A 71,578-nucleotide genomic window follows, 5' to 3' on the forward strand; every position below is an offset into this window, starting at 1 on the left:
CTCCCTGACAATATCTCTAGTAAGGCAAGAATATATGCTGGCCTATAAACTCTGTATAACTCACAGTACAATAAAACACGTGAGATATCTTCAACTACTCCTTTACCACATATATATACCTGCTCTGCTATTGGTGTTATAGAAAAGAATTACTTGGAATTATGTCCAAGTACTACATATTATACATATAAGAGATCAATAAAGGGTTCCCCTAGCATATATGTGCTAGTCATTCCTGACTCTATGGGGTGGTGGTGCTCATCTCCGTTTCAAAGCTGAGGAGCCAGCGCTGTCCAAAGATGTCTCCATGGTCATGTGGCTGGCATGACTAAACTGTGCTGAAGGCACATGGAGCACTGTTACTTTCCACCAAAGGTGGTACCTATTTTTCTACTTGCATGTTTACATGTTTTTGAACTGCTAGATTGGCAGAAGCTGGGATAAGGGAGTTCACTCTTTTACGCGGCACTACAGATTCAAACACCCGAATGCTGACCTTGCTGATCGACAACCTCAGAGTCTTAGCCACTGAGCCACCACATCCCTATAAGAGATTAATACATTCAAATAGTATACTTCACTCAACTATGGAAGGACTCTGGATACCCTGTGTTTGGCATTGTAGTTTCAGAAAAAAAATGCTAAGTAATAGACCTGACAATACCTTAGCACAAATCCAACCCTATTATTTGATGCTCATTAAATATTTCATAACAATAAAATATATACTTTTTTCCCACAATCCCATCACATTACTTGTGGAATCCTGAAGAATCCTATAATTTCAGCTATGTGAGATGATGTGTCAAAATCCAATCCCCCAATGATAGCCATGAGATTCTTCTGGTTTTCACATTTGTAGTTAGGGACAAATTCTTGGGATTTGAAAAGTAGGTCCAGAGTGGTGCGATAGGTCATCCTTGCATCGAGGTAACTGTCATAGATGTGGAACCCAAGAGTGATGTTAGATAAGATCTGGGAGTCCTCATTGATCTCCTTCACAGCAAAAGCCAAGGCGAGGACATGTTGATGAAATTTGGTGGTTGCACTGCAAATAATTAAATTATTCCAGTTGAAAATATAAGATGACAATTCTCATAAGGTGGCATCTTCTCTATATCAATAAAAAAACATTTCTTTCTCTGATGGTAATAGAAAGTTAGTAGCTTTTCTGAAATTTCTACAGAGGTGTTCTTGATATTCTCTGAGCTTGTTTCCTTTCTTGCAGGCATTTCATCACCCAAAGTAGGTAACCTCATTCCAACTTAACACCAGGTGATGTTATCTAGTTTGAATAATGAAATGTCTTGAAATGAAAAACAACCAATGTCACCAAAGACCCTGAACTAAAATATTGTCCTTTATTGGTAATTTGTACACTATGTTTCCATGATGTGCAACAAACATATGCTGCAACAAATGCAAGTGGTACTATGTTTATTTTCTATTGGATTTTCACAAGGTTTTATAGGAATACTTTCAGCATGTGTACTACTCATTTACTCTATGTATATTTTCTATATTTGATAATGCCAACCCTTTTTAAAAAATCACTTTAACCTCAATCAGTGGTGGGATTCAGCCAGTTCGCACCTATTTGGGAAAACCGGTTTATAACTTTCTAAGCAGTTCAGAGAACCAATTGTTGGAAGTAATCTCCTTTTGTTTTTTCCCACTTTACGGGGTTAATCCTGTAAAGAAGGCAGGAAGGAAACATTCTAGTGTTGTTTCTAGCCTCATCTTTGTTGCCCTTCTTACAAAAATTGTCTCTCCAGTTAACCCTTGTTACATTGTAACAGCTAAGGCGAAGCGCCCATCGACCTAAGTGACCTTGAGTTGGACAATCCCACTCAGTCACAGGGCCACTGAACCAAACCTCCCCAGATAGTCATTAGGGCAGAGAACCGGTTGTTAAATTATTTGAATCCCACCACTGACCTCAATATATGTCCAACAAGAGACTTCTTGATCTGAAGCTTTGTACATTTCATGCAAAAGTCTTCAAAATAACATAAAGAAGAGTCTTTCTTCTGCCACAACCAGATGCATTTGAAAGACACAGAAAACATAAAAGGTAACGGTAAATGTTCCCCTCTCATATATGTGCTAGTCATTCCTGACTCTAGGGGGTGGTGCTCATCTCTGTTTCAAAGCCAAAGAGCCAGCACTGTCCGAAGACGTCTCTGTGGTCATGTGGCCGGCATGACTAAACACCAAAGGTGCACAAAACACTGTTACCTTCCCACCAAAAGTGGTTCCTGTTTTTCTACTTGCATTTTGTACATGCTTTCGAACTGCTAGGTTGGCAGAAGCTGGGACAAGTAACGGGAGCTCATTCCATTATGGGGCGCTAGGGATTTGAACAGCCAAACTGCCGACCTTTCAGATCAACCAGCTCAGTGTCTTAGCCACTGAGCCACCACATCCCCACAGAAAGCATAGATTACATCAAAAGAATTATATGCAGTATTTATGCACAAACAGGGTTTATTTATATAAGGGGCTTTTGGAGATCTGGTTAATATCAGATAGCAAAAAAAAATCTTACACTGGTATTCCATAAGGTATTATCGCAGGGTTTTCGTTAAATTTACTTTCAACAAAGTGGTAAAGGAGATGAGATGCCATCCCACCAATGATGAGGTCTCCAGGCTGATACCACTCATGTGGAACAAGGAAAGCATCACTTGCAGGGCAGCTCAAAGTACCTACTTTATGCACCAAAAACATCAGGAGAAACATCTTGATGCTTTTGTTATTGTGCAGATGTTTTGACTTCCATCGTACCAGTCGGAAAGTACAGATAATCCAATACTTCATCTAACGATTGTATTTGAGAATGCAATTGATTACAAAATCTATCATTTTCTATTTGAAGTTCCAAGTGGGTGCAAATTTGTTTCTTGGATACTGCCAGGATTTGCACAGATATTCTGGCAGAAGAGAACAGAGCGTAGAATCTTGAAGGAATTAATCTGACAGGTTATCATACCTTGGGCCAATCTCCCAGTGGTTCAAGACTTACTTTATAGCCAAACAACTACCTTGATTGTTATTGAATTTAAGTACCCTTTTCTGCAGCCTTATTTTTATATTCAGGCTTAGATAAGAAAATAGGGTGATTCCCCTAGGAGATAATTATTTTTGTTTTGATCAGCTATTTTATTTTAAATGAGCAATGCTATTAAACGTAGCCTATGGAACACTTGCAATAGAATATATATTTAATTGTTGAAAACATAGAAATAAAAATAATGTTTTTTTTCAAGATACCAGATTTATTTTCAACCAATTTTTTACAAGATAAAATATGTATAGATCTGTCATGCTCCCATTGGAGCCTGAACAGAGGTGGGTTTCAAAAAATTTTAGAACCTCTTCTGTAGGCGTGGCCTGCTTTGTGGGAATTGCTTGCCAGCCATGTGACCGGGTGGGAGTAGCTTGCCAGCCTTGTGACTTGAGTGGGCTTGGTAGTCATGTGACTTGGTGGGTGTGGCCAACTTGTAAAATGTGATGAAACTCACTTAACAACTCTCTTGCTTAACACCCAAAATGTTGGCTCAGAAACTCTGGCATTTGAAGCACACAAGTCTTAAAGCTGTCAAGTTACAAGACCCTTCCACCCCTAACCCTTTAGGGGAAAAACTCCAGGGGTGTTCAAACTCGACAGTTTTAAGGCTTGTGGACTTCAACTCTCAGAATTCCTCCTCTCGCTCTTCATCTTGATGATGTGCGGATGGACAGGGGAAGGGAGCTGGAACTGGTTCTAAATGGCACTGTAGATTTGTGGAACCTCTTCTATAGAAGAGGTTGGAATTGGCATGAACCCACCCCTGAGCCTGAATCTGTGGAAGAAGATGAGCCAGAACTGAAGCTGATGGAGATGCTTCAAATGAAAATGTGGAGGAGGAGTCTGAGTCAGGCCAGGGACATTCAAGTTTGGAGGAAGAGCGACAGGATGACCAAGGGAGGCTAAGCAGTGAACAAAAGAGACAGAGCTCGGGCGATGAGCAAGGACCACCCCCTCCTGATCCTCAAGCATGGAGAGTGGAGAGAAGGCAAAAAAAGTGCAAACTGATGCAACTACTTGGGAGGAGAGTACCCCAATACTTGTGCTAATAGCCTCGGGCTGGACTACTTTCTGGAACCCACCCCTGCACCACAGGTGCCTCTGACATACATCAATGTCAAATTGGCCATGTTGGCCATACCCATCCCATCCCCCAAAAGTCAAACTCAACCCTGATGCGGCCCTAAATGACATTGAGTTTGATATTCCTGCTCTATCAGATTTGATTACCTTGACAAAAGGCAGACTTGTAATTGCTAGTCAAATCAAGTCACTCTTTATTATGGTTGTTTTGAATAAAGGATGAGACAGAAGAGAGAATACAAAGAGCATAAAATAATAGAATTGGAAAGGTGCTCTGACTGCCTCCTCCGTCCAGTAACGAATGCCGAGACAAGCTTAACTGGAATTTCACAGCACTTTATTAGCAAGAAACCAAACAAATCCATTAACAAACAGATAAGAACCTTGGCAGCAACTCAGACTTCGACAGATAATAGCTTCTTCAGCCTTAGGAATGACATTGCATCCTGCAAAACCAGGCTCCTCCCGTCTGTCTTTAAATAAAATCTTGAGAGAAGCCTAATTACAATCACCTGGGTCCAATTATCTTTTGTAACTGGATAGCTGCTCTCTATGTCAATCTGCCCAGTGTTGCTGGGCATCCAGGATCACCTCCCTTGTCTCCTCATCAATACTCCAAGGCATGACGTCAGGAGCACACTCCCTTTGGCTCTCACCGCTACTCCATGCCTCAGGAGCCTCCTGGTGGCCAACCAGCCTCTCTGTACCCTGCTCAGTCAGAACCCTGTCCAGGGTCCTCCACCTCTTCTAGAGCCGACTCATAAGGCCCCTCGCTGTCGGAGTCTGTTTGCAGCTCCAAGGGCTCCTTCTGGTCCACAACAGAAAGGTCTTCTAGTCCAACTCCCTGCACCCTCTCAAGCAGGAGCTCCCATACCATTTCAAACAAATAGTTGTCCAGTCTCCTTTTCAAAGCTTCCAGTGATGAAGCATACCAAGCTTCTGAAAGCAAGCTATTCCATTAGCTGATTGCTCTCACCGTTAGGAAATTTCTCTTTAGTTCTATTTTGCTTCTTTTGTTGATTAATTTTCATCCATTATTTTTTTTTTCCTCTTGTGTTGCCTTCTGGTGTTTTGGAGAATAGGTTGAATTCTTTATGGCAGCCCTTCAAATATTAGAACATTGTTAACATGTCACCCCTAGTCCTTCTTTTTACTAGACCAGACATACCCATTTCCTGCAACCATTCTTCATATGTTTTAGCCTCCAGCGCCCTAATCTTCTTAGTTGCTCTTCTGTGAAGTCATTCTAGAGTCTCAACACCTTTTTTATAGTGTGGTGACCCGAACTATATATCATTTTCCAAGTGTGGTTTTCCTAAGGTTTTGTAGGGTGATACTAGAACTTGATGTAATATTGATTCTAACCCTCTATTAATGCAGTTTAGGATTGTATTGTGATTTTACTTTGCCTGCAAAAGTTTCATTTCAATACATTTTCCATATTATTAAAAACAGAAAGTATCAGTTTACAGTAAAAAGAGATTTATGGATAAAGAGTGAATGGTTGGGACCCAGTATGAAAACCTTTTTTAAAAAAATACAGTTAAATATACAGGATTCAATAACTCTGTGTATAAACTCAGTGCACCCTAACAAATCCAAACTAATAACTTTATAATACTATATGTAATTTATATTAATAAAATGGCAGTCAGCTTTTTACTACATTTATATAACAGTGCTTTAGGAATTGAAAGTATAAAACTCAGAAAAATGTCACTGGACATCATTGGAGTCAATATATTAAATACCCTAAGCAGCAACTAAGAAAACTAGATCAATGTCAAGTTCAACAGGAGTGTTGAAAGGGTTAAACAATCTTGGAAAATGATGGAAATGCAGCAAAATGACTACTTATTTTGGAAAACCTTAAATAGGAATGAATCTTAAATATTCTACATCAAAGGTGGTATTCAGGAGGTTCTGACCAGTTCTGGAGAATTGGTAGTGGAAATTTTGAGTAGTTCAGAGAACTGGTAAATACCACCGCTGACTGGCCCTCACCCCCAAGGTGGCGCAGTGGTTAAATGCAGCACTGCAGGCTACTGCTAGATCAGCAGGTCAGCGGTTCAAATCTCACCGGCTCAGGGTTGACTCAGCCTTCCATCCTTCCGAGGTGGGTAAAATGAGGACCCAGATTGTTGGGGGCAATATGCTGACTCTCTGTAAACCGCTTAGAGAGGCCTGAAAGGCCTATGAAGCGGTATATAAGTCTACTGCTATTGCTATTGCTATTGCTATTCTCCGCCTCCCAAGTTCCAGCTGTTAAGTAGGAAATGGGTATTTTGCAGTATACTTCCCCTGCCACACCCACCAAGCCACAGCCACCAAGTCACGCCCACAGAACCGGTAGTATAATTTTTTTTAAATATAAACAACACATACACACAACAATGAAAAAACAAAAAGAGAAAAGAAAAAAAAATCATCATCACATACAGCATGTCGTATGGTTTCAGGTGTTTTAACATTTATCATTATTCTACATTTATTATCTGTACTAATCTATCCTACCCCCACACACACACTTTGTATCTCTCTGTTATATATATATACTTATATATTTAATACACACAAAAAAAAAACACAAAAAGGAAAAAAAACATCATCACATACAGCATGTTGTTTGGTTACAGGTGTTTTAACATCCACATTCTCGAATAATATTTACCATCTCAGACTTTTCATCTAGTATAACTAAATACCTCACTTTCATTCTACAATATATATTCAGTTACCATTAATATTATTTTTTCCCAGAAAATATGCTTATATTCATTATTATCCTTTTACATCGTAGTTTCAAACAGAGGTCTTATTCCTTCATTTTTCAACAAAATATTCTATGAATATATAAATATATAAATATAAATATATAAAAATTTTGAATCCCACCACTGCCCTACATTCCTTGACAGAAAAACATTTATGTTCCTATAGGTTTTATAAATACTTCTTGAGACAGCAAACAGTTTTTCTATTCTTTCTTTCAGCAATTTTTTTACACAAATTCCTCTTTGACAAAACTAAAAAAAGTGTTCCTACAACTTCATATGTGTTTCTTACAGCCTGCATTCTGTCTATTCCATTTTTCAAGAAGTTCTATAAGCAAGAAAGATTGCACCATGTGCTAACTCCTCTTAATGAGTTGCTCCCTGTGGTTGAGGTCAGGCCTCAAAACAATGATGTAGCACTTTGGCAGGAATATGCATCCCAATAATGCAGCGCTGGAGGCCAAGATGGAGAAGACCTCCACAGCTACCATGGCCTTTCCTTTTGTGCTCAGATAGGCTGGAAAGAAGGAGATCCACACACTGCAGAAGGCCAACATGCTGAAGGTGATGAACTTCGCTTCGTTAAAGCTGTTAGGTAATTTACGGGCAAGGAAAGCCACAATAAAGCTGGCAATGGCCAAGATACCCATGTAGCCCAAGACACAATAGAAGAAGAAAGGTGACCCCTCATTGCATTGTAAAATCATTTCTTGGAGCTCTGACTGCATGTCCAACTCAGGAAATGGAGGAGATGTTGATAACCAAAGGATACAAATACATAATTGTAGGAGAGAGCATGAGAGGACAATAGAAAAGGCCAAATTTTTCCCCACCCATTTCCTCATCTGAGATCCTGGTTTAGTGGCCATGAAAGCCACAACCACAGTGATGGTTTTGGCCAGTACACTAGAAATGGCCACTGAAAAAGTGATGCCAAACATTGATTGTCGGAGAAGGCAGGTCACTTTGCTAGGTTGGCTGAGGAAGAGCAAAGAGGAGAGAAAACAGAGCAGAAGAGAGACAAGCAGGGTGTAGGTGAGGGACCGGTTGTTGGCTTTGACAATGGGAGTATCCTTGTGCTTAATAAAGGTTCCAAGTACCCAAAAGGTCAAGAAGAAGAAACCAAGAGCTGCTGAGGCTAAACCAATTCCTAAGTTTTCTTCAAAAGTTAGAAAGACCAGCAGTTTCAGGATACATCCATTCTTTCCTTTATTTGGATAATGACTTTCTGGACATTTAAAACAGTCATCCATATCTGGGAGGAAAATCAAGAAATTTGTCATCTGGGCATTCTAAATTATTGAAATTCATTTTATTAATGTTATGCATCCTAAAGTTGTATCTTAAAATTTGCTTAAGTTTAATGAAAATTGGTAGAATTCCTTCCCTACCATTTTGATTTGAAATCTTCCCTTCTGTGCATGGAACACAGTCATAGCAGCAGAACTGATTTCCTTCAATCCCCTTTTTCCAGGATCCTGGGACACAAGGGCCATTGCATCGAGAAAATGGAAGAACCTGAATTGATGATAAACATAAAAATGTTTGAAAAGGGGTTTTTCTAAAACAGTTCCTGAATGTTATCCTTAATGGGGCAACATGATTATTGACTTCCCAAAAAGATACAGCTTTGAACAACTTCATCAACAACTGAAAATAATGTAGAAATTATAATGAAGTACTGAAGCTCCTGTCTGAAAAGCAGGAAAAATAAACAATTATTACATAGTAACGATCTCATGGAAACCTGGCCACTCTTGTGATTTCAAGTGAAAATCCCCCTCAAATATGCAATCCTGGTTTTTACATTTTAATATCATATTTCTCAATTTGTGGAATCTTTGATCATCCACCACATTTGAAAGAATATGCCATTGTTTATTAAAAAGACTAGAAATTATATTTCTATGAAAAAGACGATGTTCAATATGGGTTCATAATGGGTTAAGAAATGGATCATAATAGATTAAGGTGGAATCACTAATTCGATACCTGGTTAAAAGCTGGACTCCAAACAATCACATCATCATCAATCCATAATTCCTTCCCTTTTAGAGCCTGTAGATCCATCTTTCCAACTCTAACTTTCTGAAAGGATCTGTTTGGAAAAGTGATCAAGTTGATGATATCAAATCCACCTGTTGCTTCCCCTTTCTCACTTAGGAACACTCTTTCCCCAGCTGAATTGTTAAAAGAAATGCCTTGAAGAAATGGATGGAGCTACTTGAAAAGGAATGAAAGAGAGGGAATTAAAAACAATATATCAGAGAAGAGAAAATCATATTTAAGTTTCATTCCCTCATTCTTCCTATTCCTATAACTATTATTATGAACACTTAAAAAATTGACAATCAATATTGCCTGATAATGTACATGTCCTATCTATCTATCTATCTATCTATCTATCTATCTATCTATCTATCTATCTATCTATCTATCTATCTACCATCCATCCATCCATCCATCCATCCATACATCTATCTAACTATCAATCTTTCTATCTTTCTATCTATCTTATTGATATTAATATAAGGATGAGTAAGAATGAACTGAAGCAGAATGAATAAAAGGTTCTGGACTTATGTACATTTCTTAAATTATGATTTAGATCAGGCATGTCAAACTCACACCATCATGCCATCATATGACATGTCACAACTTTTTCCCCCTTCACTAAACCAGGGCTGAGCATGGACAGCGTGTGATCCAGTGGTGGGATTCAAATAATTTACCAACCAGTTCTCTTCCCTAATGACCAGCTGGGTAGCTGGGGCTCGGTGATCATGTGGGTATGGCCAAGTCAATGTCACTCAAGTCAATGGGCACTTTGCCTTAATTGTTACAAGGGTAATAAGGGTTAACTGGAGAGGCAGTTTCTGTAAGCAGGGCGATAAAGATTAGGCTAAAAACAACACCAGAATGTTTCCTTCCTGCCTTCCTTACAGGACTAGCCCTGTAAAGTGGGAAAAAACAAAAGATTTCTTCCAACAACCGGTCCTCCGAACTGCTTAGAAAGTTACGAACCAGTTCTCCCGAATTGGTGCAAACTGGATGAATCCCACCACTGGTGTGATCCATCCGGCCCTTGGGCCATGAGTTTGACAAAAATGATTTAAATTGACTATATAAACAATTCATTCCACCTAGATCATATCTAATCTTTCCTCATTGTCTGTTACTCAAATTTTAGATTCTGAGACTACAGCATTCCTCCATAGAGAGATGCAAGATAGAGCTTATTGCAAACGTGTTTCATGTTTCATCTATGGATTTCACAACTACGGATTCATCTATGAATTTCACAACTAAGAAGACCCACTTTTATTTCACTCCTCTAAAACTCTGATAGAGAAAGAAAGCTCAGCTTCTTACCCATGACAAATCCATGAGCACCATAGAAAATTCTTGGAAAATTTATTATTTTGGAGGAGGCAATGAAAAGTAATCTAAATTATAATTTTAACTATCTCATATTATACAATGTATAGTAATTTACTAAATAACCTCTACTGACAACTAAGCCATAATTTATGCAGTAGCTTCAGAATAACAACACAAATTATTTTTTTTCAATATCTATTTAAGACAGAACAGCATTTCAGAGTCAGAAGACTTGGAAATCTTCTAATCCAATATCCTACTCAAGTAGGAGAAGGTATGCTATTTCAGATAAGTGGCTGTCCTTCTCTTCATACAAATCTTCAGAGTTGGAGCATTCAAAACTTTTGAAGACAAGCTGTTGCACCAATTAATGGTTAATTGTTCTCACCATCAAAAAATTCCTCCTTATTTCTAGGTTGTTTCTCAGGCTTGATTTCACATGCAGAAAATATTAAGACTTTCCACAATGGTTCCAAAAAGTAATTCTATGTCAAACTGCTTATTGAAATAACAGAAGTTTCCAAAGCAAAGGGAATACCTGCCAAGCTTGGAGATGTGGAAGGTCAGGATTTTTACTCATCATTGTTTTTCTTCTATTGTACCCCAAAGTGTACAGAGCCTGCAAAGCATGAGCCACAGCATAAACAGCATTGTAGACGCTGTAGCTATGGCCAGTCATTTCCATTTCAAAGGCAGGTCCAGGAAGATCCTCTAGCTTCATCTCCTCAGTGCATATTCTACCTTCCTTCTGTATTTTTTGTAACTCTTGTTTTGGAAATGAACAATCAAATGCTTGTTCCCAAACTTCCTGCAGAAACTGATCTCTGTAGTCTGAAAGAGGATTCATGGTCTGAAGAAATTCCTTGAAATTTGCAACGGCTGTTGAATGAACGGTGAAGGAAATAGCCCCATGGAACATGGTGAGATCCAATGTGATTTGAAATCCTGATACTATGAAATCAATCTGGGCAGTCATGATCCACACCCTTCTAAAAAATGTCATTTCCTTGCTTTCAGGATCTATCAAAAATATGACAACTCTCAGCCACATAATTGTCAATGATTCTCCATAGACGAGAAAGGCATTGGCTTGGCTGTTTATCCAATTCACAGATATAATTAAGATTCTGTTAAGTACTTCTACAGCATCTTCCAAGTGGATTAGCTGTTCAAGTCTTTCTATGAACGCAGAGCAAACTCCATTCTCTGCAAGCAAGGGCTGCATTTTCTGTACGAAATTTTCTCCATTGTTGTTATCAACAGCAAATATCCCAATCCATGTCCACCTGAAATGATGAAGCAGTTGGATAATCCCACTGTACTGATGGTCTTCTTTGGGGACCATGAAATAAACTGAAGAGAGTTTATTGGTCTCAAATTGCTCTTGGGGTAATGAGCCATAGGTTAGCTGAAAGAAAGTGGAGTAGTATTCTTTTAAGTTGTAAGATTAAATGCAATTGTTCTGATCTATTTTTCTTATAAAATATATGCAAGGAAGGAATTGTTTCCCTAAAACTCTTCCAAGTATAAGTTTGAAAGGAATTTATTGGAATTATTTCAAAAAAATAGAATTGATCAATTCTTTTGATAGAAATAAAGAATACTGTTCTCAATTTTTCCTCAGGTGTGGACTGTCTATGGACACTCAATTCTTGTATTCGGCATTGTAGTTTTAAAAGTATGCCAACTAATGGACCTTAAGCCAAGCAGAACATCTTAATAAAAACATAATAAAATGCCAGCGATAAAAATGAATGTACTACCCAGACTATTATACCTATTTCAAACAATCCCCATAAAATTAGGATTTCTTTTTTACTGAATTGAATAAGATTATATTAAAATTTATATGGCAAGTGAAGAAAGCCAGGATAAAGTTGAAAGCTCTACAGGATGAAAGAAGCAGAGGTGGTATGGGACTCCCGGACGGGGAGCTTTATTACAAAGCAGCACACTAACATGAATCAGGGATTGGATAAATTTAAAAAAATAAAAGAATACTAACATTAGAGGGCCACAATTTGCAAATGGGATGGCATTTTTTCCTATGGGAAGAGAGTAAAAAGAAACAAAAATACTTCCACAGACACTATATTAGAGATGCACTGATACAGGTCTGGAATAAAATTAGAGAAAAAACATTACATGAAAAACCGACATGGCTTTCCACTATGGAAGCCATGAAACATCCCAATACACTAGATATATCGAAAATAGTTAGATATAGTGAAATTTTAGATAGCCAAGGGAATTTGAAAACAAATCCAGAATTAAAGGAGCAAAATATAAATATAGATTGGTGGCCATATCTCCAACTACAATCAAGATAAAAAAATACATAAAAGAATATGGAATATACACAGAATTACAACAAATAGATAAAATTTTAATTTCCCCTGAAAATAAATTCACAACAAAAATTTACAAATATTTATTAGAAGTAATATTAGAAGAAGAAAAAGTTAAAGGTTGCATGATAGCATGGGCCAAAAACTTTGGTTACAACATAGACCTAGTGGATTGGGAAAGAATTTGGAACACAAATTATAAACTAACACGATCAGCAGCACTTAAACAAAATATATACAAAATGTTTTATCAATGGCACTTATCACCAACAGGATTGGCTAAAATGTACCCAAATATGAAGCTGACCTGCTGGAAGTGTAAAAAAGTACAAGGGACTTATGGTGGACCTGCCCAGAAAAACAAAAAAATTGGACAAAAATTTGGAAATGGGTGCAAGAAATTACAGGAGAACAGACAAACTACAAACTGAAATCTTTCTACTGGGAATAATCAAAGGGAAATATACAAAGAAAATTAAGTACATATTAATACATCTGCTAACTACAGCTAGAATAGCATTTGCCCAATGCTGGAAACAAAATAATACCCCCTCTGATGAATTAGTGATTAAAAAAAAACTTTGGATTGTGCAGAGATGGACAAATTAACACTGAAATGAAAAGATAAAGAAGAGTCGGAATATTATGAAATTTGGAACAATTGGTACAAATGGCTGCAAAACAAGAATAAAATTAATTAAGCCAAAAAACTATATATAAATAAGGTGACCAGACGTCCCAGTTTTGGCGGGACAGGCCCGATTTTTCATCGTTTTTCCCGCGTCCCGCCCGCTTCTCAAAAACCCCCGCTTTATTTCGGCGCTCGCTGGCTCTCCCGCCCATCATCAGCTGCCGCTAGCTCGCTCATTCCTTTCCCCCATCTATTCTATTCTGCACTAAAAATCTAAGCCAGCCCAGCCTGCCGCTCACTGATTGGCCTGGACTCCAGCCAATCAGTGAGCTGGCTGGGATGGAAAACTTTAAGCACGCGGCATCCTAGCCAGCTCACTGATTGGCTGGAGTCCGCTTAAGCACGCCGCACGAGTCTCCATTTCATTTCACCTTCGCTGTTTGCTGCTTCACTGGTGAGTAACCGGTGGGAATCGGGAGGCTTTGCCGCTTAGAGTGGGTGGCGGCAGCCTTTAGAAGGGGGAAGCCTTCCCTAGGGAGTCTGGATTCCCCCCCCCACCTCCTCCTCCACTAGCCTTTGTCCCTCCACAGGGCGGCTGGGGGGAGGAGACGGCCCTTCTCTCCTTCTCCCCTTTTGCGGAGTTGGGCAGGCGGGCTGTCTCCTCCCCCCAGCCACCCTATTGTGGAGGGACAAAGGCTAGTGGAGGAGGCGAGGTGAGGCGGGGCGGGGGGGGGAAAGCCAGCCCGCGGCGGCTACTGCCAGCCTGCAGCCTCCCTACCCTGAGAGAGAAACCTTGGAGAAGATGCGGGGGGGGAATTCGCATGGGGCGGGCTGCAAGAGGGAGGGAGGGAGTCTGGGGCAGGCGGATGGCAGTGGGATCGCCGCCCAGGAGCCACCAGAAGCCTCCCCCCCCTTTCCTTCCCTCGGCTGCGAAAAAGATGAGTGGGGGGGCGGAGCCGTGGAGGGTCTGGAGCGAGACGGGCCACGCTGAGGTGGGGAGACAGATAAGGCAGAGCTCCGAGCTGGGAGACACCCACCCACAGGCCAGGGGGGGGCTGCAGGTGGGGGAAGGGCGGGGGGGTGGAGGAGCCACCGCAAGGGCACCGCATTTACCCCTGCACTGAGGCTGGAAACGGCAAAGGCGGCCAGGAAGGTCTGATCGGCCGAGACTATCACTCCGTGCTTCCTTCTCTAAAAATTTACATTTCTGTCAGAGGAAAGGTCACAGTGTTGTGTGGTAGGCGGAGCTCGGAGCACAATGGAGAGAGAAGGAAAGCGGGCGACAGTACTGGCTCCCGCGAAGCGGAGCCTTTAGGGATTTAGGGAAGGGAGCCAGCCGTGGAAGGGAAGGGAGTGTGCGGGGCCGTGTGTGTGTGCACGCGCGCAGGCAAGCCGCCGGGGAATTGTGTCTGCCTTTGCCAAGGGAATATGTTGCTGCTGCGGTAGTTGCTGGCCTCCCGTTGCCAAATGGCACCTGGAAGCCATGAGCAGTGGACGCAGCCCTTGGCGGCTTCTAGCAGGGAACCGTAGCGAGCATCTCCCCCTTCAGCTGCAGCTTCCTTTCCTCTCTCCACCCGCCGATGCTGTGGCTGCTTTTCGCTTCTCTGCCTCTTCCTGGGGATCGTGGAGGAATCTTGGTCTGGCATCATTGTGTATACCCATCCCAGCCGGCTGGTATTTTGTCCCTTCTGTCTCCCCGTTGCTCAGAAAAGCAATTCTGGGAAGGTCCTTTGCTAGCAGGCAGGTTCTAGGACGCCTGCCGCCACCAAAGGACCTTCCCAGAGTTGCTTTTCTGAGCAACGGGGAGACAGAAGGGACGCAATCTCCTTTCATTCTCCCTCTGCCTCATTCACTGGTTCGGGCAGCAGAGAATGAAAGAAAATTGCATAGCCAAGGACAAAGGAGCCTGCAGCCTCCTTCATTCAAATGTTCAGGCAGCGGGGATGGGGGGGGGGCTTTCTCGCATGCCTTCTTTCTCTGAAGCCGCGCTGGATTTAGCAAACCTTGGGATTGTGCAGCAGCCGAAGATCGCCTGGTTAAAAAGGAGGAAGAGGAGGCTCCACTAGTCCAGAGCCCATCCGCGGTGGCAGGGATCCCCCACACACATACACACAAACACAGGGAGGGAGGAGAGACAGAGAGAGAGACAGACACACACAGAGAATGACAGAGAGAGGGAGGGAGGGAGATAGAGGTAAAGAGCCACACAGAGAGTGAGAGACAAACAGATACAGAGAGAGGGAGAGGGAGAGGGAGGGAGTGTTTATGCACAGAAGGGAGATTTAAAACTTCGGAGTGAATCCGGGAAGAGGGAAGAGGGAAGAGATGGAGGACTGGCTTTTCACTCCGATTTCTGAGCCCCCAGCTGTTAGTGACAGAAGAGAAGGACGAAGGAAGAGGTTGCATTTTTGTTAGGCTGAAAGAGCTGTGGCGTTTTAAAGAAGTCCCGTTCTTTTTATTTAAGCACGAAAGGAAAAATCTGCAAAAAGCCCGGGGAAATGTTCCTTGCAAAGCATCATGGTCTCAGAGAATGCAAATGAAGGTGCTTATCTCCCTGCCCGGCTCGGAGTCATGCTGAGTCCCATTCAGAGGGCGGAGGGACGCTGTGCTTTTTTTTGTTTTGTTTATGTTCTCACAACCATGCAAAGGTGGGTTTTGTGCTACAAGGATCTTTCTTTCTTTCTTTCCCTGTCTGCGGTTCCGATTGCAGTTGCTTCGGTTTAAAGCACTGTTTCTCATTCCTTGCAAAACTGGGGCAGGACTGCCTCTCCTTGCAGCACGCTGGGTTGCAAAATGTTCCCCTGATTTGGTTTATAAGTTCGAAGCAAGGCAATCCAACAAATAGGAAAGTTTTAATAAGATTTTCTGACTTTATTTGGTCTCTGCTGCCACCCCACCCCCAACCCCTCCCAAGGAGAGAGTGGGAAGGAGAGGAAGGAAGGAGGGAGGGGGAAGGAAAAGAAGAAGGGAGGGGGGAAAGATGGAAGGAGAAAAGATGGAAGGAAGGAGGAAGGAGGAAGATGGAAGAAGAAAGGAAGAAAAATAAGAAGGGAGGGAGAAAAGAGGGAAGGAGGTGGGAAGAAAAGGGGAAGAAAGGGAAAGAGCAGAAAGACAAGGAGGATGAAGTTGATAGGCAAGAGGAAGGAGGAAGGAAGGGAGAAAGAAAAAGGGAGGGAGAGAGGAAAGAAGAAAAGATGGAACTAGAAAGGAAAGAAGGGAGGGAGGAAAGAGGAAGACAGGGAAAGAGCAGAAAGACAGAAGGTGAAGGTAGATAGGCAGAAGGAAGGAAGAAATAGGAAGGAGGGAAGGTGAAAGGATGGAAGGAGGAAGGAACAGAAGCGAAGAGGAAGAGAGAAATGGAAAGAGCAGAAAGACAGAGAAGGTAGATAGGCAAAAGAAAGGAAGTTGAAAGAATGGAAGGAGGAAGGAAGAGAAAAGGAGGAAGGGAGTGAGTGAGGAAAGAAGAAGGATGGAAGGAGAAAGGAAGGAAGAGAAGAAAAGAGCAGAAGATGGATAAGGTGAAGGTAGATAAGCAAGAGGAATGAAGGAAGAAGTGAGGTGTCTTGAGGAGGGGAAAAACATTTAGTGACCAAAGTTACAATGGCATTGAAAAAAGTGACTGATTACCATTTTTCACACTTAACAACCATTTTCACACTTAGCGACCGTTGCAGCATCCTCATGGTCACACGATGAAAATTTTGATGTTTGGCAACAGATTCGTATTTATGATGGTTTCAGTGTCCTGGGGTCATGTAATTGCCTTTTGACAAAGTCAAATGGGGAAACCAGATTCACTTATGTTACTAAATTATCAGCTGCATTTATTCACTTAAAAACTGTGGCAAGAAAGGTGATATAGTGACCAAAGTTACAATGGCATTGAAAAAAGTGACTGATGACCATTTTTCACACTTAGTGACCATTTTCACACTTAGCGACTGTTGCAGCATCCTCATGGTCACGTGATCAAAATTTGGATGTTTGGCAACAGTTACAATTTATATTTGTAAATTGTAGTTATGTTGAAATTAAAAAAAACATTAAAATACTATTTTTGCGTTGTATGAAAATTTTTGTTGCTCTGTATAACATTTTTAATCCCCCCCCCCCCGGTCAAAGGTGTCCCTCTTTACCAATCTGAAAATCTGGTCACCTTATATATAAATATATATAGAACTGTGTATAAAGGTGTGTAAATATAGAAGTGAAATATTATATACATGTACAGGTATGATGACATAACAAAGTGGATGTAATGACAGTAAGGTGTTGTAGAAGGGAAAAAATAATAAAAAATCTGCAAAAAAAAGACTATAGAATTGTTCTCCTTTAGCCTTTTCATAACTTACCTGAGGAATTTTGAAGAATTCTGAAATTTTAGCAATATGAGATGATGTGACAAAATCCAGTCCCCCAATGATAGCCATGAGATTTTTCTGGCTGTCACACTTGTAGTTAGGGACAAATTCCTGGGATTTGAATAGCAGATCCAGAGTGGTGCGATAGGTCATCCTTGCATTGTAGTAACTGTCAAAGATGTGGAACCCAAGAGTAATGTTAGGTAAGATCTGTGAGTCTTCATTGATCTCCTTCACAGCAAAAGCCAACGCAAGGATATGTTGATGAAATTTGGTGAATATACTGCAAAAATTTAAATACCACACTTGAAAGAGAAAATTGACAATTCTCATAACAACATTTCTGTATAAATAACAAAGATTTTTTCTATGACAGTAATAGAAAGAAAATATTAAAATACAATACAATAGCAGAGTTGGAAGGGACCTTGGAGGTCTTCTAGTCCAACCCCCTGCCTAGGCAAGATATCCTACACCACTTCAGACAAATGGTTTATCCAACATCTTTTTAAAGACTTCCAGGGGCATTCACAACTTCTGGAGGCAAGCTGTTCCACTGATTAATTGTTCCAACTGTCAGGAAATTTCTCCTCAGTTCTAACTTGCTTCCATCCTTGATTAGTTTCCACCCATTGTTGCTTCTTCTTCCCTCAGGTGCTTTGGAGAACAGTTTGACTCCCTCTTCTTTGTGGCAACCCCTGAGATACTGGAATACTGCTATCATGTCTCCACTAGTCCTTTTCATTAAACTAGACATACCCAGTTCCTGCAACCATTGTTCATATGTTTTAGCCTCCACTCCCCTAATCATGTTTGTTGCTGCACATTGCTCATATTTAAATGGTTGCCCACTAGGATTCCAAGATCCCTCTCACAGTTCACTATTGAGCAAGGTACTACCTATACTGTACCTGTGCATTTTGGTTTTCTTGCCTAAATGTAGAAACTTACTTTTTTCACCATTGAATTTCATTTTATTAGATAGTGACCAATGTTCAAATTTGTCAAGATCCTTCTGTATCTTAAGCCTATCTTCTGGAGTGTTGGCTATTCCTGTCAACTTGGTGTCATCTGCAAATTTGATGAGTTCCCCATTTATCCTCTCATCTAGGTCATTGATGAAGATGTTGAAGAGTAGTGGGCCCAAAACAGAGCCTTGGGGTACTCCACTGCATACCTCCCTCCATGCAGATGCAGTTCCATTGAGGACTACACGTTGAGTGCGGTTGGTCAGCCAGTTATGAATCCATCTGGTGGTGATGCTGTCTAGCCTACATTTTTGTACTTTATCTAGTAGTAGGTTATGGTCTACTTTATCAAATGCCTTTCTGAAATCCAAGTAAATTATATCGATGGCATTCCTCTGGTCCACTAATTTTGTCACTTTGTCGAAGAATGCAATAAGATTAGTCTGACATGATTTGTTTTTGACAAACCCATGTTGGCTTTTGGCGATTACTTTGTTTACTTCTAGGTATTCGCTAATTCATTGCTTGATTATCTTTTCCAGAATTTTCCCTGGTATTGAGGTTGGGCTGATAGGTCTGTAGTTTCCTGGATCTATTTTTTCCCTTTTTTGAAGATGGGAACCACATCAGCTCTTTTCCAGTCCTCTGTCAGTTTCCCGGTGCTCCAGGATCTCTGAAAGATATAATTCAGTGGTTCTGAGATCTCATCTGCCAGTTCCTTCAGAACCTTGGAGTGTAATCCATCCCATCCTGGTGATTTTAACTCGTCTAGGGTAGACAGGTGCTGATTTACCATTTTCTTCCCTATTCCAACTTGTGTTCCTAATCTGATCTTTGTTGTGTTGTTTTTGGTAGGTTGTTTTTTCCCTTTGTGTAAAGACGGATGCAAAAAATGAGTTAAATAGTCCTGCTTTCTCCCTGTTGCTTGTCACCTTCTTGTCACCATTTTCGCCCAGCAATGTACCAATTGTTCCTTAAGTTTTTTCTTATTTTTAACATGTTGGAAGAAGCTTTTCTTGTTAATTTTTACTTTGTGGCAAGCCTTTCTTCATTGTGAGCCTTAGCTTTCCTCACTTCATCTTTATAGGCTGAGGCTATTTGCTGATATTCTGCCTTAATTATGTCCTCCTCTTTCCACTTTTTATATTTATCCTTTTTGTCTTTCAATTTGTCAGAGAGCTATGCTGGTTTCTTTAGGGAGGTGTTATTTTTCTTCTTCATTGGTATTCTTCTAGACTGGGCTTTTATAATCTCATTCTTCAAAATTTCCCAAGCTTCTTGAGTTGTTTTCCCCTTGAGGATTCTCACCCATGGAATTTTTCCCAAGCTCTTTCTAAGTTTATTGAAATTAGCTCTCTTAAAGTCCAATACTCTAGTTTGTCTTTGTTCTACTAATTGTGTTTGCATAACATTGAATTGCAGTATTGCATGATCACTTCCCTCAAGTTCCTGTAGCTTCAACACCTTCTATCATTTCCTCTCTGTTAGTGAGAATTAAGTCCAATATGGCCGATCCCCTTGTTCCCTTCTCTACCTTTTGGGAAACAAGTTGTCTGCTAGGTTTGTTAGGCCTGTAGTGTAGACTTATGGCAATGTCGTTTCCCCCCACTTTAATGTTGACCAAAATGCATTCAAGATAGTTCTCATCATTGTTGTGTTCTATTTCTGTGGAGATGTAGTTATTTCTTATATATAGTGAAACTCCACCTCCTCTTTTATTTGGTCTATTTCTTTTTAATAATTTAAATCCTTCTAGCTGTATGTTCCAATTGTGAATTTCATACCACCAAGTTTCTGTAATGGTAACAATATCATATCTGCCCTCATTTACTTGAATTTCTAATTCACTCTGTTTATTACTCATATTCTGTGCATTGGTGTATAGACATTTGAGTCCATTTTGATTGACCTTGTGTTTACTGTCTACATAACCTGGGTTATCCCTAAGTGCCCCTTGTATGATTTGTGCAGATGGTACAGCTGTCACTATTAAATGCTTGGTTATGTTTCAGAGCAGGACTGATAATCTTACTTGCACAAACATCTATGTTACATGCACTCATAACCCTATTAATTTTTGATTGCTGGGGACAGAAATATTCTGTATCAATTAATTCTCTGTCCCCGGTTTTCAGTTTAAATGTTTATCCAGAAAACCTGTGAATTTAATTCCAAATAACTCAGTCCCTTTCTTGGATGGGTGCAAACCATCTCTTTTGTGCAGTTTTTCATTGGACTAGCTGCAGGCATCATGACCAATAAAACCAAAACCTTCCCTTTTACACTACTCCTTTAGCCACACATTAAATTCTGATACACCCTGGCCCTTCCCTTTTTGTTCCTTATATACTGGTATAACCACTGAGAAGATAAGCCTACAGCCTATATTACTAAGTTCATACCCCAAGCTCTGGAAATCATTCTGCACAGAAAGTACACCTTTTTAGTCTTTCTAAAATTTCTACAGAGGGGCTTGGTTGTTCTCTGAGCTTGGTTGTTTTCTTGCAGACATTTCATTACCCAAAGTAATGTAGGTAACATCATCACAACCCAGCACTGATGATGTTATGTATTTTGACTGATGAAATGTCTTCACAAAAGCAATCAATGTGAGAAAGACCCCTCGTTTCCACCCTGAACTAAAATATTCTCTTATATTGGTAATTTCTACGTAGCTCAATTTTATTTGACACAGAATCTCCCTGACTTCCAAGAAATATGTTTGGCAATTATGCAAGTGGTCACTTTTTTCTAAATACTATATTTTCTATCACATTTAAAAAAAACAGTTTATGAACAGATTTAGGAGGTATCGCTGTAAATTTTGTGAAGAGAAATAATGCCAAATCTTTCTAAAAATTATTTTTATCCCAGTAAATCTTCACTTAGAGATTTCTTGATCTGAACTTTTATACATTTCATGTGAAATACTTTAAGATAATGTAAAGTAGGTTATTTCTCCTTTCTTAACCAGATACAATTGAAGGAAACAGAAGGCATAGATGATATTAAAAATCCTGCATTTATGGGCAAATCATTTTAGTCATATAAAGGATTTTTGAAAATCTGGGTAAGATTAGATAGAGAGAGAAAAAATCTTACACTGGTATGTCATAAGGTTTCTTAGAAGGGTTTTCATTAAATTTAATTCCATAAAGGTGGTAAGTGAAGTGAGATGCCACCCCACCAATGATGAGGTCTCCAGGCTGGTACCACTCATGTGGAACTAGGAAAGAATCACTTGCAGGGCATTTAAGAGTCATTACTTTGTACACCAAAAACATCACAAGAAACATCTTCATGCTTTTGTTATTGTGAAAATGTTTTCCCTTCAATCCTCCTGATCAGAAAGTACCTAGAGTTCGGTATTTCATCTAAAGATTGATCCAAGGGTTATATCTGATAATGCACCTCATGAGAAAATTTATTCTTTTCTATTTGAAGATCTGTATAAGCACAAAGTTGTATCCTGAATTCCACCTGTAATTGAACAGATACTATGGCAGAAGAGGACAGAGGGTAGAAACTTGAAGCAATGAGTCCTTGGGTTCAAATGTTTTTTTTTATATATATATATCCAAGCTGATACTTTGCCTGTTATGGAATATCATTCCCTTCTGTGCAGCCTTTGGTGTTTTGGCTAGCTAAGAAAATATGGTGGATCCTGTAGGAGATAATTATTTTGTTTTGATGAAATAATAATTGGATACTGGTTCAACTATTTTTTTTTATACGAGCAAATGCCAATGCAATCATATAAGGGAGATTTGTAATAAAATATATGCCCAGTTGTTGAAACTGTTGACAGTGTTTTTTGAATCTACAATTTTTCACAAAATAAAATATGAACAGGTGTGTCATGCTCCCATTGGAGCCTGACTCTGTTGAGCAATTTGAGCCAGAACTGGAGCCAACAGAGATCAACTTCATTGACTTCAAAGGAAAATAGGGAGGGGCAGTCTACACTCAGGCCAGGGTCTTTCAGGATTGTGGTTTTTGTGACAGCAGGCATCTGTGGCCGAACCACTACACTGGCTATTAGGAAAAAAGGTGTCGTGGGTTCAGGGAATCAGAAAAGCGGCCACATTTTGGGGGTGAAAAAATTAATTTCTTCGGACAGTGTCCTAGTCCAATATAATGAATGCCTGCCATTAGTCCTGACATGCTATGCATCCCCATTTGGAGTTGGAGGAGTTTTAAGTCATCACCTTCCAGACAATCATGAAACTCCAATAGCGTTTTTTCCAGGACATTATCATCAGCTGAGAGGAACCATAGCCAACATGATAAAGAGGCATTAACTGCAGTTGCCAGTATTAAGAAATTCCATGAATATGCTTATGGAAGGAAATTTGATTTAGTAACAGATCATAAGCCACTGCTGGGATTAATTGCCTAAAGAGATAGGAAGTGTAGAGTTTAATCCATTCCCTGTGTGGCAATATGAACTTTCTGTGCAAAAGTGTTGCCTGTTGTCAGGAAAATGGTTAGTGATATACTCAAGGCTAAGGAAATCACTGCTAGAGAGGCTACATGAAGGCCACCCCAGGATCGTAAGAGTGAAGGTGTTGGCTCATAGCTATCTGTGGTGGCTGAATATAGATAGAGAGTGGGAAGCATTGTGCCAAGCATGCCAGGAAAATTGAGACCGGCACCTCCTTCAGGGCCACCACAGGACTGTGAAACACCAAAACCCCTGGTCTAGAATTCACATCGATTTTGTGGAGCCAATAATGTCTTTTCTAATTCTCCTTGATTTGTATTCCAATGGCTGGAAGTGACCATGATGAGGTCAACTACAACAGATGGTGTTACCAGGGTACTAAACAAAATGTTTACAACACATGAACTGCTGGATGTGTTGGTATTGGACAATGGGCCTCAATTTACGACAACTGCATTTTTATCCATTGTTTTTTTTTAATAAGTTTTTATTGTTATTCTCTTATATACAGTTACAGGTATACATTCACATATTTTTCTTATTTATCTTTATCACATTTACGTATTTGTTTTTCCATATCAAAGGTTAACATATATATTCTGGGTTGCTTTGCTTACCATACCGTACACCTATTTTGGATTATGACCACCCTATTTTTTTCTTTTTTCTTTCACCCTCCCTTCCTTTACTACTTCCTTCCTTCCTTCCTTCCTTCCTTCCTTCCTTCCTTCCTTCCTTCCTTCCTTCTCTCCATACCCTTTTCTTTGTTCCCTTTCCTTCTCTTCCTATTGCTTCTACTCCTTTTCCCTTTCTTCCTTTGCTCCCCTTTCCTCTCTTCTCCTCTCCTCCTCTCTTCCTTTCCTTTTCTGTTATTGTGGTTATTTCTTTTCAACTCTGAACTGGTGTATATTCAGGATGGTATTCCCTCAAACCCTGTTATAATGTTATAATTTCCTTTTCTTTATTATCATGTCTCATTTTTTTCCTATATCTCAATCATGAATATATATATTAATACTTTCTCCCCCCCCCTCTTTCCCCGTTCTTTTTAAGAGTATCTCGTTCGGGTTCTGTATCTCTCTCTTGCTTTCTTTTATAGATTCCTTCCTCTGTTTTTTTTTCTTGTGTTGCCTTCTTTGTCCTTTGGAGGTTGAATCCCTATTCTTTGTGGAACCCCCCCCCCCCAACAAGAAAATATTGGAACATTGTTAACATGTTACTCCTACTCCTAGACGTTCCCAGTTCCTGCAACCATTTTTCATATGTTTTAGCCTCCAGCCCTCTAATCTTCTTAGTTGGTCTTCTGTGAACTCCTTCTAGAATCTCAACAACTCTTTTGTAGTGTGGTGACTAGAACTGGATACCATTTTCCCAGTGTGATTTTACTAAGGTTTTGTAAAGTGATACTAGAACTTCGTGTGATCTTGATTCTAACCCTCTGTTAATGAAGCTGAGTATTGTATTGTGGTTTTACTTTTCCTGTGGAAATTTCATTTCAATATTTTTTCCATACTATTAATAACACAAAGTATCAGATTACAGTGAAAAGAGATTTATGGATAGAGAGTGAATTGTTGGGACCTAGTATGAAAGCCTTTATTTAAAAAAAATACAGTTAAATATACAGGATTCAATAACTCAGAGTATAAAACTCAGTGCACCCTAACAAGTCCAAACTTATATCTTTATAACACTGTATTTAATATATATTGATAAAATGGTAGTCAGCTTTTTACCATATTCATATAATAGTACTTTAGAAATTGAAAGTATAAAACCCATGAAAACGTTGCTGGACACCATTTTAATCAATATCCGAAATATCCTAATCAGCAACTAAGAAAACTAGATCAAAGTCAAGTTCAACAGGAGTGTTGAAAGGGTTAAACAATCTTGGAAAATGATGGAAATGCAGCAACATGAGCACTTATTTTGGAAAAAGCTTAAATAGGAATGAATCTTAAATATCCTACAACAAAGGTGGTATTCAGCGGGTTCTGACCTGTCCTGGAGAAACAGTAGCAGAAATTTTGAGTAATTTGGAGAACTGGTAAATACCACCTCTGACTGGTCCCACCCCCTTCTCTTCACTGCCTCCCAAGTCCAAGCCGATTGGGAAGGAATGGGGATTTTCCAGGATTCTTCCCCTGAAGTCGGGAAGTAATGGAGATTTTAGAGTATCATTCACCTGCCATGCACACCCAGCTATGCCCACCAAGCTATGCCCACAGAACCAGTAGTAAAAAAAAATTGAATCCCACCACTGGCCTACATAAATCCCTCTTGGACTGAAAAAAATCTATGTTCCTATAGGTTTTATAAATACTTCCTGAGACAGCAAACAGTTTTTCTATACTTTTTTTTCAGCATTTTTTTACACAAATTCCTCTTTGACAAAAAAAAAAATGTTCCTACAACTTTATATATGTTTCTCACAGCCTGCTTTCTGTATATTCCTCTTTTCAAGAAGTTCCAAAAGCAAGAAAGATTGCACCATGTGCTAATTCCTCTTAATGAGTTGCTCCCTGTGGTTGAGGTCAGGCCGCAAAACAATGATGTAGCATTTTGGGAGGAATATGCATCCCAGTAATGCAGCACTGGAGGACAGGATGGAGAAGATCTCCACAGCTACCATGGCTTTTCCTTTTGTGCTCAGATAGGCTGGAAAGAAGGAGATCCATACACTGCAGAAGGCCAACATGCTGAAGGTGATGAACTTGGCTTCGTTAAAGCTGTTAGGTAATTTACGGGCAAGGAAAGCCACAATAAAACTGGCGATGGCCAAGATACCCATGTAGCCCAAGACACAATAGAAAAAGAAAGGTGACCCCTCATTGCACTGTAATATCATTTCTTGGAGCTCTAAGTGCATGTCCAACTCAGGGAATGGGGGAGATGTTGACAACCAAAGGATACAAATACATACTTGAAAGAGGGAGCAGGAAAGGACTGTAGAAAGAGCCAATCTTTTCCCCACCCATCTCCTCATCTGAGATCCAGGTTTAGTGGCCATGAAAGCCACAACCACAGTGATGGTTTTGGCCAGTACACTAGAAATGGCCACTGAAAAAGTGATACCAAACATTGATTGTCGGAGAAGGCAGGCCACTTTGCCAGGTTGGCTGAGGAAGAGCAAAGAGGAAAGAAAACAGAGCAGAAGAGAGACAAGCAGGGTGTAGGTGAGGAACCGGTTGTTGGCTTTGACAATGGGAGTATCCTTGTGCTTAATAAAGATTCCAAGTACCCAAAAGGTCAAGAAGAAGAAACCAAGAGCTGCTGAGGCTAAACCAATTCCTAAGTTTTCTTCAAAAGTTAGAAAGGCCAGCAGTTTCAGGATACATCCATTCTTTCTTTTATTTGGATAATGATTTTCTGGACATTTAAAACAGTCATCCATATCTGGGAGGAAAGTCAAGATATTTGTCATCTGGGCATTCCAAATTAATGAAATTCATTTTATTAATTTTATGCATACAGTTGTATGTAAAAATGTGCTTAAGTTTAATGAAAATTGGTAGAATTCCTTCCCTACCATTTTGATTTGAAATCTTCCCTTCTGTGCATGGAACACAGTCATAGCAGCAGAACTGATTTCCTTCAATCCCCTTTTTCCAGGATCCTGGGACACAAGGGCCATTGCATCGAGAAAATGGAAGAACCTGAATTGATGATAAACATAAAAATGTTTGAAAAGGGGTTTTTCTAAAACAGTTCCTGAATGTTCTCCTTAATGGGGCAACATGATTATTGACTTCCCAAAAAGATACAGCTTTGAACAATTTCATCAACAACTGAAAATAATGTAGAAATTATAATGAAGTACAGAAGCTCCTGTCTGAAAAGCAGGAAAAATAAACAATTATTACATAGTAACGATCTCATGGAAACCTGGCCACTCTTGTGATTTCAAGTGAAAATCCCCCCCAAATATGCAATCCTGGTTTTTACATTTTAATATCATATTTCTCAATTTGTGGAATCTTTGATCATCCACCACATTTGAAAGAATATGCCATTGTTTAATAAAAAGATTAGAAATTGTATCTCTATGAAAAGAATATGTTCAATATGGGTTCATAATGGGTTAAGAAATGGATCATAATAGATTAAGGTGGAATCACTAATTCAATACCTGGTTAAAAGCTGGACTCCAAACAATCACATCATCATCAATCCATAATTCCTTCTCTTTTAGAGCCTGTAGATCCATCATTCCAACTCTAACTTTCTGAAAGGATCTGTTTGGAAAAGTGATCAAGTTGATGATATCGAATCCACCTGTTGCTTCCCCTTTCTCACTCAGGAACACTCTTTCCCCTGCTGAATTGTTAAAAGAAATGCCTTGAAGAAATGGATGGAGCTACTTGAAAAGGAATGAAAGAGAGGGAATTAAAAACAATATATCAGAGAAGAGAAAATCATATTTAAGTTTCATTCCCTCATTCTTCCTATTCCTATAACTATTATTATGAACACTTAAAAAATTGACAATCAATATTGCCTGATAATGTACATGTCCTATCTATCTATCTATCTATCTATCTATCTATCTATCTATCTATCTATCTATCTACCATCCATCCATCCATCCATCCATCCATCCATCTATCTATCTAACTATCTATCTTTCTATCTTTCTATCTATCTTATTGATATTAATATAAGGATGAGTAAGAATGAACTGAAGCAGAATGAATAAAAGGTTCTGGACTTATGTACATTTCTTAAATTATGATTTAGATCAGGCATGTCAAACTCACACCATCATGCCATCATATGACATGTCACAACTTTTTCCCCCTTCACTAAACCAGGGCTGAGCATGGACAGCGTGTGATCCAGTGGTGGGATTCAAATAATTTACCAACCAGTTCTCTGCCCTAAGGACCAGCTGGGTAGCCGGGGCTCGGTGATCATGTGGGCATGGCCAAGTCAATGTCACTCAAGTCAATGGGCACTTTGCCTTAATTGTTACAAGGGTAATAAGGGTTAACTGGAGAGGCAGTTTCTGTAAGCAGGGCGATAAAGATTAGGCTAAAAACAACACCAGAATGTTTCCTTCCTGCCTTCCTTACAGGACTAGCCCTGTAAAGTGGGAAAAAACAAAAGATTTCTTCCAACAACCGGTCCTCCGAACTGCTTAGAAAGTTACGAACCAGTTCTCCCGAATTGGTGCAAACTGGATGAATCCCACCACTGGTGTGATCCATCCGGCCCTTGGGCCATGAGTTTGACAAAAATGATTTAAATTGACTATATAAACAATTCATTCCACCTAGATCATATCTAATCTTTCCTCATTGTCTGTTACTCAGATTTTAGATTCTGAGACTACAGCATTCCTCCATAGAGAGATGCAAGATAGAGCTTATTGCAAACGTGTTTCATGTTTCATCTATGGATTTCACAACTACGGATTCATCTATGAATTTCACAACTAAGAAGACCCACTTTTATTTCACTCCTCTAAAACTCTGATAGAGAAAGAAAGCTCAGCTTCTTACCCATGACAAATCCATGAGCACCATAGAAAATTCTTGGAAAATTTATTATTTTGGAGGAGGCAATGAAAAGTAATCTAAATTATAATTTTAACTATCTCATATTATACAATGTATAGTAATTTACTAAATAACCTCTACTGACAACTAAGCCATAATTTATGCAGTAGCTTCAGAATAACAACACAAATTATTTTTTTTCAATATCTATTTAAGACAGAACAGCATTTCAGAGTCAGAAGACTTGGAAATCTTCTAATCCAATATCCTACTCAAGTAGGAGAAGGTATGCTATTTCAGATAAGTGGCTGTCCTTCTCTTCATACAAATCTTCAGAGTTGGAGCATTCAAAACTTTTGAAGACAAGCTGTTGCACCAATTAATGGTTAATTGTTCTCACCATCAAAAAATTCCTCCTTATTTCTAGGTTGTTTCTCAGGCTTGATTTCACATGCAGAAAATATTAAGACTTTCCACAATGGTTCCAAAAAGTAATTCTATGTCAAACTGCTTATTGAAATAACAGAAGTTTTCCAAAGCAAAGGGAATACCTGCCAAGCTTGGAGATGTGGAAGGTCAGGATTTTTACTCATCATTGTTTTTCTTCTATTGTACCCCAAAGTGTACAGAGCCTGCAAAGCATGAGCCACAGCATAAACAGCATTGTAGACGCTGTAGCTATGGCCAGTCATTTCCATTTCAAAGGCAGGTCCAGGAAGATCCTCTAGCTTCATCTCCTCAGTGCATATTCTACCTTCCTTTGGGAAAATGTCTTGTATTTCTTGTAACTCTTGTTTTGGAAATGAACAATCAAATGCTTGTTCCCAAACTTCCTGCAGAAACTGATCTCTGTAGTCTGAAAGAGGATTCATGGTCTGAAGAAATTCCTTGAAATTTGCAACGGCTGTTGAATGAACGGTGAAGGAAATAGCCCCATGGAACATGGTGAGATCCAATGTGGTTTGAAATCCTGATAATATGAAATCAATCTGGGCAGTCATGATCCACACCCTTCCAAGCAATGTAATTTCCTTGCTTTCAGGATCTACCATAAATATGACAGCTCTCAACCACATAATTGTCAATGATTCTCCATAGACGAGAAATGCTTTGGCTTGGCTGTTTTTCCATTTCACAGATATAATTAAGATTCTGTTAAATACTTCTACAATGTCTTCCAAGTGGATTAGCTGTTCAAGTCTTTCTATGAATGCTGAGCAAACTCCATTCTCTGCAAGCAAGGGCTGCATTTTCTGTAAGAAATTTTCTCCATGGTTGTTATCAACAGCAAATATCCCAATCCATGTCCACCTGAAATGATGAAGCAGTTGGATAATCCCACTGTACTGATGGTCTTCTTTGGGGACCATGAAATAAACTGAAGAGAGTTTATTGGTCTCAAATTGCTCTTGGGGTAATGAGCCATAGGTTAGCTGAAAGAAAGTGGAATAGTATTCTTTTAAGTTGTAAGATTAAATGCAATTGTTCTGATCTATTTTTCTTATAAAATATATGCAAGGAAGGAATTGTTTCCCTAAAACTCTTCCAAGTATAAGTTTGAAAGGAATTTATTGGAATTATTTCAAAAAAATAGAATTGATCAATTCTTTTGATAGAAATAAAGAATACTGTTCTCAATTTTTCCTCAGGTGTGGACTGTCTATGGACACTCAATTCTTGTATTCGGCATTGTAGTTTTAAAAGTATGCCAACTAATGGACCTTAAGCCAAGCAGAACATCTTAATAAAAACATAATAAAATGCCAGCGATAAAAATGAATGTACTACCCAGACTATTATGCCTATTTCAAACTATCCCCATAAAATTAGGATTTCTTTTTTACTGAATTGAATAAGATTATATTAAAATTTATATGGCAAGTGAAGAAAGCCAGGATAAAGTTGAAAGCTCTACAGGATGAAAGAAGCAGAGGTGGTATGGGACTCCCGGACGGGGAGCTTTATTACAAAGCAGCACACTAACATGGATCAGGGATTGGATAAATTTAAAAAAATAAAAGAATACTAACATTAGAGGGCCACGATTTGCAAATGGGATGGCATTTTTTCCTATGGGAAGAGAGTAAAAAGAAACAAAAATACTTCCACAGACACTATATTAGAGATGCACTGATACAGGTCTGGAATAAAATTAGAGAAAAAACATTACATGAAAATACCGACATGGCTTTCCACTATGGAAGCCATGAAACATCCCAATACACTAGATTTATCGAAAATAGTTAGATATAGTGAAATTTTAGATAGCCAAGGGAATTTGAAAACAAATCCACAATAAAAAGAGCAAAATATAAATATAGATTGGTGGCCACATCTCCAACTACAATTGAGATAAAAAATACTTAAAAGAATATGAAATATACAAAGAATTATAACAAATAGATAAAATTTTAATTTCCCCAGAAAATAAATTCATAACAAAAATTTACAAATATTTATTAGAAGTAATATTAGAAGAAGAAAAAGTTAAAGGTTGCATGATAGCATGGGCCAAAAACTTTGGTTACAACATAGACTTAGTGGATTGGGAAAGAATTTGGAACACAAATTATAAACTAACATGATCAGCAGCACTTAAACAAAATATATACAAAATGTTTTATCGATGGCACTTATCACCAACAGGATTGGCTAAAATGTACCCAGATATGAAGCTGACCTGCTGGAAGTGTAAAAAAGTACAAGGGACTTATGGTGGACCTGCCCAGAAACACAAAAATATTGGACAAAAATTTGGAAATGGGTGCAAGAAATTACAGGAGAACAGACAAACTACAAACCCGAAATCTTTCTACTGGGAATAATCAAAGGGAAATATACAAAGAAAATTAAGTACATATTAATACATCTGCTAACTACAGCTAGAATAGCATTTGCCCAATGCTGGAAACAAAATAATACCCCCTCGGATGAATTAAAATTAATTAAGCCAAAAAACTATATATAAATATATATAGAACTGTGTATAAAGGTGTGTAAATATAGTGAAATATTATATACATGTACAGGTACGATGACATAACAAAGTGGATGTAATGACTGTAAGGTGTTGTAGAAGGGAAAAAAATAATAAAAAATCTGCAAAAAAAGACTATAGAATTGTTCTCCTTTAGCCTTTTCACAACTTACCTGAGGAATTTTGAAGAATTCTGTAATTTTAGCAATATGAGATGATGTGACAAAATCCAGTCCCCCAATGATAGCCATGAGATTTTTCTGGCTGTCACACTTGTAGTTAGGGACAAATTCCTGGGATTTGAAAAGCAGGTCCAGAGTAGTGCAATAGGTCATCCTTGCATTGTAGTAACTGTCACAGATGTGGAACCCAAGAGTAATGTTAGGTAAGATCTGTGAGTCTTCATTGATCTCATTCACAGCAAAAGCCAACGCAAGGATATGTTGATGAAATTTGGTGAATATACTGCAAAAATTTAAATACCACACTTGAAAGAGAAAATTGACAATTCTCATAACAACATTTCTGTATAAATAACAAAGATTTCTTTCTATGACAGTAATAGAAAGAAAATATTAAAATACAATACAATAGCAGAGTTGGAAGGGACCTTGGAGGTCTTCTAGTCCAACCCCCTGCCTAGGCAAGATATCCTACACCACTTCAGACAAATGGTTTATCCAATATCTTCTTAAAGACTTCCAGGGGCATTCACAACTTCTGGAGGCAAGCTGTTCCACTGATTAATTGTTCCAACTGTCAGGAAATTTCTCCTCAGTTCTAACTTGCTTCTATCCTTGATTAGTTTCCACCCATTGCTGCTTCTTCTTCCCTCAGGTGCTTTGGAGAACAGTTTGACTCCCTCTTCTTTGTGGCAACCCCTGAGATACTGGAATACTGCTATCATGTCTCCACTAGTCCTTTTCATTAAACTAGACATACCCAGTTCCTGCAACCATTGTTCATATGTTTTAGCCTCCACTCCCCTAATCATGTTTGTTGCTCTTCTCTGTACTCTTTCTAGATTCTCCACATCTTTTTACAACATGGTGACCAAAATTGAATGCAGTATTCCAAGTGTGGCCTTACCAAGACATTATGAAGTGGTATTAACACTTCACGTGATCTTGATTCTATCCCTCTGTTTATGCAGCCAAGAACTGTGTTGACTTTTTTGGCAGCTGCTGCACATTGCTCATATTTAAATGGTTGCCCACTAGGATTCCAATATCCCTCTCACAGTTCACTATTGAGCAAGGTACTACCTATACTGTACCTGTGCAATTTGTTTTTCTTGCTTTTCTATGTTGAAATAAAAAAAATATTACAATTACTATTTTTGCGTTATATGAAAATTTTGGTTGCTCCGTATAAAATTTTTAATCAACCCCCCCCCCCCCCCAGGTCAAAGGTGTCCCTCTTTACTAATCTGAAAATCTGATTCCAGGATCCCTCTCACAGTTATTACTATTGAGCAAGGTACCACCTCTGCTATACCTGTGCATTTTGGTTTTCTTGCCTCAATGTAGAACCTTACTTTTTTCACCATTGAATTTCATTTTATTAGATAGTGCCCAATGTTCAAATTTGTCAAGATCCTTCTGTATCTTAAGCCTATCTTCTGGAGTGTTGGCTATTCCTGTCAACTTGGTGTCATCTGCAAATTTGATGAGTTCCCCATTTATCCTCTCATCTAGGTCATTGATGAAGATGTTGAAGAGTACTGGGCCCAAAACAGAGCCTTGGGGTACTCCACTGCATACCTCCCTCCATGCAAATGCAGTTCCATTGAGGACTACACGTTGAGTGCGATTGGTCAGCCAGTTATGAATCCATCTGGTGGTGATGCTGTCTAGCCCACATTTTTGTACTTTATCTAGTAGTAGGTTATGGTCTACTTTATCAAATGCCTTTCTGAAGTCCAAGTAAATTATATCGATGGCATTCCTCTGGTCCACTAATTTTGTCACTTTGTCGAAGAATGCAATAAGATTAGTCTGACATGATCTGTTTTTGACAAACCCATGTTGGCTTTTGGCGATTACTTTGTTTACTTCTAGGTATTCGCTAATTCATTGCTTGATTATCTTTTCCAGAATCTTCCCTGGTATTGAGGTTGGGCTGATAGGTCTATAGTTTCCTGGATCTATTTTTTCCCTTTTTTGAAGATGGGAACCACATCAGCTCTTTTCCAGTCCTCTGTCAGTTTTCCGGTGCTCCAGGATCTCTGAAAGATATAATTCAGTGGTTCTGAGATCTCATCTGCCAGTTCCTTCAGAACCCTGGAGTGTAATCCATCCCCTCCTGGTGATTTTAACTCGTCTAGGGTAGACAGGTGCTGATTTACCATTTTCTTCCCTATTTCAACTTCTGTTCCTAATCTGATCTTTGTTGTGTTGTTTTTGGTAGATTGTTTTTTCCCTTTGTGTAAAGACGGATCCAAAACATGAGTTAAATAGTCCTGCTTTCTCCCTGTTGCTTGTCACCTTCTTGTCACCATTTTCACCCAGCAATGTACCAATTGTTCCTTAATTTTTTTCTTATTTTTAACATGTTGGAAGAAGCTTTTCTTGTTAATTTTTACTTTGTGGCAAGCCTTTCTTCATTGTGAGCCTTAGCTTTCCTCACTTCATCTTTACAGGCTGAGGCTATTTGCTGATATTCTGCCTTAATTATGTCCTCCTCTTTCCACTTTTTATATTTATCCTTTTTGTCTTTCAATTTGTCAGAGAGCTATGCTGGTTTCTTTAGGGAGCTGTTATTTTTCTTCTTCATTGGTATTCTTCTAGACTGGGCTTTTATAATCTCATTCTTCAAAATTTCCCAAGCTTCTTGAGTTGTTTTCCCCTTGAGGATTCTCACCCATGGAATTCTTCCCAAGCTCTTTCTAAATTTATTGAAATTAGCTCTCTTAAAGTCCAATACTCTAGTTTGTCATTGTTGTACTAATTGTGTTTGCATAACATTGAATTGCAGTATTGCATGATCACTTCCCCCAAGGTTCCTGTAGCTTCAACACCTTCTATCATTTCCTCTCTGTTAGTGAGAATTAAGTCCAATATGGCCGATCCCCTTGTTCCCTTCTCTACCTTTTGGGAAACAAAGTTGTCCGCTAGGTTTGTTAGGCCTGTAGTGTAGACCTATGGCAATGTTGTTTCCCCCCACTTTAATGTTGACCCAAATGCATTCAAGATAGTTCTCATCATTGTTGTGTTCTATTTCTGTAGAGATGTAGTTATTTCTTATATATAGTGAAACTCCACCTCCTCTTTTATTTGGTCTATTTCTTTTTAATAATTTAAATCCGTCTAGCTGTATGTTACAATTGTGAATTTCATACCACCAAGTTTCTGTAATGGTAACAATATCATATCTGCCCTCATTTACTTGAATTTCTAATTCACTCTGTTTATTACTCATATTCTGTGCATTGGTGTATAGACATTTGAGTCCATTTTGATTGACCCTGTGTTTACTGTCTACATAACCTGGGTTATCCCTAAGTGCCCCTTGTATGATTTGTGCAGATGGTACAGCTGTCACTATTAAATGCTTGGTTATGTTTGAGAGCAGGACTGATAATCTTACTCGCACAAACATCTATGTTACATGCACTCATAACCCTATTAATTTTTGATTGCTGGGGACAGAAATATTCTGTATCAATTAATTCTCTGTCCCCGGTTTTCAGTTTAAATGTTTATCCAGAAAACCTGTGAATTTAATTCCAAATAACTCAGTCCCTTTCTTGGATGGGTGCAAAACATCTCTTTTGTGCAGTTTTTCATTGGACTAGCTGCAGGCATCATGACCAATAAAACCAAAACCTTCCCTTTTACACTACTCCTTTAGCCACACATTAAATTCTGATACACCCTGGCCCTTCCCTTTTTGTTCCTTATATACTGGTATAACCACTGAAAATAAGCCTACAGCCTATATTACTAAGTTCATACCCCAAGCTCTGGAAATCATTCTGCACAGAAAGTACACCTTTTTAGTCTTTCTAAAATTTCTATAGAGGGGCTTGCTTGTTCTCTGAGCTTGGTTGTTTTCTTGCAGACATTTCATTACCCAAAGTAATGTAGGTAACATCATCACAACCCAGCACTGATGATGTTATCTATTTTGACTGATGAAATGTCTCACAAAAGCTATCAATGTGAGAAAGACCCCTTGTTTCCACCCTGAACTAAAATAATCTCTTATATTGGTAATTTCTACGTAGCTCAATTTTATTTGACACAGAATTTCCCTGACTTCCAAGAAATATGTTTGGCAATAATGTAAGTGGTCACTTTTTTCTAAATACTATATTTTCTATCACATTTAAAAAAACAGTTTATGAACAGATTCAGGAGGTATCGCTTATTTACCAAATGTATAATTTGTGAAGAGAGAGAATTCCAAATCTTTCTAAAAATTATTTTTATCCCAGTAAATCTTCACTTAGAGATTTCTTGATCTGAACTTTTATACATTTCATGTGAAATACTTTAAGATAATGTAAAGTAGGTTATTTCTCCTTTCTTAACCAGATACAATTGAAGGAAACAGAAGGCATAGATGATATTAAAAATCCTGCATTTATGGGCAAATCATTTTAGTCATATAAAGGATTTTTGAAAATCTGGGTAAGATTAGATAGAGAGAGAAAAAATCTTACACTGGTATGTCATAAGGTTTCTTAGAAGGGTTTTCATTAAATTTAATTCCATAAAGGTGGTAAGTGAAGTGAGATGCCACCCCACCAATGATGAGGTCTCCAGGCTGGTACCATTCATGTGGAACTAGGAAAGAATCACTTGCAGGGCATTTCAGAGTCATTACTTTGTGCACCAAAAACATCACAAGAAACATCTTCATGCTTTTGTTATTGTGAAAATGTTTCCCTTCAATCCTCCTGATCAGAAAGTACCTAGAGTTTGGTACTTCATCTAAAGATTGATCCAAGGGTTATATCTGATAATGCACCTCATGAGAAAAATTATTCTTTTCTATTTGAAGATCTGTATAAGCACAAAGTTGTATCCTGAATTCCACCTGTAATTGAACAGATACTCTGGCAGAAGAGGACAGAGGGTAGAAACTTGAAGCAATGAGTCCTGGGGTTCAAATGTTTCTTTATATCCAAGCGGATACTTTGCCTGTTATGGAATATCATTCCCTTCTGTGCATCCTTTGGTGTTTTTGCTAGCTAAGAAAATATGGTGGATCCTGTAGGAGATAATTATTTTGTTTTGATGAAATAATAATTGGCTACTGGTTCAACTATTTTTTTTATATGAGCAAATGCCAATGAAATCATATAAGGGAGGTTTGCAATAAAATATATGCCTAGTTGTTGAAACTGTTGACAGTGTTTTTTGAATCTACAATTTTTCACAAAAGAAAATATGAACAGATCTGTTCATGCTCCCATTGGTGCCTGACTCTGTGGAGGAAGTTGAGTCAGAACTGGAGCCAACAGAAATCAGGGGTCCAACTTAGTTGACTTCCAAGGAAAATGGGGAGAGGCAGTCTACACTCAGGCCAGGGTCTTTCAGGATTGGGATGAGAGAGACAGTCAGAGACAAACAGAGACAGTGACAGGGGGGGTCACTTTGCTCTGGGATCTATCAAGAATGTGGAAGTGTTTGGGGAAATTTAGAGCAACAAAGCGGCCCTTTGAACTGCCAGTTGCCTATGTTGCCTCTGTGCCATGCTCCGGGTCATCACAAGATCCACTAGGTATCAGTCATTTATTTACGTAATTTTTTTCAAGGAGTAAAAATGTAGAACTTCAAACATTACCTTTAGGTCATGAAAAATCTTCAAAAGGTTCCCTGCACTGAAGTTTTATGCATTCTATTGCAAACACTTTAACATTACCTAAAGCAGGGGTCGCCAACACCTGGTCCATGGACTGGAATTAGTTCATGCTATGCGAGAAACTGGGCTGAATAAACAAGGGAATTCCCATCCATGGGATGTGGGCAGCATGGGAAACCATGCCCCACCAGTTCACCACAGGTGCCCCGACATACATCCATGTTGAGTTTGCCATGTTGGCCACACCCATCCCATCCCCCCAAGGTCAAACACCACCTTGATGTGGCCCTCAATGACATCGAGATTGATACCCCTCCTCTATCGGATTTTATTTTCTTGAAAAATGCCAGAGTTCTAATTGGAAGCCAAATCAAGTCGCTCTTTATTATGGTTTACTATTTATTATAGTCAGCATACATTTTGAGTAAAGGATGAGACAGAAAGGAGAGTACAAAGAACATGAAATAATAGAGTTGGAAAGGTCTTCTTGTCCAACTCCCTCACGCCCGCACAAGCAGGAGATCCTATATCATTTCAAACAAATAGTTGTTCACTCTCCTTTTCAAAGCTTCCAGTGATGAAGCACCTCCATCTTCTGAGGGCAAGCTATTCCATTACTTGATTGTTAGTGTTATGTCCATGAAGGCACAATCAGAGGCTTTTCCTACTATCGTGCAAGTACAGGATGTATTTTAAAGTTATTGATTAATTGGCTGAGAGCTTCCTTTAAAAAAGAGCTGTTGGCCAGAAACTGGATGTTGGTTTATAGTAGGCTCTTATCTTGTATTGTTGGAATGTGGCTCCTCATCTGTTCCCCACGCACAACATTGCATTTGGTGATGAAGGAGGGATTTCTGGGCTCGGAGCTAATACTGAGAATTGCTAATTGGGGGACTGCAGAGATTAAGAGGCATGTGTGAGTGGCAACTGTTTTGTTTTGGAAAGATAATGACTTACCCTATCACAGTTTGCACCACTTGATCCTAAAACACAGATGTTGGATTTTTACTTAATCCTTTTTGACTATACATTAGAAGCTAATGACTATACAAATATCACAGATCATCGCAAACGAACCCTTTTTTGAGCATTTGTGGAAAAGAAGTGTTTGAGATGGCAAGGGCCCTCATTGTGCCCCAACCCCTTCAGACAGTTCCTTAGGGCATATTATTGGGTTAACTGCAGGAACATTATGCAGCCCGACCATCTTGCATTGCTAGAAGACATGCTTTTTTACCATAGGGATCAGGTGGAGGATGAGTCTATTAGCTGTTATATGGCGGCCCTCAAGAAGGCAGCTATTTACTTCATATTTAGCAACTTAGATGGAATCCTTTGAGACAGATTGGTCTGTGGGGTTCGGGATCTTTGGTTAAAGAGAAGATTACTGGCAAAACCAACATTAACATTACAAACAGCAGTAGAGGAGGCGAAAACCGCTGAATAATCAAATAGATCGAATGAAGTGATACAGAAGTCAGGAAGCCCACAGATGGCTAGAAAGGGGGGGGCAACTGTCCATCGGGGAGAGGTAGAATTGCAGGGGGACACTGAAGATGAGGAAGATAATCACACTGACATCCGTTTGTTGAAGGCGACCAACAAGGATCACAGAGTGACCGAGGATCGGAGGCTGTCCTCCTCATGCATAGGTTGTGGTGGAAACCACCCAAAAACTATGTGTCGCCATAAGAATGCTATTTGCAGGTGGTGTGGGAAGGAGGGTCATCTAGTGAAGTTTACCGTGCTGCATTGCCTGCCACCCCAACAGGATAGACTCTAAGTTGTAATGTTGGGGGAAAGCAGGGCCCGTCAAGATTGAGAATCCCAGAGGATGAGTGTTTTACTATTAATATGTACACCCATCATTTAGGGAGGGTGAGCAATCAAACCGGGATTCCGGGAAATAGTAAAATTTACATTACCATCTGTATTGCAGGATCTCCCTGCCAGATGGAAATGGATACAGGTGGGCAACAACAATTGCATACTGGCAGACCCTACAAAGATTGTTGCCATATAGAGCCGAGCGGAAGCTTACGTGAAGCCATATCCGTTTAAGAGATTGTCAGGGAAATAACATCCCCATCAAAGGAAGTGGAATGTTCCATATAGAATATAAAGATTTCTTTGGGCCACCTAAATTGATTGTCATAGAAGGCTCACTGCCTAACCTCCTGGGACTGGATTGGTTTGTGGCTTAGGGGTTAGACATTACTGGGATTCACAAAATTGGGGAGACCATCAGAGAGTTTAGTAAACAGTTCACTGATGGGTTTGATGGGAAGTTGGGAGAAAATAGGGGTACCCCGATATCCTTCAGCTTGGACCCTAAAATGGCACCAATAAGAATGAAACCAAGAAGGGTGCCATTTGCATTAAAACCCAAGGTTGGTGAACAACTGGATAAATTGATTCAACAAAACATACAGGAACAAGTGGACCACACCAAGTGAGAAACCCCTTTCGTGACACTAGTGAAACAAGATGGGTCACTCCGGATTTGTGCTGATTATAAATGTACTCTGAATAAGGCTCTTCAACAAAACACATATCCATTACCAGTGGTGCAGCACTTGTTACATTCGCTGGGGAGGGTGGGGGAGCAAGATCTTCACAAAGTTAGATCTGGCCCAAGCTTACCAACAGCTCCCCATGGATGATGCCACTGCAGAAGCCCAAACTATTATAAAGCATTGGGGGAGGGCATTCCGCTGTCATCGCCTACAGTTTGGGGTAAGGTTGGACCCAGGCTTGTTCCAAAGCCTGATGGAACAGTTGTTACACAGCATCCCTGGTGTTGTCCCATGCTTCAATGATGTGCTCATATCCACTGCCAATAAACCTGAACTATTTGAATGACTATGACTAGTGTTACAAAGATACCAAGAGGCTGGGCTAAAGGTAAAGGAAGAAAAGCGTAAAGTAGCAGTAAATCAAGTAAAGTTTCTGGGTTACTTGGTTGATGCATCCAGATTGCTCTCTACCAAAGAGAAAGTACAAGCAATACATTCTGTACCAACACCAAAGAATAAGATGGATCTCCAGGCCTTCTTGGGACTCCTCAATTTCTATAGTGTGTTTTTGTGACAGCAGGCATCTGTGGCAGAACCACTACACTGGCTATTAAGAAAAAAGGTGCCGTGGGTTTGGGGATGCAGAGATGTGGCCACATTTATGGGGGTGAAAAAATTGATTTCCTCGGACAGTGTCCTAGTCCAATATAATGAATGCCTGCCATTAGTCCTGACATGCGATGCATCTCCATTTGGAGTTGGGAGAGTTTTAAGTCAACACCTTCCAGTCAATCAGGAAGCTCCAATAGTGTTCTTTTCCAGGACATTATCATCAGCTGGGAGGAACTATAGCCAACTTGATAAAAAGGCATTAGCTGCAGTTGTCAGTATTAAGAGATTCCATGAATATGCTTATGGAAGGAAATTTGATTTAGTAAAAGATCATAAGCCACTGCTGGGACTAATTGCCTAAAGAGATAGGAAGTATAGAGTTTAAGCCATTCCCTGCGAGGCAGTATGAACTTTCTGTGCAAAAGTGCTGCCTGTTGTGGGGGAACTGGGTAGTGATACCCTCAAGCCTAAGGAAATCACTGCTAGAGAGGCTACATGAAGGCCACCCCAGGATTGTAAGAATGAAGGTGTTGGCTCATAGCTATCTGTGGTGGCCGAATATAGATAGAGAATGGGTAGCATTGTGCCAAGCATGCCAGGAATTGAGACTGGCACCTCCTTCAGCGCAACCACAGGACTGTGAAACACCAAAACCCCTGGTCCAGAATTCACATCGATTTTGTGCCGCCAATAAATGGAATGTCTTTTCTAATTGTCCTTGATTTGAATTCCAATGGCTGGAGGTGGCCATGATGAGGTCAACTACGATGGATGCTGTTACCAGGGTATTAAACAAAATGTTTGCAAAACATGGGTTGCCGGACATGTTGGTATTGGACAATGGGCCTCAATTTACGACAACTGCATTCGAGGTATTCCTAGAAAATCAAGGAATATGTCATGCCCTTGTCACACCATTTAACCCTGCAAGTAAAGGACAGGCGGAACAAATGGTGCAAATGACAAAAGAGGTGTTGACTCGGATGGCCCCCAGGGACTATCAGGAGAAACTTAATAAGGATTTGTACAACCAGCACGTCACTCCATGTGTAGCCACCGGTAGGAGCCCAGCCAAATTATTTACGGGTCGCCACCTGAGAACAAACTTAGATAGAATACATCCAGATTATTTGATAGAAACCCTTTCAGACTGGGAAAATAGGATCAGAACATTTGAGTAAGGTGACCGAGTATATGCCCAAAATTATACTGGTGAACTTCTATGGGTGCCGGCACATATTAGAGAAGTCATGGGTCCCCATTCATATCAGGTGGAGCTTGAGGATGGATGACAGTGGAGCCAACATATTGACTAGCTTCAGAGCCATGCAGTGGGCATAGCTGCTAGGAAGCTGGAAAAAACAAACCGGGATGGGGAGAAGAGCGAGAGGGACAACAATGCAGTGAAATGGACTCCAGAGGATGGTAGAGGACAGGAAGGCCTGTCCATGGGATTGCAATGCATCAGACATGACTTCACAAATAACAACAAAAACAATGCATGCTTTGTTAGGAGTAACAATGCACACCTTTAAAAAAATCACTTTGAGCTCACTAAAAATCTTCAAAAAAATTATTGCACTAAATTTACATCCTATGGTAAAAGCTTTAAGAAAATCTAAAGTGTATTGTTTCATATCTCACATCTAGAAATAGTTGAAAGGCAGAGTGGCTTACATTATATATAAAGTTTATTTTTCTGCTAAAACACTTTTAGTCATATCAGAAATTTTGAGGGAAGTGGCTCAAGCAGGGGTGGTATTCTACCGGTTTGGACAGGTTTGGGAGAACTGGTTCACTCCAATTTTCAGCTGCCCCTGAGCAATACTAATGTATATTCCCTTTTCTGAACCCCAGCTGATGGGCACAGCAGAGTGACATGAATGGCATTCTTTTTGCCTCCAGAGCAGTAATGCAGAAGGTGATTTCTCTGTAAACTGTGAAGCACATGCTCAATGAACTGGTTGTTAAACCGGTAGGATCCCACTCCTGTGGCTATGATTATAACAAATAAAAACTATTTACATGGGATGACATGATGTTTCATACAAGGAAGTTCCTTAAATTTCAATTCATACCAACTTGTCCCATGTATCATCAAGAGAATTCAGCACAACATACACTTTGTGTGCTTCTGAAAGCACAATTTCTTGTTGGTGAAAGGAATGGTGAAATTCTGTATGTGTTGTATTGTATAGACAATCAGTGCAATGTTGCATTGTCAACCATTGCTTCTGGTCATCAGATATCATGCTGGGGGTCTCCATTGCTACTCCATGACAACTTTGGGAGTGGAGATTAATGTCAGGCATGAGAAATAACAAGTCCAGACATGAAGGTTAAAGTAAATTGATTTATTGCTTAAAATTTATGCCCAGAAATCTATTGAACAAATGGCCATCATCTCTCTCTCTCTCTCTTTCTCTCTCTCTCTCTCTATATATATATGTGTATGTATGTATGTATGTATGTATGTATGTATGTATGTATGTATGTACGTATATACGTATATGCGTATATACGTATATGCGTATATACGTATATACGTATATGCGTATATACGTGTACACACACACACACACGCACGCACGTATGTATGTATGTATGTTTTCTGAGGTTTTCGCGGGTGTTAGTATGTAGGTCTCTAGTTGTTCGGGTTTTCTCCCGCGTAGAATTGGAGATGTCTTGGCGACGTTTCGACGAAGTCACATTCGTCATCTTCAGGCTGCTGCTGACTACTTCAGGTTTGGTGTTTCCAGGAGTAGTGTGGGATCTTGGCTGTTTGTTCCTTATAACTGCTGGTAGGGGATTAAATTTTAACTGCCAGTAGGGGATTAAGTTTTAACTGCCAGTAGGGGATTAAAACTGATTGAATGGTTTTGGAAGCCTGCCCTTATTAACAAACGCTACCTTTTGGAAGCCTGCCCTTATTAACAAACGAGTCCCAAACAGGATGAATGATACCAGGCCCTCACCCACAACAGCCACACAGAATATCACCACCAAACATGCACAAAGAAAACAGATAAAAACACAAACTGATGAGGAGGCACGACCCAGAGCCAGAAGCCAAACTGCAAAAGCACAATTGGCCTCTTTAAAACCCCTCCTACCCTCACATGAAACACAACCCCCAAACAAACAAAACAGAACACACCTCCACCAAATAAGGACACACCTCCACCCAATCAAGACACAGCCAAGCCCCCACCCAATCAGTTCAAACCCCCTCTGGCAGTTAAAAGGAAGAAACAGCTGAGATCTCACACTACTCCGGGAAACACCAAGCCTGAAGTAGCCTCTCATCAGAGCTCTCTTGTGACGAGCCGAAGACAGAGAGTGGAAGTGTGACCTTCCTCACATGTTTGGGCATACCAGGGGTTGTGACTTTAAATATATACCTCTCACCCTGGCTGGCTGATAAGGAGTCGGGCCTTGTAGCTCAATGGTTAACACATCTGCCTAAGAGGCAATAGAGCACAGGTTCGATTCCCAACAAGGGTGTGGCTAGCTGATGAGAGCTAAATAGCTTGAAATAGATCTATACTAGTCTCCCTTTATTTATTTATTTATCAGCATAAATATAACAAATGTAAAAAAAAAGGCAACAGTAAAAAATATAGGGTTTCTGTCTGGATGGTCTCTTGTGACGAGCCGAAGACAGAGAGTGGAAGTGTGACCTTCCTCCCATGTTTGGGCGTACCAGGGGTTGTGACTTTAAATATATACCTCTCACCCTGGCTGGCTGATAAGGAGTCGGGCCTTGTAGCTCAATGGTTAACACATCTGCCTAAGAGGCAATAGAGCACAGGTTCGATTCCCAACAAGGGTGTGGCTAGCTGATGAGAGCTAAATAGCTTGAAATAGATCTATACTAGTCTCCCTTTATTTATTTATTTATCAGCATAAATATAACAAATGTAACAAAAAGGCAACAGTAAAAAATATAGGGTTTCTGTCTGGATGGTCTCTTGTGACGAGCCGAAGACAGAGAGTGGAAGTGTGACCTTCCTCCCATGTTTGGGAGGATAATAAATATTCATATATATATATATATATATATATATATATATATATATATATATATATATATATATATATATATATGTGTGTGTGTGTGTGTGTGTGTGTGTGTGTGTGTGTGTGTGTGTGTGTGTGTGTGTGTGTGTATGTGTATGTGTATGTAAATGTATATGTATATGTAAATGTATATCTATATCTATATCTATATCTATATCTATATATGTCTCTGTGTGTGTGTGCGTGTGCGTGTGCGTGTGCGTGTTTCTGTGTGTGTTTCTGTGTGTGTGTGCTCCAGCATAACTCTGGAATGCCTGGGCTGCTGAAATGAAAAGGACTGAATTATATCTATAGTGTCAAGTCACAGTACTTTTGACAGTGATAATATGCATTTTGTGATAGTGTGCATTTTGGATTCAAGTTCTGTTAAGATACAGCCTATTGTGCCTTAAAATGACTTCTACATACAGCACAGTGGAGTTGCCATGATAACGGCTGGGCAGTACTTCACAAGAGGGATTTCACTTGGGAATTTGGATAAATGCAAATAACCAGGCTATGCCGGGTTATTAGCTAGTATGGTTAGAAATAAACAATGGCTAATAGCATTCAAGGGGGGTTGCACTTATTGTTATGAAAGGTCTCTAAACTTTATCATTCTTCCAACTGGCTCTATCAATCTTCTCCTATGCAAATAAAGTTGCACTTTATTATAGTTACTGCACAGTATACACTTTGAAAAAAGAATGAGGCAGAAGCGAGAATATATTTTATTTCATTGCATTAGTTTTCTATATTGTTATAATCAGTTACAGTGGAGCTGTATTTACAGATTAAAAATGAATGGTAATGATCTAAGATAACATTTTTAAAAAACAAGGTGAAATGTACAGCATTCAGAAACCATGATGCTGGGTTAAATTCATGTCTACAAAATGATATTCCGATCTTGACTATATTTACATTGTGGTTTATAAATAGAAGGCATATATATCAAGATAGTAGCATGTAAAATATTGGACACACTTTGAGTCAATGCCAGAAAAGTCCCAACAGCACATGGCCAATCAATTTTGTCAAAGTCTTTTGAAACAGAGTGTTGAAAAGGACACAAAGGAATTTTCAAGAATCTTTGGAAATGTAGAAAATAAAGCTCATCTAGTGTTTTGGAATAGACAACTTTAATAAACCTTGCTACACACAATGATCCTACCTAATACCTCTATTGGCAGAAATGAAACTTCTGCATATATTTTATTTTTTGTCAGCAATTTTTCCTATCAAGAAAGATCACATGATGTACTAATTTCTCTTTGTGAGTTGCTCTCTCTGGTTGAGGTCAGGCCGGAGAACAATGATGTAGCACTTTGGCAGGAATATGCATCCCAGTAATGCAGCACTGGAGGCCAAGATGGAGAAGACTTCCACAGCTACCATGGCTTTTCCTTTTGTGCTCAGATAGGCTGGAAAGAAGGAGATCCAGACACTGCAAAAGGCCAACATGCTGAAGGTGATGAACTTGGCTTCGTTAAAAGTGTCAGGTAATTTACGGGCAAGAAAAGCCACAATAAAACTGGCAATGGCCAAGATACCCATGTAGCCCAACACACAGTAGAAGAAGAAAGCTGACCCCTCATTGCACTGTAAAATCATTTCTTGGGCCTGTGAATGCATGTCCAACTCAGGAAATGGGGGAGATGTTGACAACCAAAGGATACAAATACATGCTTGTATGATAGAACAGGAAAGTACATTAGAAAGAGCCAATCTTTTCCCTACCCATTTCCTCATCTGAGATCCTGGTTTAGTGGCCATGAAAGCCACAACCACAGTGATAGTTTTGGCCAAAACACTAGAAATGGCCACCGAGAAAGTGATGCCAAACATTGGTTGACGGAGAAGGCAGGTCACTTTGCTAGGTTGGCTGAGGAACAACAAAGAGGATAGAAAACAGAGTTGGAGTGAGACCAGCAGGGTGTATGTGAGGGACCTGTTGTTTGCTCTCACAATGGGAGTATCCTTGTGCTTAATAAAGGTTCCAAGTACCCAAGTGGTCAAGAAGAAGAAAGAAAGAGCTGCTGAAGTTAAACCAATTCCTAAAGTTTCTTCAAAGGTTAGAAACACCTCCAGTTTTGGGATACATCCATTCTTTTCTTGATTTGGATAATGATCTTCTGAACACTGAGAACAGTCATCCATATCTGGAAGGAAAATCACGGAATTTGTCATCTAGGCCTTCCAAATTATTGAAAATTGCATTATTTTTATGCACCCATGCCATTTTAATGTTAGCTTAAGTCTAATGAAATGTCACAGAATTTCTATCCTACCAGTTTGATTTGAAATCTTCCCTTTTGGGCATGTCACACAGTCATAGCAGCAGAACTCTTTCCCCTCATTTCCTTTCTTCCAGGATCCAGGAAAACAAGGGTCATTGCATTGAGATAATGGAAGAACCTAATGATAAACATGAAAATATTTTGAAAAGGAGAATTTTAAAGACAGTTTCTGAATTTTCTCCTTAATGGAGTAACATGATTATTTACTTCCCAAAGGGATACTGAATTTGAGGTACAAAACTCCTGTCTGAAGAGAAGAGTAAATAAATAATTATTACATGGTGAAAATCTCATGGAAACATGGCCACTCTTGTGATTTTGGTGGATATGGCCACAAAATATGCAATCCTGGCTTTTATATTATAATATCATATTTGTCAATTTGAGAAATCTCATCCACAACATTTGAAAGAATATGACATTATTTTTAAAAAAATAGAAATTAGATTTGTTAAGACACTTCAACATGGGATAATAATGGGTTAAGGCACGGATAGTGATGGATTAAGGTGGAATCACTAATTCAATACCTGGTTAAAAGCTGGGTGCCAGACAATTAGATCTTCATCAATGAATAATTCCTTTCCTTTTGGAGCCTCTAGATCCATCTCTCCAAGTCTCACTCTCTGAAAGGATCTGTTTGGAAAAGTGATCAAGTTGATGATGTCAAAACCACCTCTTGCTTCCCCTTTCTCATTTAGGAACACTCTCTCCCCGGCTGAATTGTTAAAAGAAATGCCTTGAAGATGTGAATGGAGCTAATTGAAAGAGGATAGAAGAGAGAGGGAAAGAAAAGCAGTATAATAGAGAAGAGAAATCATATCCAAGTTTCATTCACTCATTCTTCCCATTTTTACAATATTATTGAGCTTTGAAATTTGATAATCAATATTGTTGCTAATGTACATTCCTATACTATATATTTTATTTGTTATCAATATAAGGAAAAATAGGAATTAACTGAAGCAGAATGAAAAAAGGATTTTGGAACTTTGGAATTTTTTAAATTATTATTTAGATTCACTATTTAAACAACTACTTTCACCTATATCATATCTAATCTTTCCTCATTGATAGAAAGTGCTTTGACAGTCTGAAGTCTGACTTATGTCCTTTTGTCAAAGTTTAGAATTAGTGAGTCAAGCATTCCTCCTTAGACAGATGCAAGATAGTGATTATTGCAAACATGTTTCATGTTTCATACTATGGATGCCACATCTAAGAAGGACCACTTTCAAAGAGACAGGAAATTCAGCTTGTTCCCCATGGAGGGTTCATAAGCCATGTACAAAGTTCTTGGACAATTGATTATTTTTGGAGGTGGCAATGAAGAGTAATCTAAACTAACGTTCCAATTATCTCTTATTGTACAATGTCTGGTAATTTACTAAATAGCTAACAGTGACATATAAACCATAATTCATAGGGTAGCTTCTCAATGATTAGAATAACAAGAGAAACCATTTTTATGTTTCTATTTAATACAGAAATGCGTATCAGGGCCAGAAGGGACATGCACGTTTTCTAATCCAATACTTTGCTCAAGGAAGAGACTCTACGCTAATTCAGATAAATGGCTATCCTTCTCTTTGTAAAAAATCTCCAGTGTTGAAGCATTCAAAACTCATGAAGGCAAGCTGTTCCACCAATTAATTGTTAATTGTTCTCACCATCAGGAAAAAATGCAGCGCATGGAGGCGGCAATGAGCTGCGGTGAACCCCGTAGTCTGCAACAGGACTAAAATAGAACGTGTGGAGGCCAAAACACGATGTGTAAAGGCAGAAAATGAACAAAAGATGTGGCCAGCAGGTGGGCAGGGCTTCCGCAACAGTCACTGTATAAGACGCACCCCAATTTTTACCCGTTTTGGTGGGAGTGTGTCTTATATTCTGAAAAATACGGTAATTGTTAACTGTTCTCACTATCAGGAAATTCCTCCTTATTTCTAAGTTGTTTTTTCATGCTGATTCCACATGCAGAAAATATTAAGAGTTTCCACAATGGGAACAAAACATAATTCTATGACAAACTGCTTATTGAAATAAAAGAAGTGTCCAAAGCAAAGGAAATACCTGCAAAGGCTGGAGATGTGGACATTTAGGATTTTTATCCATCATAGGTTTTATTCTATTGGAATGCAATGTGTACAGAACCTGCAAAGCATGAGCCACAGAATAAACAGCATTGTATATGCTGTAGCTTTGGCCAGTCATCTCCATTTCAAAGGCAGGACTAGGAAGATCTTCCAGCTTCATCTCTCCAGTGCATTTCCTACTTGGCATTTCTTGTAACTCTGGTTTTGGAAATGAACATTCAAATGCTTGTTCCCAAACCTCCTGCAGAAACCCATCTCTGGGGACTGAAAGAGGATTAATGGTCTGAAGAAATTCCCTGAAACCTACAACTGGTCTTGAATGAATGGTGAAGGAAATAGCCCCATGGAACATCTGGAGACCCCATTGGATTTGAAATCCTGATAATACGAAATCAATCTGTGCAGTCGTGATCCACACCCTTTTATATAATGCAGTTCCCTTGCTTTCAGGATCTGACCAAAATGTGACAACTGTCAGCCATATAATTGGCACTGATTCTCCATAGACGAGAAATGCATTGGCTTTGCTATTTATCCAAGTTATGGTAATACTAGAGATTCTTAGATATACTTCTGTATAGTCTTCAAAGTGGATCAGTGGTGCAAGCATTTCTACGAATGCTGAGCAGATTCTGTTCTCTGAAAGCAAGGGCAGCATTTTCTGTAAGAAATTTTCTCCATCATTGTTATCAACAGTAAATATCCCAATCCACGTCCACCTGAAATGGTGAAATAGTTGGATGATCCCAATGTACTGATGGTCCTCTTTGGGAACCATGAAATAAACTGAAGATAGCTTACTGGTCTCAAATTCCTTTTGGGGTAATGAGCCATATGTGAGCTGCAAGGAAGTAAAGTAATGTTTTCTTGAGTTGTAAGATCAAATTGTCCAGATCTAGTTTTCATATAAAATATATACAGGTAATGAATTGTTTTCCTGAAATTCTTATAGGTATTAATATGGAAATGAACTTATTGGAATTGTTTCAAACAAATATAATTGATTGATTCTTTTGACAGAAACAAAGAACATTATGTTCCATTAGGGATGGAGTATCTTTGGATACTCACTTCTTGTATTTGGCATTGTAGTTTCAAAATTATGCTAACTCACAGACCTTAACTCAGGGAGAACATCTTAATATACATCTAAGCTTCATATTTGTTGTTGTTAGTTAGTTGCGAGGTTGTGTCTGACACATTGTGACCCCATAAAAAAGGTTCGTCCAGGCCTTCCTGTCCTCTACTATCCTCTGGAGTCCATTTAAGTTCATGCTTCAGTGGCTCCATCCAGCCACCTCCTTCTCTCTTGTCCCCTTTAATCTTTAACAATCCTTAATTAATAAAAAAGAATATAATATACTTTCTCCCTTTAGCCCTTACCCAACTTACTTGGGGAATTTTGAAGAATTCTGCAATTTCAGCAATAGAAGAGGATGTGACAAAATCCAGTCCCCCAATGATAGCCATGAGATTCTTCTCCTTATCACACATGTAGTTGGGGACAAATTCCTGGGATTTGAATAGTAGGTCCAGAGTGGTGCGGTAGGTCATCCTTGAATTGGAGTAACTGTCATAGATGTGGAATCCAAGAGTTACATTAGGTAAGATCCGGGAGTCCTCGTTGATCTCCTTCACAGCAAAAGCCAAGGCGAGGACATGTTGATGGAATTTGAGCAATATACTGCAAAAATTTAAATACCCCAGTTGAAGGAGAAAATTGACAATTCTCAGAAAGTGGCATCATTTCTGTATGAATGATAAACAATTCTTTTTCTGATAGTAGTAAAAAGATAATCACATTTTCTAATGTTCTTAATAATTTCTACAGAGGATCCTTGATCCTCTCTGAGTGTGGTGGCTTTGTTGAAGACATTTCATTGCCCAAAATAGGTAACATCATCAATGCCTGGCACTGTGGATGTTATCTAGTTTGAGTAATGTCTGCAAGAAAAGAACACATCTCAGAGAGCACAAAGGACACTCTCATTTCCATCCTGAACTAAAATATTCTCCTTTATTGGTAATCTTTACAGCGTTCAAATTTAATTTACACAGCCTTTCCATGACTTCCAACGAATATATACTACAACAAATGCAAGTAGTGACTTTTTTGCCAGTACTATATATGCTACGATTTTTTCAGAAAATAAATACAAAATTATGTATATATCCACATATAATAAATGACCTAGGGAAACAGTACAGTCTACTTTGAACATATACATGTACATGGAGAAGAAAACAGTTGAGCACTAAGCACATAGATTTTATAAACAGTATCCTGAACAACAGGAAATGAGATTGTTATAAACATCTTGGCTGTCCTTAGCACTCTCTATATGGACTTTCTATCAGAGGCACTGCTGCCACTAAACCAAACAGTGATGCACTTTGTGAAAAATCTCTCAATCATGCCTCTGTAAAAAATAATGTCTCTCTATGTGTATGTTTTGTGATGAGAGATAATGCCAAATCTTTCTAAAAATGATCTTTCCCTCAGTAAATGTTCAAATAGAGACTTCTTGATCTGAAATGTTCATATCAGGTGAAAGACTATAAAATGATGTAAAGAAGGTTATTTCGTATTCCATAACTTGATACATTTGAAAGAAGGAAAGGAAGGAAGGAAGGAAGGAAGGAAGGAAGGAAGGAAGGAAGGAAGGAAGAAAGAAAAATATTAAAAACTTTTAGCCATATAAAATATTTTTGAAAATCCAGGTAACATTAGATAAGAGGGAAAAAATCTTACATTGGTGTGTCATAAGATTTTTTAGAAGGATTTTCTCTAAATTTAAATTCAAAAAAGTGGTAGCCCATGTGAGATGTAATCCCACCAACGATGAAGTCACCAGGCTGATACCACTCATGTGGGACAAGGAAAGCATCACTTGCAGGGCAGCTCAGAGTAACTATTTTGGGTACCAAAAACATCACAAGAAACATTTTCATGCTTTTGTTGTTGTGACAGTGGTTTGCGTTCTATCCTACCAATCAGGAAGCACACGTAATTCAATACTTCATCTAAAGATTAATCCAAGGTTTATATCTGAGAATGCACTTAATGAGAAAATGTATTGTTTTCTATTTGAAGATCGATGTGAGCGCAAAGTGGTATCTTGAATAGCATTAGGATTTCAACAGATATTCTGGAAGAAGAGAACAGTGGTTAGAAACCTGAAGCAATGTGTCTGACAGAGCCATTATTACCCTTGTGCCAAACTTTCTGTGGTTCAAGTGTTATCTTTTTATCCAAGCTAATGCCTTGACTTTTTCTGAATATCATTCCCTCCTGTGCAGCCTTACATGTTTTGGCCAGCCAGGAAAACAAGGTGAATCCTGTAGGAGATAATTATTTTGTTTTGATGAGATAATAATAATTGGCCAATGCTTCAACTATTTTTTATGACTAAATGCCAATGAATGTAATAGAAGAGAGATTGGCAATAAAATATATGCTTGGTGGTTGAAAGTGTTCATTGAAACATTTATTTTCTACCGTCATTTCACAAAATAAAATATGGACAGATCCACCAGGAGGAAATCATTTATTGTATATATGTTGTAAAGGAATACTAAGAAATTTTAATATTATATTAATATTAATTAATAAGAACGGTTGAGCACCAAAGAATTGTCTTTGAACTATGGTGCTGGATAAGATTCCTGTGAGTCCTATGGACTGCAAGGTGATCAAACTGGTCAGTCCTAGTGGAGATCAACCCTGAGTGCTCTTTAATAGGCCAGATCCTGAAGATTTAACTCAAATACTTTGGTCACCTAATGAGAAGGAAGGACTCCCTGGACTAACTTGACAAGAGTCTAATGCTGGGAAAGATGGAGGGCAAAAGAAGAAAGGGATGACAGAGAATGAGGTGGATGGATGGAGTCACTGAAGCAGTAGGCATGAGCTTAAATAGACTTCAGAGGATGGTAGAGGACAGGAAGGCCTGTCCATGGGATTGCAATGCATCAGACATGACTTCACAACTAACAACAAAAACAATGCATACTTTGTTAGGAGTAACAATGCACAACTTTAAAAAAACCACCTTGAGCTCACTAAAAATCTTCAAAAAATTTATTGCACTAAATTTAGATCCTATGGTAAAAGCTTTAACAAAATCTAAAGTGTATTGTTTCATATCTCACATCTAGAAATAGTTGAAAGGCAGAGTGGCTTACATTATGTATAAAGTTTACTTTTCTGCTTAAACATTTTTGGTCATATCAGAAATTTTGAAGGAAGTGGCTCAAGCAGGGGTGGTATTCTACCAGTTCGGACAGGTTTGGGAGAACTGGTTCACTCCAATTTTCAGCTGCCCCTGAACTAATGTATATTCCCTTTTCTTAACCATAGCTGATGGGTACAGCAGAGTGACATGAATGGCATTCTGTTTGCCTCTGCAGCCGTAATGCAGAAGGTGATTTCTCTTAAATTGTGACACACATGCTCAACGAACTGGTTGTTTAACCGGTGGGATCCCACTCCTGTATCTAAGATAAAAAGTATTTACTTGGTATGTCATAATGTTTCATACAAGGAAGTTCCTTAAATTTCAATTCATACCAACTTGTCCCATGTATCATCAAGAGAAATCAGCACAACATACACTTTGTGTGCTTCCCAAAACACCATTCCTTGGTCTTCTACTTCAAGGAAGGTTTTTCTCGTGAACCGGAGGTGATCCAACCTACATTCTCCAAAGTTGTAGCCTTGCCCTATAGCCATGATGATGAACCTATGGCACGTATGTGGAGCCTTCCGATCCATCACTGCAGCTCAGCTGCACTGCACATGCATGCACATCTCCTGCTGGCCAGGAGCTTTGGGTTTCTGCTGCATATGCACACATATGCTTTGAGCAATTTCAACCAAAACTTGGTACACAGATCACTTACTCTCTGGAAACAAGTACTATGGGGGTAAGACACCCCTAACACCCCTTGGGATATGTCCATGTCTCTGTGTGTTCCAGCATAACTCTGGAATGCCTGGGCTGCTGAAATGAAAAGGACTGAATTACATCTATAGTGTCAAGTCACAGTAATTTTGACAGTGATAGTGTGCAGTGATAGTGTGCATTTGGGGATAGAGTGCATTTTGGATTCAAGTTCTGTTAAGATACAGCCTGTTGTGCCTTAAAATGGCTTCTATAGTGCAGCATAGTGGAGTTACCATGGTAACGGCTGGGCAATACTTCAGAAGGGGGCTTCCTCTTGGGAATTGGGATAAATGCACACCCAGGCTATGCCAGGTTATCAGCTAGTATAGTTAGAATTAAACAATGGTTAATAGCATTCAAGGGGGGTTGCACTTGGGGGTATGATAGTTCTCAAACTGATCCCTTTTTCATTCTTCCCCCTGGCTCTACCAGTCTTCTACACAAATAAAGTCCCTCTTTATTATAGTTGCTGGGCAGTATACACTTTGAAAAAAAAATGAGGCAGAAGCGAGAATATATTTTATTTCAATACATTAGTTTTCTATATTGTTAAAATATGATAATCAATTACAGTGGAGCTGTATTTGCAGATTAAAAATGAATGGTAATGATCTAAGATAACATTTTTAAAAAAACAAAGTGCAATGTATAGCATTCAGAAACCATGATGCTGGATTAAATTCATGTCTACAAAATGATATTCCAATCTTGACTATATTTACATTGTGGTTTATAAATAAAAGGCATATATCACGATAGTAGCATGTAAAATATTGGACACACTTTGAGTCAATGCCAGAAAAGTCCCAACAGCACATGGCAAATCGATTTTGTCAAAGTCTTTTGAAATAGTGTTGAAAGGGACACAAAGTAATTTTCAAGAGCCTTTGGAAATGTAGAAAATAAAGTACATTTGGTGTTTTGGAATAGGCAACTATAATAAACCTTGCTACACACAATAATCCTACCTAAAGCCTCTATTGGCAGAAATGAAACTTTTACATATTTTTTCAGAGAGCACGTGGTCTCATTTTTGTCAGCAATTTTTCCTAGCAAGAAAGATTATATGGGGTACTAATTCCTCTTTATGAATTGCTCTCTGTGGTTGAGATCGGGACGGTAAACAATGATGTAGCACTTTGGTAGGAATATGCATCCCAGTAATGCAGCACTGGAGGCCAAGATGGAGAAGACCTCCACAGCTACCATGGCTTTTCGTTTTGTGCTCAGATAGGCTGGAAAGAAGGAGATCCACACACTGCAAAAGGCCAACATGCTGAAGGTGATGAACTTGGCTTCGTTTAAGCTGTCGGGTAATTTACAGGCAGGAAAAGCCACAATAAATCTGGCAATGGCCAAGATACTCATGTAGCCCAAGACACAATAGAAGAAGAAAGCTGAACCCTCATTGCATTGTAAAATCATTTGTTGGGGCTGTGAATTCATGTCCAACTCAGGGAACGGAGGATATGTGAACAACCAAAGAATGCAAATCCATACTTGGAAGAGAGAACAGGAAAGGACAATCTAAAAGGCCAATCTTTTTCCAACCCATTTCCTCATCTGAGATCCTGGTTTAGTGCCATGAAAGCCAAAACTGCAGTGATGGTTTTGGCAAGAACACTGGAAATAGCCACTGAGAAAGTGATGCCAAACATTGATTGTCGGAGAAGGTCACTTTGCCAGGTTGACTGAGAAAGAAGAAGCAGGAGAGGAAACATAGCTGAAGAGAGACTAGGAGGGTGTAGGTGAGGGACCGGTTGTTGGCTTTGACAATAGGTGTATCTTTCTGCTTAATAAAAGTTCCAAGTACCCAAGAAGTCAAGGAGAAACAACAAACACCTGCTGCGATGAAACCAATTCCTAAAGTTTCTTGAAAGGTTAGAAAGACTATTGGTTTTAGAATACATTCTTTCCTTTCCTTATTTGGATAATGATCTTCTGAACATTCAAAACAATCATCCATATCTGAAGGAAAAATCAAGCACATTTTTTCCTCTAGACATTCCATATTATTGATAGGTTATCCTATTCATTTTATGCATCCAAGCTTGCTTAAGGATATATGAAAAATGGGTACAATGCCTAACCTACCAATTTGATTTGAAATCTTCCCTGCTGGGCAAGAAACACAATCATAGCAGCAGAACTGATACCCCTCAATCCCTTTCTTCCAGGATCCAGGTAGACAAGGGTCATTGCATTGAGAAAGTGGAGGAACCTGATGATAAAGATAAAATATTTGGAAATTGGAGATATTTTAAAAAGTTTCTAATCTTTTATGGATGTGAATTATATGGAATTTATCAACAACTTAAAAAGATATAGAAATTATAGTGCTCCATGTTCTCTCCACTTCTGTTCTCTCTTTATACCAATGACTGCATCTCAAATGAGCCATCTGTTAAGCTACTGAAGTTCACAGACGATACAACAATGATTGGTTTCATTCGTGACAATGATGAATCACCAGACAGATGGAAAGTTGAACAACTAGCCTTATGGTGCGACTGGAACAATCTGGAACTGAAGACACTCAAAACCGTAGCAATAGTGGTAGACTTTAGTAGAAACCCTCCTATAATGCCCCCTCTTACAATACTAGACAACACAGTATCAACAGTAGAGACCTTCACGTTTCTAGGTTCTACCATATCTCAAGACCTAAAATGGACACCTAATCTCAAAAACATCAAAAAAGCACAACATAGAATGTTCTTTCTGCTCCAACTCAGGAAGCTCAAACTACCCATGGAGTTGCTGATACAGTTCTACAGATGCATTATTGAGTCTGTCATCTGCACCTCTATAACTTTCTGGTTTGGTTCTGCAACCCAACAAGACAGACACAGACTTCAGAGGATAATTAGAACTGCAGAAAAAACAATTACTACAAACCTTTCGTCCATTGAGGACCTGTACACTGCACAAGTCCAAAAGAGGACTGTGAAAATATTTACAGACACCTCACATCCTGGAAATAAATTGTGTCAACTCCTACCCTCAAAACTATAGAGCACTGCACACCAAGACAGCTAGAACGAGAGCAGCTTTTTCCTGAACAACATCATTCTGCTAAACAAATAATTCCCTCAACAGTGTCAAACTATTTACTATTTACTATTTACTAAGTTTGCACTACTATTAATCTTTTGATAATTCATATCACCCATCGTCTCCTTCCACTTATGACTGTAATCTTGTTGCTTGTACCCTTATGATTTATATTGATTGTTTCCTAGTATGATTTGATTGCTTATTTGTACCCTATGACTATCATTAAGTGTTGCACCTTATGATTCTTGATTAATGTACCTTTTCTTTTATGTACACTGAGAGCACATGCACAAAAGACAAATTCTTTGTGTGTCCAGTCACAATTGTCCAATGAAGAATTATATTCTATTCTATTCCATTCCATTCCTAAATTCTATTCTTTTTTCTCTGCACATGGGCGAGAAAGATGGCTGCCGGGTTTGCCGCTCGGCTTCTGTACTGACAAAACATTTTGCAAAGAGGAGGATTTGGCATTCTGGAACTGACCCAAGGCAAGGCGAGCCTGCCGAAACATCTAGCGGTCCTGGGGCTGGCAGCAGCAGCGGAGAATTTGATCCCTCCGAGCTGCCAGCTCGGAAAGACGCTGAGCTCTAGAAAGCGGCGAGAGACATCGTTATCGCTGGCCGCCGAAGCTGCTGGCCGCAGACACCGCCCGTCTCTTTCTATCTAGGCCGCCTAACATTGCGGCTCGAACGAAATTAAATAAACGTTGGGAAGCGTTGCGGACGGCGGAGACTGAATTAAATAAACAGAGAGCTGGTGAGAGGGGGAGTTGGACGCCGAGGGACGCTGTTTGTTGCGGGCCGCCGGCATTGCCGGCCGCGGATGCCATCTGACGCCGCCTAACATCGCAGCTTGAACGGAAGAAACCTGTGGAGACTGCGGAGATTAAAAGAGAACAAAGGGAGAGCTGGTGAGGGGGAAATTAGCCCCTGGGACCGAGTTGAGGGAGTGGGGGAGCGTCCTGTAATTTGGAGCTGGCAGCGGATCGGTAATCCTTAATTCTCCGAGCTGCCAGCCTCGATGGACGCCAACATTGTTGGCTATTGACACTGACCATCTTTGGACTTGTTTCTCTGACGCGTTGGGCCCTTAAGAACGCTGGGCCCGATCACTGAATGGAGCGTCCCCCCCTCCCCTTCCATCGGAGACAAGCTTCCTTCCCTCCCTCTTTTGACTCTTTTGATCCTGGAAATGACATTAAGAGAAGCTGCTGAAATGAACGTATCCATTAGACTTCTTTCTATCATGGTTAACTTCCCAGTTCTCATTATTGTAGTTGACTCTCGAACTCACTCTACCCTCCAGCCCCTCCCCTCCTTGGACTATACTGAATCTTTTCAGAAGAGCCCCCCTCAAGGTGGGCCCTCCCTTAGGAGAGGGCGGAAGACACCTTTGGACTACCATAAACTTAGTACAGTTTCTGTGAGCCTGCGCAATTTTTAATTTTTTACTTTTAATATGGTATGTTGAGTGCATGGGATTGCCTGGGATGATATGAATGATCTCACTTTTATTACTATCATTGCTGTAATTTTGTGTTTTAATTATTCTGTGAGGACTGTTTGAGTGAGAACTTGGGTATGACTGATTCGGAGGACCTGCCTGGGTATGCGGGGGTCACCGGGGTGGTTGGGGGGACTACAACCATGGGAGAGGGTCGGAGCATTGCGGTCATAACAGGGAGAGGCAGATATGGCGGGGACTTTAGGGCTGGCCATTATCGGGGAAGGAGGGCTCGCTACATCACAGAGATCCCTCCTTCCGGCCCTATGAGTCCCACTCCAAGGTCAGATGGCGTGAGTAATCGGGACCCTGGTCTCAGGCTGCTGTCGCTAAATGCCAGGTCTGTTGTTCACAAGGCTCCCCTCATCCGGGACTTAATTTTAGATGAGAGGGCAGACCTGGCATGTATTACTGAGACATGGCTGGGCACGGAGGGAGGAGTCCCCCTCGTAGAAATGTGCCCAGATGGATTTCAGGTGCTTTATCAGCCGAGAGCCCAGGGAAGGGGTGGCGGTGTGGCTATTGTTGTCCGGGAGTCTTTAGCACCTCGTAGGATCCCTGCTCTGGAGCTTGTCGGGTGTGAGTCCCTACTGGTGAAGCTGTACCTCAAGGGTCAAGTGGGTCTGCTGCTAATGTACCTGCCTCCCAACTGCGTTGCAGCAGCCCTCCCCTCGCTCCTCGAGTCGGTAGCCGAGCTAGAAATTGAGTTCCCTAGGCTTATGGTTCTGGGGGACTTCAATTTGCCTTCGCTCGGCGAACACTCTGATGGAGCGAAGGAGTTCATGGCCTCCATGACAGCCATGGGCTTGACCCAAGTAATTCGAGGCCCAACCCACTCAGCTGGTCACACACTCGACCTCGTATTCCTCTCGGAGCAGTGGATTTGTGATCTTGGTCTGAGGGGTAACGAGATCATACCCCTGTCATGGTCAGACCACTGCCTACTGAGGCTAGACTTCCAGAGGCCAAACCCCCACTGTGGGGAGGAGGAACCGACCAGGTGGTTCTGCCCCAGGCAACTTATGGACCCTTTAAGGTTCCAGTCGGAGCTTGGGGTTATTCCTGATACTCTCGCCCACAGTTCGGCGGAGACCCTTGTTGCTGCCTGGCACTCGGCAGCAACAGGGTCTCTTGACCGGATTGCGCCAGTACGCCCCCTCCGGGTCGGCGGATCCTGGAGACCCCCTTGGTTTACCGAGGAGCTCCGGGAGAAGAAACGCCGGAGGAGACGCCTAGAGCACCTGTGGAGGTCCGATAAGTCCGAGGCGAACCGAGCACTTCTGACAGCATGCATCAAGGAATACATCAGGGCTTTAAGGACAGCTAAAAAACACACATTGCCACCTTGGTTGTGTCCGCCGAGTCCCGCCCAGCCGCCCTGTTTAGGATAACCCGCTCCCTCCTAAATAGGAGGGAGGCGGGGGACCCCTTACAGGGTAAGGCTACACTGCAGAAGGCCAACATGCTCCACAGGACACTTGGCATGGTACACATCCCCACCCAGCCCTCAATCTCCTCATCCAGGGTGGGCCAACAGATGTAACTCTGGGTGCGCGCCTTCATGCCCGCGACCCTGGGGTGGTCCACATGGAGACAGGAGGGGACCTGGTGGCGGAGGGAGGAATGATAACTCTGTCGCCCCACAAGGCACCCACAGTGCAGGGACAGCTCTAACTGATGGGTCTTAAAGGGGCGAAACTCCTGTGAGACACCCCCTGTAGGCCAGCCCCTCAGGACTCATGCAATGACCTACGAGAGGACAGGGTCAGCTTCAGAGTGGGGTGCCACATCAGATGCTGACAGAGGAAAATCCAGGTCCGCAATGGACAGGACCGAGAGACAAGGGATTGGCTGCAGGTCAGGGCAGGGAAAGGGGCAACGTCTAAGGGCATCGACGTGCCCCAGCTGCAGGGGTGGGTTTCTCACCCCGTTCCAACTGGTTCGGTTTGAACGAGGCCGGCGGCGTCCGCGCACATGCGTACTAGCATCTGTGCAATGCTCCAGCTGCTCCTGGAGGATCGCGCAGGCGCTGTATGCGTCCTGCGCATGCATGGAAGCGCAGAATTTGGCAAAACCGGGTAAGGAGCGGGCGCGCGGGCGCGGGGGGGGCTTCACCGTTCCCGGAAGTTACTTACTTCCGGGTTCAGCAACCAACCGGATCGCAGGGACCGCCGCAAACCGGTTGAAACCCACCCCTGCCCAGCTGCTTGCCAGGATTGTATCTCAGCGTTTAGGAGTATGCTGCAAGAAACTCCATCCAGTGGGTCATCCTGGGAGACAGGAGGGGAGGGGTCAGCCTATCACTGGCCAGAAGCCCAAGGAGAGGCTTGTGGTCAGTGTAGAGAGGAAAGTGCCGACCATAAAAATAGTCATCGAATTTTTTAATCCCAGACACCGCAGCCAGAGTCTCCTTGTCAATCTCACTGTAGTTCCTCTCAGCCAAGGAGACTGTCCAGGAATAAAAATCCATGGGGGCCTCTGAGCCATTAGGGAGGACGTGGCTCAGAACAGCCCCCAGACCAACAGGGGAGGCGTCACATGCTAACGTCAGCGGCATCTTGTCACTGTATTGAACTAAGACTGCCTCTGACATCAGCATGGCTTTGACAGCTGCGAACACATGTGCTTCACGGCTGCCCCAGCGCCAGGCTGCGGATCGGTCAAGCAACCTATGCAGTGACTCGGATAGTGATGCATTGTGCGGCAAGAAAGGTGCGTAAAAATGTAAAAGGCAAAGGAACGTTTGCAGCACCGCATTGGAGGTGGGCGCAGGGGCGTTCCGGATGGCAGAAATTTTAGAAGGGGTAGGGTGGATTCCATGGGTGTCAATCATGATGCCCAGGAACTCCACTTAGGCACAGCAAAGGAGCATTTCCTGTGCTTTAATTTGAGACCCGCGCCCCTAAAACGGTCGAGGACCTTCCGAAGTACTTCAATGAGCCCTGAGCGGCTGACAGCAGCGATCAGGATTTCATTGAAGTAGCGGACGACACCAGGGAGCCCATGGAGCAGCCACTCCATGAGGCTCTGGAAGATCCCCAGGGCAACGGAAACACCAAATTGGAAGCGGAGGCAATGGAAGGCCCCAGGGTGGGTGATGATGGTATGAGCGGCCGCTGCATCGTCATCCACTGGGAACTGCTGGTAGGCCTGCACCATGTCCAGTTTGGCAAAGGTGCAACCCCGTCCCAAGGAATGGAGCAGGTGCAGCACCACAGGGATTGAATAGGGGTTTGCCTGGAGGCCAAGGTTGATGGTGGACTTTTAGTTGGCGTAGATCCTGATGGAGCCATCGGCCTTCACAGGGACCACTATTGGGGTCTCCCATTGCGAGTGGTCTACCATATGGTGATTAAAATTAAGGCACTTGGCAACTCACTCATATTTACGATGGGTGTATTGTCCCAGGATCACATGATCTCCTTTTGGGATCTTCTATCAAGCAAATGGGCAAGCCAGATTGACTTAACATTCAGAGTTTCTAATTTAACAACTGCAGTGATTCACTTAACTCTCGGAAGAAAGGTCTATAAACACCCTGCCTCTCTATCTGTCCATCTCTTTTTCTTTCTCTCTCTCCATTCTTACCTTCCTATCTATATACTGTTTTTTTTTTGAGTATAAGGTGCACCTTTTACCCCCCCAAAAGGGGGAGAAAATATGGGTGTATCTTATACACTGAATACAGCATTTTTCCCCTCTCAAAACCCCCAAAATGGACGTGCACAGGGTTTGGGAGGCCTGCAAAGTGCTCCTAGGAGCAGAGGAGGGCAAGAATTAGTGAAAAAGGGACCAGATTTTGCTCAGTTTTGTCCCCCCAGCTCCCAGGAGCACTCTACAAGCCTCCTAAAGGCTATGCATTCCCTGTTTATGGCAAAAATGGGCCTGTCTTCATGAAAAATGGGCAACATTTGCTCGTTTTTGCCCCCCCCAGCCCCCAGGAGCACTTTGCAGGCCTCTAAACTCTCTGCATGCCAACACTTTCACAAAAAATGAGGAATGCAGAGGGTTTGGAAGGCCTGCAGAGGGTTTGGAAGGCCTGCAGAGTGCAAAATCTTTTTTTAAAAAAAATACCTATTCAAAATCTTGGTATGTCTTATACTCTGATGCATCTTATACTCTGATGCGTGTAATACTCCAAATATTGTGGTACTTGTCAATGATCTTCACGTAGGGGAACACTCACAATTTCCCCAACCCAGATATTTTCACCTTTATTGTTCCCCCCTCTATCAGTGAGGGATATGCATTTTTCCCTATGATTTGCACTGGGTTTCACTTTTGCTTTTATTGAAACAATGTCAGACTTCTAATTCCAAACCAATTCAAATCACTCTTTATATGGTCTTTGGTCAGCACAACCTTGAATAAAGGATGTAGCAGAAGGAAAAGTACAATTAATTTCATTTCATCAATGTTTTCCATATTATTGAAATCTGAAAAAAGGTTGCAATAAAAACAGATTTATGGATAGCTATAATCAAGCATTAAAGTCTATTGTAAAATGCAGTTAAATATATGAGATTGTTCTAACCCAAGCTTCCTTAAAAACCAAAAAGGAGAGTCTTGGTCCTCAAAAGAAATCCTTTTATTTACATGACTGTGAATTCCTTTCGTTCACAGTCAGGAAGGCTTAGCAAACAATCTTTCTGAGGAATATTTATCAACACGAACCTTATCTCGTTTGGAGAGATGTCAGATAACTAAACCCAATAACTTTTCATTTTGAAGAAGCCTAACAAATCTAAAATGGATATCCTATAATACTATATTAAATATATATTCACGAAATGGTAATTAGCTTTTTACTATATTTAAGTGCTTTATTACTTGAAAGTATGAAAACCATGAAAATGTCTCTGCAAACATTGAAAATTGCTTGAGTCAATATCTGAAATTTCCTAATAGGAACCAAGACACCTAGATTATGAAAGTCAAGTTCAAAATGAGTGTTGAAATGGGGAAAGGATTAGGTTAAAGAATCTTGGAAAATGGTGAAAATGTAGCAATTTAGAACAACTTTATTATCACTTTGAATATACACTAATCAATATACATTAACATGAAATTTTGCTGCCTACTTCTCTCAAAGGGTCACCACCTCCAATATATACTACATAAACATGACAAAACAAATAAATAAATACAAAATTATGCATATACCTTCATACCCACATAGTGTATGACATAGTGTATAGAGAAAAAACACAGTCTAGTTCAGATGTACACCTGTACACATAGGTTACTAATTCCTCTTTATGAGTTGTTCTCTGTGGTTTAGCTGAGGCTTGAAAACAATGATGTAGCATTTTGGGAGGAATATGCATCCCAGTAAAGCAGCACTGGAGGCCAAGATGGAGAAGACCTCCACAGCCACCATGGCTTTTCCCTTTGTGCTCAGATAGGCTGGAAAGAAGGAGATCCATACACTACAGAAGGCCAACATGCTGAAGGTGATGAACTTGGCTTCATTAAAGCTGTTGGGTAATTTACGAGCAAGAAAAGCCAAAATAAAGCTGGCAATGGCCAAGATACCCATGTAGCCCAAGACACAGTAGAAGAAGAAAGCTGACCCCTCATTGCATTGTAAAATCATTTCTTGGGGCTGTGACTGCATGTCCAACTCAGGGAATGGGGGAGATGCTGACAACCAAAGGATACAAATACATGCTTGGATGATAGAACAGGAAAGTACATTAGAAAGAGCCAATCTTTTCCCCACCCATTTCCTCATTTGAGATCCTGGTTTAGTAGCCATGAAAGCCACAACCACAGTGATGGTTTTGGCCAGGACACTAGAAATGGCCACTGAGAAGGTGATGCCAAACATTGTTTGACGGAGAAGGCAGGTCACTTTGCTAGGTTGGCTGAGGAACAACAAAGAGGATAGAAAACAGAGCTGGAGAGAGACCAGCAGGGTGTATGTGATGGATCTGTTGTTGGCTCTCACAATGGGAGTATCTCTGTGCTTAGTAAAGGTTCCAAGTACCCAAGAGGTCAAGAAGAAGAAAGAAAGAGCTGCTGAAGTCAAACCAATTCCTAAAGTTTCTTGAAAGGTTAGAAATACCACCAGTTTTGGGATACATCCATTCTTTTCTTTATTTGGATAATGATCTTCTGAACACTGCAAACAGTCATCCATATCTGAAAGGAAAATCAAGGAATTTGTTACCCAGACATTCCAAATTTTTGGAAATAATTTTATTTATTTATTTATTTATTTATTTATTTATTTATTTATTTATTTATTGTTTGTTTGTTTGTTTGCTTGTTTGTTTGTTTGTTTAGTTGGCTGTAAATAATGGTCAGTAACAGTCTCCAAGGCTTCACAAACAGTCTGTGATGGTTCCAACAGATGTCTGCTCGAGTTGCCACAATCTTTTAGGGGAATGGTGATAAACACCCACCTTATCTCCCTGGGAATTCTGCCAGAGACCTATTTGCCAAATGCAGAGCACAGAGTCAAACAGAACTTTTCAGAGCTTGAAGCAACCAGATGAGTTTCCTGCAAAAGCTCACATCTGGTTCGCTTCTTTTTTATGGGAGGGGCCAATCATCTCCGAGCCTTACCCCCAAGTCGACACTGTTTTCTTCATTGTTCTTGCCTTCTGGCAGCTCTGCGCATGTGCATACTGGGAACAGGCTCCTGCTGTTCTTCTACCTCGCTGATGTCAGACTCTGGGGGCTCCAGAGGCAGCAATAACTCCCTTGGTCCCCTTTCTGCCTCCAATGCAAAGCCCTCCTCCGAGCCTTACCCAGACTCCAGGACTGGCCCATGTTTCTCCCCAACTTCCTCACTATCAAAATCTGCTGCCAGCTCTGCTGGCCACTGGTGGGCCACAACAATTAAAGTTTGCTTAAGTCTAATGAAATTGGTAGAATTCCTAACCTACCATTTTGGTTTGAAATCTTCCCTTCAGGGCATGGAACACAGTCATAGCAGCAGAACTCATTTCCCTCAATCCCTTTCTTCCAGGATCCAGGGAAACAGGGGTCATTGCATCGAGAAAGCGGATGAACCTGGTGATAATCATAAAAGGTTCTGAAAACAGAGATACTTTAAGCAGTTTGTAATTGTTCTCCTTTACGAGGGAAAATATTTTTGATTCCCCCCCCAAAAAAATACTGAATTCATCAACAATTTTAAAAGTTGTAGAAATTACAATGATGTACAAAATGTCTTGTTTGAAGGGCAAGGTGTTTAAATAATTTAACAGTGTAATAATGTCATGGAAATAATGGCCACTCTTGTGATTATAAATGGAAATACAAATGAAATATACAAGCATGCTTGTATATTGTAGCGTCATTTTTCCAATTTGACAAATGTTTGATCATCAGCAACATTTGAAATGTGTATGCTAGTGTTTATTTAAAAAAAACAGAAATCAGATTTCTAAACAGAATACATTCAATATTGGATCATAATGGTTTAATCATAGTCCATTCAGTAACTTGATACCTGTTTAAAAGCTGGGTGCCAGACAATCACATCTTCATCCATGAATAATTCCTTCCCTTTTGGAGCCTGGAGATTTATCTTTCCAACTATGACTCTTTGAAAGGATCTGTTTGGAAAAGTGATCAAGTTGGTGATGTCGAATCCACCTGTTGCTTCACCTTTCTCATTCAGGAACACTCTCTCCCCAGCTGAATTGTTAAAAGAAATGCCTTGAAGAAATGAATGGAGCTATTTGAAAACAAATGAAAGAGAAAGGGAGTTGAATACAACATAGTAGAGAGGTGAACTGTATTCAAGTTTCATTGACACAATCTTCCCATTCCTATTAAAATTATTAAATATCTACACTAAGAAATTTGATGATTGATGTTTCATAGAAATGTACATAACTGCTCTATTATTAATTTGATATTATTTTAAGGATAAAGATAAGAATGAACCAAAGCAGAATGAAAGTAGACTATTAGGATTAACCAACTTCCAGTAAGGGTATGGCTAGCTGATGAGAGCTAAATAGCTTGCAATAGATCTCTACTAGTCTCCCTTTATTAATTTATCAGCACAAATGCAATATAAATGTAACAAAGGCAACATAAAAATGGCTTTCTGCCTGGATGGCTCCTAGGGTGAGCTGAAAGGCAGAAAAGGGAAGCACAATGCTCCCTCCCATATTTGGGCATACCAGGGGTTGTGACACAATACATACCTACTTCCCTGGCTTAGCTGATAAAGTAGGAGAGCTTGTGGCTAATATACCCACCCACCCACACACACACACACACAAACAAATTTGTGCTGATAAATAAATAAAGGGTGACTAGTATAGATCTACTTCAAGCTATTTAGCTCTCATCAGTTAGCCATACCCTTACTGGGATTCGAACCTGGGCTCTCCTCCCTTATCAGCTGAGACGAGGAAATAATTGTTATGTCAAAGCAGTATGCTCCCTCTCATATTTGGGCACACCGGGTGCTTTGACATAACACTTTAGATAGATAGATGGATGGATGGATGGATGGATGGATGGATGGATGGATGGATGGACGGGCAGACAGACAGACAGACAGACAGACAGACAGACAGACAGACAGACAGACAGACAGACAGACAGACAGACAGATAGATAGATAGATAGATAGATAGATAGATAGATAGATTCTGGATGATCAGAATATTAGAATAACTGAATGACAGAATAACAACAGTATCCATTTATTCGGTATCTATTTTATACCACACAATATAACAGGGTTGGAAGGATCTTGGCGATCTTTTCGTTCAGCACCCTGCTCAAGGAGAAGACCTTACAACATTTCTGACAAATGGTTGTCCAAGTTTTTAAACCAATTAGTTGTTCTCACTGTCAATAATTTGTTCTTTATTTCTACATTTTTAAAAAAAATCATAATAAAGTTGTAGAATTATAAGTTAACATGCAAAAAAAATATTAAGACCTTCAACAATGGGTTCAAAAGACAATTTTGCATCAAATTGCTCATTGAAAGAAAAAGAGGTGTCTAATGCAAAGGGAATACCTGCCAAGTTTGCAGATTTGGAAGATCAGGTATTTTACCCATCAGAGTTTTCCTCCTATTGGACTTCAACATGTGTAGAGCTTGCAAAGCATGAGCCACAGCATAAACAGCATTGTAGACACTGTAGCTTTGGCCAGTCATTTCCATTTCAAATATAGGGGCAGGAAGATCCTCCAGCTTCATCTCCCGAGTGCACTGAGTATTGTCCATTCCTTGTAATTCTGGTTTTGGAAATGAACAATCAAATGCTTGTTCCCAAACATTCTGCCGAAACCCATCTCTGTGTTCTGAAAGAGGATTGATGGTCTGAAGAAATTCCTTGAAACCTGCAACTGTGGTTGAGTGGACATTGAAGGAAAGAGCCCCATGGAACATCTTCAGATCCCATGTGATTTGAATGCCTGATAATACAAAATCAATCTGTGCCGTCATGATCCACACCTTCCCTAATAATGCAGTTTCCTTGGTATTAGGATCGACCACAAATGTGACCAATCTTAGCCATATAATTGTCCAGGATTCTCCATAGACGAGAAATGTATTGGATTTGTTGCACAACATATACATGGAAATAATGTTGATTTTGTAATATATTTCTTTGAAACCTTCCATGTGCAATTTTTGAGCAAGCCTTTCGATAAACGCTAAGCAGATTCTGTTCTGCAAAAGCAAGGGCTGCATTTTCTGTAAGAAATTTTCTCCATTGTTGTTATCCTCAGAAAATATGCCAATCCACGTCCACCTGAAATGCCGAAGCAGTTGGACGATCCCAATGTACTGATGGTCCTCTTTGGGGACCATGAAATAAAGTGAAGAGAATTTACTGGTCTGAATTTCCTCCTGGGCTAATGAGCCATAGGTCAGCTAAAAAAAAGGCCAGTGGTATTCTATTGAGTTCTTCAATAAAATGTTCCTATATAAAATATATCCAAGCAACATTTCTCCCTAGCATTCTTTAAAGAGTATAGCAACAAATATCTTGGAACTATTTCAAATTTATGTACTAGATCAATTGTTTTAATAGAAGCTATTCAAATCTTCCCTCAGCTATGATATTTGGAGCCCTGATACTCACTTCCTGTAGCTGGCATTGCCCTTTCAGAAAAAAATGCCAAGTAGTAGACCTTAAACCATGCAGAACATCTTAACAGTAACTGAGCCTGACCTTTGATGCCCATTAATTATTCCATAACAATAATAAGATTAAAAATTTTCTTCTCAACTCCCTCAGTACTTACTTGTGGAATCTTGAAGAATCCTATAATTTCAGCTATATAAGATGATGTAGCAAAATCCAATCCCCCAATGATAGCCATGAGTTTCTTCTGGAGATCACATTTGTAGTTAGGAACAAATTCTTGGGATTTGAAAAGTAGGTCCAGAGTGGTGCGATAGGTCATCCTTGAATCATAATAACTGTCATAAATGTGGAACCCAAGAGTGACATTAGGTAAGATCTGGGAGTCCTCATTGATCTCCTTCACAGCAAAGGCCAAGGCAAGGATGTGTTGGTAGAACTTAGTTATTACACTGCAAATGATTTAAACACCCCATATGAAAAAGGAAGTTATCCGTTCTTATAAGGTAGCATCCTTTCAATATGAATAACAAACATTTCTTTCTTCAATGAAGGAAGCAAGAAAATTGGTCTTCTAAAATGCTGAATAATTTGTACTAATACGTTTTCTAAAATGTTCAAATGAATAATTTGAACAAAGTTCAAATTTGCTTCTTCTACAATATTTGCATGATTTGTTCTTCTGCTACAAGAAATAAAAATAGTACTTTTTGTTTTCAGGGAACCCCATTTATTTGTTAACTCCCCCCCCCCCCCCACACAAAATGGAATATGAACAATTCCAGCATGTATTAGTCAAATAAAATAGAATAGAATAGAACGGAATAGAACGGAATAGAATAACAGAGTTGGAAGGGACCTTGGAGGTCCAACTGCCTGCTTAGGCAGGAAACCCTATACCGTTTCAGACATATGGCTATTCCACATCTTCTTAAAGACTTCCAGTGTTGGGGCATTCACAACTTCAGGAGGCAAGTTGCTCCATTGATTAATTGTTCTCACTGTCAGGTAATTTCTCCTTAGTTCTAAGTTGCTTCTCTCCTTGATTAGTTTCCACCAATCGCTTCTTGTTCTACACTCAGGTGCATTGGAGAATAGTTTGACTCCCTCTTCTTTGTGGAAGCCCCTGAGATATTGTAACACTGCTATCATGCCCCCCCCAGTCCTTCTTTTCATTAAACTAGACATACCCAGTTCCTGCAACCATTCTTCATAGGTTTTGGCCTCCAGCCCCTAATCATCTTTGTTGCTCTTCTCTGCAAACTTTCTAGAGTCTCTACATCTTTTTTTACATCATGGCAAACAAAACTGTTTTATTTATTTACTGTATGTAGGTTTTGTTGATAATACAGATTTTTTTAAAAAAAGTTACCTTAAGTTTACTAATTGTTCTTTAAAAGATGTTTTGCACTGTAGTTTTATACATTACATGGCAAACACTTTACCATAAGGTAAAGAAAATTGTTTATTCTACAATAGCTAGAAACAACTGAAAGACTGAAACACTTAGGTTAGATATAAAGCCTACCTTTATACTGAAAACCTTTTACTCTCATAAGCAATTTTGGGGAATCTGATTAAGATTAAAGGGGGAAAAACTTACTTTGGTATGTCATAAGATATTATACAAGGATAATCCTTAAAATTAATTTCATAAAGGTTGTAAAATATATTGGACACCATCCCACCAATGACGAGGTCACCAGGTTGGTACCACTCATGTGGAACAAGAAAAGCTTCACTCGCAGGGCAGCTCAGAGTCATTATTTCCTTCACCAGAAGCATCAGGAGGAGCAGTATCTTCATTCTTAGAAATGTCTCCCATCCTCTCCTAAATCATAGGGAATTTTCTATTATTCCAATGGTGAATCCTGTGATGAAGTCAAGGTTTCTATCTGAGAGTGCACTTAATCAAAAAAACCATTACTGTCTATTTGAAGATCCATGAGATTCCAAACTGGTGCCTTGAATATCATCAGGGGTTGAACTGATGGAGAACAGATGTACATAGCAATGGCTCCAACTTAGCCATTGTGACCCTTGTGCCAATCTTCCCAGAGTTATTATAACCATACAGATATGTTGATTGTTGTTGAATGGAAACAGTCTTCTGTGCAGTCTTTGTTGTTTTGTGTAGGTAATAAATATGGTGAATACCGTAGGGATCATTATTTTGGTGAAAGAATAAGTGGCTGACTCTTTTTTCCCCTAGTGCACACCTGCTGATGAAATGTACAGAGAAGAACTTGCAATAAACAGGGCACTTGATTTTGGAAACTTATTTTATTTTTTACAATGAATGATAAGTGCTGTCCACCTTCCTTTGCATAGCATTAAGATACATAGATATTATATTATGTGATTGGCTTATTTTAAGAGGTAATAGTAACCATGTTGGAATGGACCATGGAGGCCATCTGGTCCACCCCTTCTCATAGAGGAGACTTATATAATTTCTGACCAATGGCTGTCCAGTCTCTTAAAAACCTCCAGTGGTGGAACACACAGATCTTTCAAATGCAATTTGTTCCACTGATTGATTGTGCTCACTGATGGGAATTTTCTCCTTAGTTCTAGGTTGCTTCTCTCCTTCATCAGTTTCCATCCATTGCTTATTGTCTTACCTTCTGGGTAGCAAATAAATCTGGTAAATAAACAAACAAATAAACAAAGAAAATTTGATACTCCCCCCCCCCCAGTGTAGCAGTTGGGTGGACTTTTTGATTATATTAACTGTAAGAAAGCAGTAATTTGTTTTATTCTATTTGGAAATGGAGAGGAAACTTTAGGTCTTGTTGTGGTCTCCTTCCTTCCTTCCTTCCTTCCTTCCTTCCTTCCTTCCTTCCTTCCTCCTCCTCCTCCCCTTCTTTTCTTCTTCCTCTTTTCCTCCTCCTTCCTCCTTCTCCTCCTCTCCTCCACTTCTTCTTCTCCTCTTCCTTCCTCCTCCTCCTCCTCAGCCTCCTACCATCCTCCTCTTCTCCTCCTCCTCCTCCTCTTCTTCTTCTTCTTCCCCTCCTCCTTCCTCCTCTTCTCCTCCTCCTCCTCCTCCTCTCCTTCTCCT

At 40.0% G+C, this 71,578-nt stretch overlaps 4 protein-coding genes across 4 annotated transcripts; all 4 read right to left on the bottom strand.

Annotated features, from left to right (window-relative positions):
• Positions 1–7,283: 7,283 nt before the first annotated feature.
• LOC116522015 (vomeronasal type-2 receptor 26-like) lies at positions 7,284–21,918 on the bottom strand. Its single transcript, XM_032236602.1, has 6 exons — positions 21,719–21,918; positions 17,640–17,931; positions 10,911–11,716; positions 8,920–9,025; positions 8,319–8,445; positions 7,284–8,182 (listed from the first exon to the last, which is right to left on the bottom strand). The coding sequence occupies exons 1-6, from the start codon at positions 21,916–21,918 to the stop codon at positions 7,284–7,286; spliced, it is 2,430 nt and encodes an 809-aa protein (XP_032092493.1).
• A 3,642-nt stretch (positions 21,919–25,560) lies between these two features.
• LOC116522016 (vomeronasal type-2 receptor 26-like) lies at positions 25,561–29,931 on the bottom strand. Its single transcript, XM_032236603.1, has 4 exons — positions 29,113–29,931; positions 27,193–27,420; positions 26,593–26,719; positions 25,561–26,459 (listed from the first exon to the last, which is right to left on the bottom strand). Exons 1-4 carry the CDS (start codon positions 29,929–29,931, stop codon positions 25,561–25,563), a joined length of 2,073 nt encoding a protein of 690 aa, XP_032092494.1.
• A 15,868-nt stretch (positions 29,932–45,799) lies between these two features.
• LOC116522017 (vomeronasal type-2 receptor 26-like) lies at positions 45,800–51,884 on the bottom strand. Its single transcript, XM_032236604.1, has 6 exons — positions 51,685–51,884; positions 50,325–50,616; positions 48,910–49,773; positions 47,367–47,594; positions 46,828–46,954; positions 45,800–46,698 (listed from the first exon to the last, which is right to left on the bottom strand). The coding sequence occupies exons 1-6, from the start codon at positions 51,882–51,884 to the stop codon at positions 45,800–45,802; spliced, it is 2,610 nt and encodes an 869-aa protein (XP_032092495.1).
• Positions 51,885–63,442: 11,558 nt separating this feature from the next.
• Positions 63,443–69,367, bottom strand: LOC116523051 (vomeronasal type-2 receptor 26-like). Its single transcript, XM_032238215.1, has 5 exons — positions 68,678–69,367; positions 67,440–68,303; positions 65,904–66,131; positions 65,335–65,461; positions 63,443–64,585 (listed from the first exon to the last, which is right to left on the bottom strand). Exons 1-5 carry the CDS (start codon positions 68,837–68,839, stop codon positions 63,687–63,689), a joined length of 2,280 nt encoding a protein of 759 aa, XP_032094106.1. The 5' UTR covers positions 68,840–69,367; the 3' UTR covers positions 63,443–63,686.
• Positions 69,368–71,578: the final 2,211 nt, after the last annotated feature.

The sequence above is a fragment of the Thamnophis elegans genome, chromosome Z (genome assembly GCF_009769535.1).
Source record: "Thamnophis elegans isolate rThaEle1 chromosome Z, rThaEle1.pri, whole genome shotgun sequence".
Classification (NCBI taxonomy): Eukaryota; Metazoa; Chordata; class Lepidosauria; order Squamata; family Colubridae; genus Thamnophis; species Thamnophis elegans.

What these genes read in the sequence shown, in the direction of transcription:
- LOC116522015 (XM_032236602.1), bottom strand. Translation starts at nt 21,918, where the DNA reads ATGAAGATGTTTCTTGTGATGTTTTTGGTGTACAAAGTAATGACTCTT. An exon ending in CAGGCTCTGTACACTTTGGG is followed by an intron (nt 9,026 to 10,910) that starts GTACAATAGAAG and finishes TTTTCCAAACAG; the next exon opens with ATCCTTTCAGAAAGTTAGAG. An exon ending in GGAGTCCAGCTTTTAACCAG is followed by an intron (nt 8,446 to 8,919) that starts GTATCGAATTAG and finishes TCATCAATTCAG; the next exon opens with GTTCTTCCATTTTCTCGATG.
- LOC116522016 (XM_032236603.1), bottom strand. Translation starts at nt 29,931, where the DNA reads ATGGTCCCCAAAGAAGACCATCAGTACAGTGGGATTATCCAACTGCTT. An exon ending in GGAGTCCAGCTTTTAACCAG is followed by an intron (nt 26,720 to 27,192) that starts GTATTGAATTAG and finishes TCATCAATTCAG; the next exon opens with GTTCTTCCATTTTCTCGATG. An exon ending in GAAGATTTCAAATCAAAATG is followed by an intron (nt 26,460 to 26,592) that starts GTAGGGAAGGAA and finishes CTTTCCTCCCAG; the next exon opens with ATATGGATGACTGTTTTAAA.
- LOC116522017 (XM_032236604.1), bottom strand. Translation starts at nt 51,884, where the DNA reads ATGAAAATGTTTCTTGTGATGTTTTTGGTACCCAAAATAGTTACTCTG. An exon ending in GGCACCCAGCTTTTAACCAG is followed by an intron (nt 46,955 to 47,366) that starts GTATTGAATTAG and finishes GTTTATCATTAG; the next exon opens with GTTCTTCCATTATCTCAATG. An exon ending in GAAGATTTCAAATCAAACTG is followed by an intron (nt 46,699 to 46,827) that starts GTAGGATAGAAA and finishes TTTTCCTTCCAG; the next exon opens with ATATGGATGACTGTTCTCAG.
- LOC116523051 (XM_032238215.1), bottom strand. Translation starts at nt 68,839, where the DNA reads ATGACCTATCGCACCACTCTGGACCTACTTTTCAAATCCCAAGAATTT. An exon ending in GATTCTTCAAGATTCCACAA is followed by an intron (nt 68,304 to 68,677) that starts GTAAGTACTGAG and finishes CCTTTTTTTTAG; the next exon opens with CTGACCTATGGCTCATTAGC. An exon ending in CAAATCTGCAAACTTGGCAG is followed by an intron (nt 66,132 to 67,439) that starts GTATTCCCTTTG and finishes GTTTTCAAATAG; the next exon opens with CTCCATTCATTTCTTCAAGG.